Source organism: Heliconius melpomene, chromosome 15, assembly GCF_056956725.1.
Source record: "Heliconius melpomene rosina isolate 202511_hmr_F chromosome 15, ASM5695672v1, whole genome shotgun sequence".
Classification (NCBI taxonomy): domain Eukaryota; kingdom Metazoa; phylum Arthropoda; class Insecta; order Lepidoptera; family Nymphalidae; genus Heliconius; species Heliconius melpomene.
In genome coordinates this window covers 9,326,588-9,398,676 of record NC_140403.1, presented here as the reverse complement: position 1 = coordinate 9,398,676, position 72,089 = coordinate 9,326,588, and the positions used below count along the sequence as shown (strand labels likewise).

At 32.9% G+C, this 72,089-nt stretch overlaps 1 protein-coding gene across 1 annotated transcript; it reads left to right on the top strand.

The window, feature by feature from the left end:
• Positions 1-26,780: 26,780 nt before the first annotated feature.
• Positions 26,781-54,679, top strand: LOC146531650 (uncharacterized). Its single transcript, XM_085197899.1, has 6 exons — positions 26,781-27,033; positions 46,573-46,745; positions 46,977-47,163; positions 47,356-47,495; positions 49,979-50,201; positions 51,500-54,679. The coding sequence occupies exons 1-6, from the start codon at positions 27,000-27,002 to the stop codon at positions 51,586-51,588; spliced, it is 846 nt and encodes a 281-aa protein (XP_085054025.1). The 5' UTR covers positions 26,781-26,999; the 3' UTR covers positions 51,589-54,679.
• The last annotated feature ends 17,410 nt before the right edge of the window (positions 54,680-72,089 follow it).

The following is a 72,089-nucleotide window of genomic DNA, read 5'->3' as shown; positions in this document are numbered from 1 at the left end:
TAGACTTCCTTCGAGAGGGTTTACGCAACACTGTGTATCTCTTTTCCTTTTTTTCACTGTCACTCACCTGAGCACGTTATTCATTCCTTCTCTAGTATCCTTGCTAAAAATATAATCAATTATGTAAAAGATTGTAGTAAAAATATTAAAAAAGTAAATTTTATTTCAACACCGAGAGTAAGGTGAGCTCTTTGCATTATAAACGCGAATACAAGTTTTTCAAACATTCCTATTGTTATACGGGAAAGCTGTAATACAAGCCCGTTACGTATGCAAATATAGATTAAAGTAAACCATAGAACAGCGTCTGAGTGCTTTAAAAGTATATATAAAAATGTAAGCTTGATTAAAATATATAATTACTAGCAGACCCGCGAACTTCGTATCGCCTAACAGTCGATTTTTTTTTATTCTGCTATTAGCGACACCGGGTCAGCTAGTAAGATAACAAAAATAAAAACTTAAATCATTTTTAATTCTTATAATATTCATTAAAAATTATAATAAAAATAACAATTTCCGATATCTTATTATGATGCCTACTTATTATATTTTATTTTATTTTTACTTATTCTAAATTCAGTTTCATTTTCATTGTAGTACTTTATGGTACACGTTATTTTTTGCTTGGTTATCTGGCGCGTAAACAAACAGAGCTTATGGTTTCCAACACGGGAACAGGCAACATACAACAGACCATGCGAGAAACATGAGTTTTATATATTAATACCCCAAACACTTAATAACTGCCCCTGGGATTTGTTTATTGTCATTGCGAAAGCAAGCCGTACTGGAAACTGTAGTCTTTTAAGCTCGAATGGTATGTCAGTCGAAATCATTGGGATGCGGCGTATCAAAACGTCTTCTCCTTTATACTTTCCTTTCAATATGATTGCTTCTATTACGTTATTCATTATTTTTTTATCGCTAATCGTGTGCCGTTACAAAGTTTAAGTTGATTAATATATTTAATTGAAGGTTGTGAGGCGACAATCCTGGCAAATCAAGTGAATTTAAAAATTCCGGTGGATAGTTCACGACATCATGTTCATTAGTTGCCGTATCAACTGACTTATGTGTCCTTATTTTGCCAGGAATGCCATCTTGAAATTTTATATTTAATTCATTTACATCAGTGTGTTTGGCAGCCAGTAAAGCTCTTTCGCTCTACCAATTATGGAATAAATAATCAGCAACATTTGGAAGCACTATATGAATGAGTTCATCTTTTGATTACGTTAACTGACAGGAACTATCAGGAAAGGTGATGCAGCCAGTCAGCGCATCTACAGGAAGTTTTCCATTACCAATATCAATGAGTTGTTTAGAGAATATGTCTCCAGATTGATCATTTTGCAACATGACACACATATTCTTGCTTAAATACCTTGACATGTTTCCACAATTTCGAGGACTTTAAACATGAATTCAGTTCATCAGCTTGCATTGAACGTGGAACCACTGGCAATCCTCCTTCTTATAATAAAATCATTGCGCCACCAAATTGATTGGCAAACTGAGTTTTTACAATAACCTTACAATATCGGCAAGCAGAGTTCATAGGTCCAATAGCAACACAGCTGTAGGCACTGCTGGCATCAATTGATATATCGTAACAAAAAGCAGCTCGATTCAAATTTGCAACATTATCAGTCAACTATCGTGGTCACGTTCATTGCAATCTTCATGTTCTGGGTACGATTAGATTCTTCTGGCTAAATTTGTCCACCGCCTTATAGAAGGCATTTTTTATAAGTCACAAATACACAACACTATTAATTTTATAAAATTTGTGGCTTTTAGATTTAGTAATATAGACGCACAATGAGACGTTTACATTTCAATTGACATCTTACCATAGAAATATTGACAAATATTGACATTAATAGACTGAGATCCCAGGGCCCCCAGACCTACATCATTTCAACAAAGCTGAAATTTTGAGGATTGATAGTCTAGATAGATAGTAAGTATGTACTTAAGACTCTCTAACTTAAAAACCTTCAGAGATAGTGCCAACTTAAAGCACACTTTCAGTTGCGTTAAAGAAGAAAGTCTCTTTTTTTTCTCATTTATTTATGTACCACACAATAAAGAAAGTATAGAAAACTTATGATAACAGAAAAAATGTGTACAATGGATAACTTATCTCTAATAGAGATCTCTACCAGAAACCCTTGAATGTAGCGGATGTTAAAAGAATGATTCGGGTGCGGTATCTTATAAAACAAAGTCGCTTTTCGTGTCTGTCTGTTGTTTCTAACTCTTCTTCTTCTAAACCACTTAACGGATTTTGATGCGGTCTTCATCATTAAGTCGAGTGTTTTTCGTAGAAGGTTTATATATAGTTTATTATTTGTACATTCTTATGTAAATTAACATAAATACGATAAATGTGTATAAAGTCCTACCCGTTGAGACACTTTCGCGCATGCGCTGCTCTAATGGTAAGTACTACATGAAAAAATGTACTGGAGTATTGTTCCTCTTAATAAGATCTACAAAAAAATCCGCGAGAGCATATTCGTATCTTTTAAGAATAACGTGTAGTGATCATTTTTCTGTCTAAAAATAATAATTTCAATATATTTTTTATTGTGAGGGATATTTTTCCATAATGGTATTAATCCTTATCCTTAAAAATACTTTATTAATTTTCTACGTTAAACGAAGATAAAATTTTCTTTGTACAATATTTCGAAATTGCGAATAGTTTTACAGAAAAACGCATTTCATTGTTGACACATCCCGCCGTTGACACATCAGCTGTATGTTACTCAAGTTAAGATACTCAAGGATAAGAGTATCCCTTACTCTCAGCATATAAATAAGTACATTAGTTACGTTGGCTATTTAATGTAGACCAAAACTGTCTTATACTGTTTTTCATTTTAATAAGTGCTTTAGAAGTTGTTACAATATCAAAAAAATCCTTGCTGCGAAACGGCTCGCCACTCGCCATGCGTCCGCCGTGCCCGCTTGCCTTACACGCATCGGTGGTTCAATGGTAGAATGCTCGCCTGCCACGCGGGCGGCCCGGGTTCGATTCCCGGCCCATGCATTCTATTTAATTTTCCTCACAGGCAGGCAGCTATAGCAACGAAGATTTAGTTAGATGCGTTTGCACGTATTGGATAATTGGAGTTGAATACACATATACACATTTTTTGTAGTAATTATTAGTAGGTAGGTTTTTGTTTATAATTTCTTCCGTTTAAAAATAGTCATTTAACTATCTAAAAATAGTCATTTAAATATATTTTAATAAGTACTTGAAAAGATTATTAGCACAGATTTGAAATTACGGTACCTACTAAAAATCCTTGCTGTGTAAAACAATTGGAAAATCCTTATTGAAACTACAAAAATGCGGGTTGCATTAGGGTTTAATTAATTTTCACATTATCTTAAGTGCTTTGCAAACATACATTACATGAATAATCCAGTAGTTAAAGCGGGCGAAGCCGCAAGAGGGTCGCTAGTTTTAATATAATGTTAATAATAATAATAAACCTACATACAAATATACATAATATTAATCAATATTACTATACCTACATAAATATATACAATGACATAAAAGAGTTGAAACAGAAAAAGAAAATTAATAAAAAAAAGACAAAGCGACTACTAAAGATTCTAATTGAGATTAAGAAATGTTGTTTTAATTTGATTTTAATAGTATTTAGAGATGGATTGCCCGACAGTATAGAGTTAGGTAGTGAGTTCCATAAGCGCACTGCTTGAACTGTGAAGGATTTTTCATAGAAAGAGATATTAAATATAGGGCACTCAAGCTTTCTTAGAGTTACACATGAGCGTACAGGTCTTTCACTTGGAAGTGTCAATTGAAAACGCTCCCTTAAGTAAGGAAGAGAGTTTTTATACATGTTTTAAAGTATAAAATGTATATTTCACATTCTTTCAGGTGGACCTTTACTTCTGCCAGACGTCATAAAGGTTCTTTAAAATTGGGGCGAATTACATTAAAGTAAATCAAAAATTTATAATATATTATTAGCCCCAGACCCTAAGCAACCAGATCAATCCGATGGCTTTATCATTTTTCCAAAAAGAGATAAACCGTTATTTTTCTCTACCTCTGAAAGGATCCCATTTTCAAGTTAGTGAGTAAGCATACTGTCTTAAGTACATGTAAGACTAATAGTCCTCAAAATTTCACCTGTGCTAAAATGACGTCGGTCTAGCAGCTCTGGGTTCTTGGGCTATAATATTTATACGATACTAACGTCACTCAATTGTTTTGCCTTCCAGGAATCCAGCTACTAACATTTAAGCTTTATAGTAGTGTATTAAAGTCCAAATTGACTTTTAAGTAGATATTAATACGAATCTTTTGTATGGGAATATAGAAAAGTCATGTTTTTGGACCTTTTCTAGTAAATTTTATTTTTTTTCTGTCCGTTAGAACCATCCTCGTACTTCAAGGAGTATTATAAAAAAAGAATTACCGAAATCGGTTCAGCTGCTCTCGAGATTTGCGCTTAGCAACACATTCAGCGATTAATTTTTAAAAAAAAGAAGATATTTCGTATATTGTTTTGATATTATAAAATTACTTTTGCCTCCTTCCAGAGTGAGGTAATGAAAATATTAAATATTTCATTTCTTCAAGTAGGAATCGAACTCAGAACCTGTCGTGTATACAGTCCGGTGCTTGTGCCACTGCGCCACAACGGGCCTCAAAATTATAAGAATGTAATTTTTTTTATCGGTGATACACATATATGTTTGATGATGATGATTTATGGATTTTCTTTTTAAATTTTATTTAATTTGTATATATTTATTAAAAATATTTACTTAAATTTATATCATTTGGTGTTGAACCATTTTAAATAATAATTATGGTATTACGTAAACGTCAAAACAAATGTTTATTACGTAGAATAATTTATTTTAAGACGACTGACGAATTATATGTAATAAAGTTTAGCTGGGTGACTGGGGTTTCACATTGGATCCAATTTTTTTTATGTCAACAGAAAATGCTCATCACGTTGAATAATTTTTCCTTATTCGTTGTATTGATATCTCTTATAGATTAGGCGGGCTGCTAGGGTCTCACATCAGGTATTCGCACTATCAAAATAAATTATAGCCTATATGTTGCCGAAGACTAATAGCTATGCAACAAAAGAAGTTTCATTTAAATCTGTCCAGTAGTTTTTGAGTTAAAGAGTCACAACAGACAGACAGACAAGAATTCCAAAAATCATATTTTTACCTTCTATTAGTTGTATTGAGTCCCCCTGACGTGTTTTTTTTAGTTTATATTCAATGTACAGATTTTACCCCCTTTACAGTTTTATTATATATATAGATATATAGATTACATAACTTATGATTTCGTTTATATTTTTATATAATATTCTTTATTGCACTAAAAAAGGTACATAATAAACAATATATAGACATTTCGTGTACAAAGGTGAACTTATCTCTATAAGAGATCTCTTCCAGTCAATCAGTGGAAGTGGATGAGTGAGTAGCGAGCAAAACAAAGTACAATTTAAGTTTAGTTGCTTCATTTGGTTTATATAGGGAACCTGGGAACCTAGTGTTAAGATATTTCTTTTCCATTATGACTTGTATTTCCCACTTTCCGCCGGATTGACTTTGATTTGACGATGTTTAAGCAGTAAGAAACATTTGTACTAAAAATAATATATATATAAGCACTATCAAGATTGAACCTATAACCATCGTATACAGTCATACTGTGAATAAACGTGCTACAATGCGATGGCGTTGATGAATATTTACATAGTTAATAGGATCCCCAGATACGTACCTACTGCATTGCATTTGCGGCTTAGAACAATTTATAGCCTAAATAAGTATTAAAATTTGAAACAGTTTTTTTATGTTATCTTTACGTTTTTCTCATTTGGCGATAGGCGGCTAGAGTATAGAGTTAAGACACTATATTTTAAAAACACTTCCCGAGACCAATGTCCGATTTTATATTACTAGTGGTGGGCTACGATTTTGTTTGCGTGAACTATAAGATGAAATATTCCATTTACGTATACTGATTTTACAGAAATAAAAAAAAACTCTCGTGATGACATACCACCTACATGTCAAATTCCAGCGTTCTACGCCGTGTAGTTGTGGGGGAACGTTGTCTCTCAATGAATAACAGAAAAGTTTTACAGACATTATGACATGACTAAAAATTCTCACGATCCGATTCGAACCAGCGACTTTCGCGAAAATATTTAGAGATAATCTAATAAAATATTTAATTTTAACGACCGAATGCTTCCATTGTAAGAGTTTATCGTCCGTCCGTATGTTTTAACTTATGTTTATTTTTCTTCAAGACTACGTTGTAAGCACGCGATGCGAATAGATTACTATATAAATCTTCTATAAAACACTACTGAGTTGGAATACCTAACTAATTTTTTGTACCCTGCATGGTAAGGGCAAAGGAAGCATAGTGTTATGACACTCCGCTGAATTCAGGGGGCCTCAACACCAGAGCGAAGAAATTGAAATTAGACTGAATACTTTCGTTGAGTGGTGAAATTCAATATTCAATGGCGGAACTCAACGCCGTAAACGTATTACGTTAAAGAATTTTTCCAGAATTTATAAAGTATATAAATAATCAACATTTAACCTAATAGTTTTTCATTTAGAACATATTATAGTTAAGCGACAGGTTTTGATACTTTCAACTTTATCTCTAGAAACTATCTAAAGTATGCAGCTTTTGTATGAAGATACGAAGTGAACCATTAGCATGTCTGAGCTAAAAGCTCTTGTGAAATAGTCATAAAAAATATTCAAGTTAACAAAATAACGTAAAAAAAATTGTGAACTAGCTGCTTCTTTACTTTGTATGGTCAGTTCTTTTACTTAATGCCTTAATTATTAGGGTTCCGTCTCCGTCAGATTATTTTGAAAAATCTTTTTTTTGCTGACTATTTATAGATATTTGTGGTAAATTTTAAGGAACAATTAAAAATCCTTCAAATTGTTATATTAGAAAAAAATTATAATTGAATTGATTTTTATGACAAGAAATTATTAAATATTTATAAATTGAAATCCCTAACAAGAATTTTAAATAATAAATTGAAAAATATGTTAGTTATGGATAGTCCATTTATTTAAGAAGGCATTTTATATCATGGTTTTGATACCTGCCCATAATACCTGCAGTTCTGCAGTCAGAGTTACCTCAGACTCTTAAAAATATATTTTTGTTTGTTCCATTTTTAAGCATAAATTAATGAACGGATTTAGATTCAACTAAAAGATTTTGTATAATTTGGCTATAATATAAACGGTCAAAGCCGCGGTTGAGTGGCTAGTAGGAAAATATTATTATTAATTTTTCAGTGCAACACCCACGTGATAATTGTATGCAAATTTATATGCATGTAATGCATCGGGCCTATGTCGATCGCCATCGCCACCACACCATTAAAAATCAGTAATGTAATTCTTAATTAACTTGTTAATCATATTTAATTTTTTTAAATCGTTTTTTAGCATAACGGATTCTGAGGTATTGCGTGTTGAGTGGCGGTACTCAACGTCGCGCTCGTCTCCTCGATATCAGAGCGAGGAAATTAAAATATTAAATATTTTATTTTCGTAATTTCCTTGATTGGGAATCGACCTCACTAGCTGTCGCGTTTTTCATTGCAATGTAAAAATAATATTCTTTATTTTTAACCGACTTTCAAAAAAGGAGGAAGTTTTCAATTCTTCGGAATCTTTTTTTATGTATGTTCACCGATTATTCGAAGTTACCTGAATTGATTTGGATAATTTTTATTTTGTTTGAAAGGGTATACGTCACAGGTGGCCCTCTGGCGACTTTATCAAGATCTGATGATGGGATCCTGGAGAAATAAAGGGAGCTCTTTAAATTTTATAGGCGTACGTAAAAAGATTTAGGTATTTTTTGTAAGGACTCCTGTGTTTGCTTTCGAGAAATACAATTTGATGGCGTAGAACTGTTGATGAAGACCATAGATGGTCTACATAGTCGTAATACCTATAATATAATTTTTCTGTAATTGTTATAAGGAAAAACATTGTTAAAACTTTTCGTCAGAAATTAGATTCTTCATCCCTTTAAGCTATATCCATCACTTAAAATGGTAAAATAAATTAAGTAAATATAATTAAAGAAATATTTTATACATTTTTGGTAAACAAAATCTATGTACGTTTGTTTTACTTTATCTTAAGTAAATTTAATTTTTATTTTTTTGTTTATTGAAATCGGTTTGTTTTTCGTTAAAAATTAATTTATTAAAATTTGAATATTGTTCGGAACCATTTTATACGTAAGTTTAGCTCGCACTTTTTTAAACAGTTTTATATGACCAAAACTAATATTTACTCCATTTCAAGAATTCATTATGGCTTTCTTCATCACTGTCCAATGCATTTCATTTTCTATTCAAATACTAACTCTCTATGTTCATCTTGAATTTTATATTAGTATATTTATATGAAATTGTATAATTATATGAATAAGTAATCCAGGTTACCGACATTTTGTTTTTTTTACCTTCAATTTAATTCAAAATATTTTTTATTCGCATAGATTTTTTCAGTATAGCGTCTGACTGGTGACGCTATGGTTGTAGGTTCAATTTCCTCTGTCGGTAATAAATTATTTTCATTTCCACGCTCTGGTAATAAGACAAAATGTGACTCCGTTTTAAAGACATAGCGTGTTGAGTAGTGGAATTCAACGCCGCGTTTCGTCTTGTTCTCTGAGTTAGGAAATATTTCTTTACCCAGTGGAAACCAAACCCCAACCCTCGCATTTAACCTCAGATGCTATGCCACTAAACACAACTGCAGAGGACTGCTATCAAATTAATTCACCCATTTACAACTAAGTACACAAACGGGTATTACACGAACAAACAAAAGGAAATAAAGTGTTGTCATATTTTTTCGCTTTTTATTTGCTACCGTTTTATTGAAGACGGGGGAAGATCTTTCGATCTCAATTTTTCCTTTAAAAACTCGAGGAAGCTGGGAAATGTTTTAAATAAGTAAAAGAAAGGACCCATTTTGTAATTGCGCCCGAGCGACTGTAAAGTGTCTCGAGTACGACGATCGTAGGAATCGCTTCCGTTATGTTCTACACTGCTGCTGTTTACTTTTTTATATTGAACAATTGTTTTTATTTGCTATATTAAACTGCATTTAGTGTTTAATATTTTAAATTGTGTTAGTTCGAGTAAAAATTTAGAATAAAATTGTAAGGGTGTCCATTTTTTGGGCTTTTTTCCAAATTTTATTTAAAAATACCAATAAAACAAGAAAATTCAGAGACGCAAAAAGCTCATGGAGCAATAACAAACATAACAAAAATAAGTGATACTGTAAAATCAGTTTCGGGGCAATATTTTTACATTATAACGTCATAAGAAAACATTGATGAAAAATTGCATACTTTTAAAAATAAAAATTGCATAAATTACATTTTGAAAACATCATTTATTTGTACTCGTTAATTCAAATATTTATTTTACTTAAATTATACAGATTAATGAGACCAGTCGTGGTGCAGGAGCATAAAATGGGACTGTAAGCGCGACTCGGCGTGGGTTCGATCCCCACTCGGAAAAAAATCCCCACTCGGAAGGAAATCAATTTCTTCGCTCTACTGTGACAAGGCGCGGCGTTCAGTTCCGCCTCTCAACACGCAAAGCCTCCAGAATTAGGTGGAAAGTGTGGAAAATGGTATCTTAACACTAAATTCCATCTGCCTGCCCTGCTGTGTGTGGGATCCAGCGTGAATCTGATTTAATTTTCATCTATTTATGCATTATTTCTTTATATTTGTGAGACGAATATATATAGATATATTTAATAGAAGAAGTCACACAAAAGGAACGTCTAGGGACATAAAACTAACATTCTGTATAGCTGAATATTTAAAGTTTCATTTTGAATATTTTATGTTACTACATGACTTCGTGCTAGAAATTACTAATAAAACTATGTAACTGTTGTTGAATTAACTATTTTCTTGTGCATTTTTAGAATAAATATAAAGAACATAGCAACAAATTCCTTAATTATTAGGGTTCCGTACCTTTTAAGGAAAAAAGAAACTCTTATTAGAAGAAGAAAAGATAAAAACTACTTATTTTGTTCTCCGTCCGTCCGTCCGACTGTCTGTCTGTCTTTCAAGAGCCTTTCGAGTTGAAATTCAAACGATATACTCCGATCTAGGGTCCCTAATGCCTTCTTCTTCATGCCAAGAACTTAAGAAGTAAGCAAAAATTGTCTATAAGATTTTAATATATTTTTTTCATAAAATTCTTTTACTTTTATTTATAGATTTACTTTTAGTTAACATCGTTGGGTTCTCAAATTATACAAACTTCAAAATTTCTTCTTTTTCATATTATACAAACTGATATTTTGATAGTTCAAATGTATGTTTCCAGTACGACTATACTTTGCCACGTAACTTGTTACTTTTTTCACAATAGTCATATAGGGATTTATTTATTTAAGTAAGTAGAGACCAGTCGAGGCGCAGGACTTTCTTTCTCAGGCTTTCCTCGACTTGCCCTGCTGCGAGCGGGTTACAGCGTGAACCTGATTTTTGAATAAATAATAGTGCAATTTACATATCTTTTCATTTACCACCATAACTACATATATTTACATTTATGAGCTGCATTCAAAATATCACGTTTTACATTTTGTTTATTTATATAAAACGTCTGGCAATCACGTTGAGTTGCAAATGCTTGGTATATTTATTCTGTACCGGCACCTACCCTCGCCCCGTTCAGCCCCAACATCGTTCCACCAGTAGTATCAGTTATTTACTAATTTTAGCGAAAACTTTTAACAGATCCCGCGAAAATATTTTGTTTTTTTTTTAATACCATGATGATATTATAATCAAATAATAGTTGTGATTTCTAAAATATGTATTTGTGCACGTAAAAATAGCATTTGTTTTTATATTTTACCGAAATTTCGTCATATATTGAGGCCGTAGTGGCCTAGGGGTTATACGTGTGGGACTGTTCACGCAACGGTTGTGGATCTTATTCTTATTTGGGGAATGAAATATTTAATATTTAAATTTTCCTAGTAAAGAGGCAGGAATTCGGTGGAAAGAAAGACATCGTGTCGTTTCACACTTTCCTGCTTTACCTCGTTACCAGAGCGAAGAAATGAAAATATTAAATATTAACTGGTGAGAATGTAAGTGTTTTGATGGAATTGTAGTGTCTTAACACTAGGTTCTCAGATTTCCTCTGCCCACCTTACTAGGCGCGGGATACAGCGTGAAATTATTAAAATAATTTAGTATTGCCTTTAGTCTTCCTATATAAATCGGCTCTCACAAACATGATTTTTTTAATATGAACTAATAGTTCCTGAGATTTGTCCGTTCTATTAAACTATTCAGCTTCATAATATTAAGTACAGATTCCGTAGAAGTTAAAACTATGATTTTCTTACTTCAAGAGACTTCTCTTTCTGCTAATTCTCTAAGATATGTTACGTAGTAGAGCCAACAACGACTCGCGTTGACCTAACTGTAAGTTAGTGGTCTTAAGAGATTTTAGCTTAAGATAAGGCTTCTTTATGGCTTATATATAGTATATATATACTTATTATGAACTAGTGTTCCGCTCCAGGTTTCACCTACGTTAATTACACGTACGTACGTTTTTCGACGGTTACGTTTCCATATGGCGGTATGAAGGTCTCGATAAAAAAAAAAAAATTATAGTAAATAATTACAGCTCGACCTAATGAAAGCGTTTTAAAAATAAATATAATATTATTTCATTTAAGTATGTAGTATTCGTCAAGCTGGTGTAATTTATTTGATAAAAAGAGATTCCATAAATGCTTACAAAAAAGCCTTGCATATTTTCAATTCAGTATTTTCATGTAATTACATAAAATTTTTACATCTCAATGTGATGTGCATGAAAAAATATGTGTGTCTTATGTAATTATTTTTCATTCATATAGTATAACTAGCGTACGCGCGCAGCTTCGCTACCGTATTTAAGGGTGAATTCTAATAACCCATGAAACATGTGTTCAATGAAATATTTTTAAGAGTCTAAATTTCAAATTTTTAAAAAATCGGTGGCGATTTAAAGATTCTTCCATACAAACTTTCAATCTCTTATTTGCACCCTTAGGGGGTAAATTCTAGAAAACGATAAAACACGTGTTCAATTAAATATTTTTAAAAATCTAAATTTCAATTTTTATAAAAATCGGTGCCGATTTAAATTTTTTTCCATACAAACTTTGAACCCCTATTTCACCTCTTTAGGGTAAATTTTTTCAAAATCCCTTCTTGGTGGATGTCCAGATTACGAAAGTAAACTTTTGTCTAAATTTAACGTTTCTACGCACAGCGGTTACGGTTGTGCGTGCGTCTTACCTCGGTCAGTGAGGACAAGCCCTTTTATTATATATATATATATATATATATATATATATATATATATATATATATATATATATATATATATATATATAGATATTTGAGACCGTACTGACGCAGCGGTAAGGCTGCGACTGTAAGTGTGGTTGTGGATTCGATTACCACTTGGGGGAATAAAATATTAAATATTTTCATTTCTGTATGCAGAACAGCCTGAGGTCTATAATATAATATAATATATATGTATATACATATAATCAGCTTTAGCTATAATTGTCAAGTAATACATCTTGTATTTGACGTGGTAGCACTAAATTATATGTAGGTTATAAACGATGCATCATCTGACGACAGCGTTAACTGTGTACATACTTGTATGTGATAACGGAATAACGATCACGTCGATAAAATGCAGTTTCTTGCGGTTTCCCGCGAAACTAAAGAGAAAGTTAAGTGGCAGAATTCAACACCGGCTCTTTTGTAATAGACTGGGAAAATGAAAATAATTATTCCCATACACAGGAATTGAACCGCACTATCATGAAACTAGGTGAAAATGTATTATCAAAGACAGACGAATCCACAGCCATTAGTATTGTTTATAGAAAAAAGAGGAAAGGACGACGAAAGGAGAGGGGAAGCACAAATAAATGAATCCTGTTAATAATATATCTATCTAATAATATCGAAAAGTATTAAGTCTGGCTGAAATCATGACGATTATGGTTTTCATTCATTCAGAGAAATAAATTACTTTAATTTTCTCGCTCTGATAACAAGACATAGCGTGGCAAAGAGTTTCGCCAATCGATACTTATTGAATTCGGTTAGAATGTGAAGAACAGAGTGTCCTGACACTAAATTCTTTCTGCCTACACGAAATAGTTTGAAAATTAAATAAATTCTAATTTACTATTAAAATATTACTTTCTATCATCGATAATTTTTCTAATGTCACACATCGACAAACAAATTTTATCCTTAGAGACACTCGTGTTCCTACAGAGCCACTCGATTTACACACTTACTGTACTACTACATACGTGCAGCATAGAGTGGTGGTCTGTTGATACCTTAAAAAAAAACATTAAAAATAAAGAAGAAAACCCCACCAAAATTGGCAAAGCTAATAATTTGCAAAACTCGATCAATGCAAATGTTCACTCGTAAAGGTATTTACATAGCAATGAGGCGGCCATTAGAGCGATCATAGCTCAGCACCGACTTCACTTTATGACCCGACATTACCCGCCCGAATTGCTTTCACAGGTGCAAAACCTTTAAAACTCCATTTTTAAATCTATTTTCGATTAAAATATCCTTTTTTTGTAGGTTTATAAGTATTAATAAGATGGAATTAAGTAGAAGTTATTTGTTATAAAGTAATTTTGTTTTAATATTTACTTTTATGCATCTCTAGTTTGTTGTGACCAGTTGTGGCGCATGGCACAAATATGGGGCTGTTAAAGCGTCTGGATGAGGGTTCGATCCCTACTCGAGGAAATTAAATATTTAAATTTATATTTTCATTTCTTCACTCTAATCTTAACACCAAATGACTCCAGAATTCGGCGGAAATTGGGCAACCGAGTGTTTGTGTCTGCCTCTGCAGCATGTATTTGATAATTTGTAAGAGTTGAATTTATGAAATTTCCTGATTTTAATTTCCCGCTCTCATCTTCTATTTTAGGTGCTAAGACAATCCATTCTCCATTTTCCACTCATTTTTTATAAGACACTTCGTGGCGATTAGCTCAAATCAACGCTACGTTTTACCTTGTCATCAGAACGAGGAAATAAAAATAATTCATACTTTCGAGTAGAAATCGAGTCGTATTTTTTTATTTAAAAAGAAAATCTGAGACACGAGCAGTTAAAAAATATATTAAAAGTGATTCTTATTTCCTGCCGCTTGTAATGAATCTCCGGTTCGGTATTACCAAGTTTATTTATACCAACTTTTCCAAGAATAATTAAGGCACTGATAGCGATACACTCATGTTCTTGCAGCAAAAATCGATATCGAGTCGTTTTTTGTGCATAAATTCACCAATAATTTATCCACAAGAAACGATATTTTTATGAATCTTCTATAAACCTTTTATATCTCTTGCTTTTTCTCCTAAACATTATTATATTCATCTCATTGTAGGCCTGTAGGGTCCACCAATTTCTGGAGGCATTGCATGTTGAGTGGCGGAATTCAACGCCGCGATCTGCCTCAACACTAGAGCGAAGAAACGAACCCACAACCTGCCCCATTTACAATCACATGCTTGTGCCGCTGCCAACTAGAGGCCAGCTCTAGTTATTATTATTTTGTCATAATATAACCGCACTGTGGACGCCGCCGCCATACTTTGCGCTCATTGCGTGGAAATTAATACTATGGCGTGATCGTGACAGGTTTTCCTGCCTTCAGTATAGAAGCTTTGTTATAATATAAATGTAGGGGACATTGTGCTTAAAGGAAATATTAATATAATAAAATATACCGAGAAGTACGACACATTGCAGAATAAAATTATAAAGGCGGTAATTAGTTAGGAGTGCGATAATTTTCTATATTCTTGTCTGATTATTTCATATTGTACTATCGGAAAACCTACTTTTATCCGACTACGGCGACGCAATAAGTAGGGTTATGATTTTAATAAGTGTGTATGTATGTGTGTTCATCTGTTCCCCTGTATCTTCTAAGTTATTCATCATAATTTGACAAATGAGGTATCGTTGGTAGCGTCTATTACTATTTTTCCCTTCAAATCGGTTAAAACAATAAGTACTCATATAAAAACATAAATATAAAAGTATCGTCTTACGATTTCGTTCACATTCCCATACGGATGAATATTAGCGAATATTTCGAAGCAATTTCATATATCGTAAATATATTTCAATATTATGTATCTATCTTCAATTTATTTCTTTTATTTTTATTGTATTGTTTTGTCTAGAAACAGGTTTTACTCTCTTTGAAATATTATAATATGAAATGTCGTAGAGGTCACAGCTCCATATCGATTTTGTTAAACAAGGGTTATTACGTTTGGATATAAGATATGTCTTTTACACGCCCATCTTATCATCATTTATAAATTAAATAAAACCAAATTCAATCAGCTTCACGCTGTATCTCACATACAGCGGAGTAGGCAGAGGGAATCCAGTGTTAAGACACTCCGTTCTCCACTTTCCGCCGAAAGTGTCGAAACATTGCATGTTGACTGGCGGAACTCAACGCCGGGCTTAGACTTGGCGCTAGAGCAAAAAAGTGGGAATAATAATAAATAATAATTCATTTAAATAATAATTTTTCAGCCAACGCTAAAATAATTTAATTTTTTTCATAATAAATCATAATATTTATCTTCTAAAACTTCCATTCTACAACTGTAGATAACGTCTTCATGTTATAACAATTGTTTGTATGCAAATATCTAGCGGCGTACAAAGTGACAAAAACCACTTACCTTGTCTATTATTGAGCAAACTGGATCTCGTCTTGTGTAGAGAATAATATTTTTAAACTTTAAGTAAAAGGTAAAGGTGAATGTTATCAATCGATTTAAAAAAAGTGGTTATAATTAGAAACATCTGTGCTAAATTTTGTAGTTTTATGTATGTGTGTGTGTGTGTTTGTATGTTTATTCACAAGTTTCTCTGAAACTAAAATTTATATTCAAAATAAAACTCTTTTACATGATCTCTATTCTGATCTCATGGATCTATATTCCAACTATTAAAAATATGCATTCGATTCCCGAAGTTCCCGAAGTTCGATAACGAGACAAAAAGCAGCGTTGAGTTTGCGTTGAGAGGAAAGGGATGTTGTAACACTAGGTTCCAGGTTCCCTCTGCCTACCTTGCTATATATATATATATATATACTGTAAAATACTGCCAAATAAAAAAATGCTAACAAACAGTCATTGCTTAAGAAAATCAAAAGATAGAAATTAAATAATCTTTTTCTATCTTTTTCACATTCCATACATCATACACGGAAAAATCACTATTACAAATTTAAAAAAAAGCATTTTTTTTAATATATCGGGAATTTTTTTCCAATCTGCCAACTGGAAAGGAATAAAAAATATAACAATCTCCCGGCCGCGGGCTGGAACACGTTCGTAGTGGCAAGTATTTAAACAAATGCGGTTGGTATACCGAAGCTGTCGATAAAAACTGTGACGTAACTAAAAAATTCAGTTATGGTTTTCCAAAAATTTTGTTCTTTAAAAACTCTACCGTCACTGAGTGACGTAAAATTATGAATTTTGCAAGTATATAAATTTATATTCTCAGTTCTAACTTCTTTTTCCATAAAATCTTTCGATTGTGTTAGTTTAGAAGCTTTTTCTGTGCTTGAAGATACCGTAGACCTGGATATTTAATATAAAAGGCTTAGTAACTCTTGCAATCTTGCGAAAAATAAAATAAGTACTAGTCATTTTAATAGACAAGCTGCGTTACCAGTTAAAAGTTTTTAGGTCAATGCTTTCTGTATTACTAACAAAAAATATTTTAATTTTTTTTTACCCTAAATTTATTTTAGGTTCCACCCCATCAATTAGTAGTAGCAAAGCGTTAGAGCGACCACTGATTGCCACATATCCGCTCTCGCAGCTGCACCCTGGGACTAAAATAAAGCTGACCGTCCGTGTTGTAATATGTATTGTATTGACACAATTGCTGTTGATTATACGCATTGACGAATTTTATGTTACTTCTGTATATGTATTACATTTTTAATAGACTATGTAATAGTTTCACGCTGCTTCTTTATGAGGGAACCCAGAAGGAGCCTAGCGTTAGGTCCGTTCCACGTTTCTTAATAATGGTAGAACTCAATCATATTTTGTCTTATTATCAAAGCAAATAAATGAGACGAATTATTTGTTTCCTAAATGGAATCGAATCGAACTCACAACCACTGCACTTAGGTTTATGGATTCAAATCTCTGTCTAAACTGTTGATAGTCTTAGTTTTATTCCTTTCTTTGATATGTTTGAACGTAGCATTACGAATCTGTATAAGAATACGGTATATCCCACAGCCAGCAGAGTAGGCAGAAGGAACCCAATGCTAGGACACTTTCATTTTCGTTGAAGTACGCCACTTAATACTCAATGCCTCCAGAATTCAGTAGAAAACGGGGAACATAACACTAGGTTCCCTCTGCCTACCCTACTGTGTGCAGGATACAACGTGATTCTAATAAAAAAAGGTAAAATCTTTATTTTCTCTAATATATCGAAATACAGATACATAAATAACAAGTTATAATATTTACACTCCACTAGTTCCCGAATGGTCACTTCAGCTGTAAAGATTGCTAAGATTGAATAAGCGTTCAGATGTTCATCTCTTTATTGGAAAAGTGCAACGGAACGGTAGTTTACAAAAATAAATAAAGACTACCCGCTCCAAATCGATTTCGTTCGCATGAACAGTACTCTGTGAGTTTACGATTGTTTATACATTCTATTATTTACTTCATTTATTTCTATCTTTCTATTGTGTATTTGTCTTCTCTGAGGATCTCATAGTGAGAATGAAGAATGTGGTCAAGTGGTTTACGCACGTCTAGAGAATTAGATATGAAAAAATGGCAAAAAAGATCGATGAAGCAAGAGCGAACAGTAATGAATCATGGGAAGATCTCTACTCGCCTTCGAAAGTAAGATCTCGAGGAAGGTTCTCACGTAAAAACCACGAGGACTTCCCGAGGGGAAAAGGGGGAAAAGATACTTAACACTTGAACATAAACTAAGTTAAAAACTTACCCAACTCAAGAATCGATCCCGTTACCTTAAAATAAGCAATTTCCTCCAAATAAATAGGCATAAATCAACAAGATTAATCTAGGACCCAAAACCGATACATCAATTACAAGCCTAAATCTCCTAGCAATTTCATTGGTAACAGTTCTCATTGATGCTCCTAGGGAATAAAATGAAGTCCTAACTATACGGAGCCAAGCACAATAGGTCTGGTGACAATTGTATTTGATTGCGTACCAGCTATTTCTATTTCTGATGGATTTAGCATTGCCTTTGAATTTTGTCACATTTATGTTGGGCTTGTAGCTTGAATTTGGTATATTTTTAATTATTTTTAGTTTAACGCTGGAACAACGCGGCGTAGAACGCTGAAATTTGGCTTCTTAGTTCTTTGTGCAGGATAGAGCAAAAAAAATAATTTTATAAAATCAAAATTATCTAAGGACTTCTTTAGTGATGATGTATTCGTCTGTTTTTAGGTTCACACTGTATTTTGCATATAGTTGGGAAGACAGTGGGAACTTAGTGTTAGGACTCTACGTTCTCCACGCGTCTTAATTTCGAGACATTGCATGTTGAGTGTCATATTGTTTCTAAAGTGAAGAAGTTAAGTAATTATTTTCTCTGAGTAGGAACCTCGCTACAGCGGCTTCAATTATATATTAATGAATAATTTTAACAAGAAACGGGATCATTGTTTGCAACAAAGAAATGTCTCTACTATTAAGAAAGCCACTTTATATGAGACCATTCACTTTGGACAGTTTTAATTAAGTCATAAAAAATCTTCGGATAATTAAGACATAAAATGCAACTTACATATTAAAACATGTAAATATTTAGTTTAAAGATAATACACCAGTGTGGCGTGATGATTTGTCTTCCGATTGTAAACGCGACGATACTGAGCTCGATTCCCATTCGAGGGAAAACGACATCTTCGTTTCCCTGTTCTGATAAGAAAATAAAGCGTGGGATTGAGTCTCATACAATACTACACTATAATAATTTTTATTTTCCGCATTAGTCACAAAATCAACAACATAATCCATTATTCCGAATTCGTCACAAATACTAAGAACATAACCCATTCCTTTACGAAATCAAATAAATCCCATACAAAATAGTTCATACAAACTGACACACTAACAAACCATTGAATAGTATTCCCCAACTTTTGACATGAACGAATAAAGGAATAATCTAATAACCAATTTCAGACCACGTCTGTTCCTAATTCGGGCTGTGATTGATAGTACGGCCTCAACGACGACGTCGCGGTCGAGCACTTCGTCCATATGTTTTCATGTTATTTTCTACGACTGTCCGCTCTTGAAATGACATCATTTTGATTGGCCTATAGTGAGAGATAGGCAAATTAGATGGTGTCAAACTGTACGCTGTATACAGTTGGGTAGACAAATAGAACCTAATTTACGAGACATTGCGTGTTGTTTTGCGGAGCTTAACGCCGCGTCTTATCTTATTACCCGATTACAGTCAGACGTTGGTGCCTCTGTGCCACGTCTGGCCTCTACATAACAACAACAACACAGCTTCACGTTTTATCCCTAGCAGGGTAGTCAGAGACATTGCTACGGTGTCTACATTCCTCTTTCACCTCGTTCATTGTCATCAACCTCTTCCTCCGGGGGGTCCTCATGCTTTTTATGTGACCTTCCTCCAGAATCTATGACCTCTACATAAATAATTATATTATATATGATATTCTTAAAACAGTATATTATAAAGGAATATATAAATATTTCAGCAACCAGCTAATACGGTCCGTGATTGATGTAACCGCCAGTGTCCTCGCCGCCGTCACTCCATCTGTTCGTGTCGCGATGTCGCCCCTTTGTAGACGCGCCCGACGCCCATTGTTAATATCTTTGATTTATAGTAGGTATGCCATACGAAATTACTATGAACTGGGGTTTTTACAAATTTTTACAACCCTTTTTACAAGTAAAAATAATTGTATTAATCGAATCTACAACCATTAGGTTTACAGTCATACGATGTGACGCTACGCCACGTTGGTCTCATATTCATCTATAGTATTTTCTATATTGACATTGAACCCATGACCTCCATAAATTTCCAAATCACGTCGTCAATAGAATAACCCACATTCAAAATTCTAAAATCATAAAATTTTCAACATCTTCATTCTTTATGTCTTTTTAGTACAAATCGGGTTATGTAAAATATGACTCTTATATTTTGATGTACTTAAAATTCCACCCGTGCTCCGCCAGCAAGGTTAGCGGTAAACTAGCTTCCTCTAAAAGGTGTTATATTGGCTACCAGTAGAATAGTAATATCTAACATCCATCTTAATGTATGTGATTCTTTTGAAGTAGATCTTCTATTTTATTGGAAAATAAAATTTTTATCTTTTATTTTCCATGTTTTAGTTCGACACTGTCTCCAGCTGCTAAATATGAATACTTTTATCTTATTTTGAACATTTAAAATTTATTGGTTATTCCACATTTGGGAAAGAATTTAGTATTTTTTAAATAAGTATTTTCATCACGACGTTGAGTTCCCCCATATCTTATCTTAATGGAGAGCGGAGTGTCTTAACAATAGATTCCATCTGCCTTTCCTGCTATATGTGAGATAAAGCGTATAGTTGAAAAAATAAATAAATAATCTTTACAAGATATCTTATAATGCAAATGATATTTTTAAGTTTCCTTAAGGAAAACAAACGTCTCCTTCGTATTGACACTAAATGAGAAAGATGCATCTGACAAGCGAATAAACGATATACGAGTACGTAGAATGAACATTTATAGAACATAATATATGGCTGAACATTTATAAAACACGATAGTCCAGTGGTCTAGTGACACTGTGACGGTGTGGTTGTGGATTCGATTCTTTCTTGTTAATATCTATTTGAAAAAAAAATATTTTGACCTAAAGATCATAATATACAATATGATTATTATCCCACGAAATCAAAATCAAATAACTGAAAATTATTAGCAATTAAAATTTTTGGAAACCTGCAGAAACATTTCCTGTAGAAGCGTACCTGTAGAAGAAATTTCTTAAATTATTGATATATTAAAATAATAGAATAACTTATATATAAATGGTCTTAACGGCGAATATAAAATCCAAATTTTGATATGTTTTTCTTTAAATATATAAAAATTTGGATTTTGCTTTATATTATAACAATAGTTCAAGATTACTTCTTCATCTCACTTGCCGACCGTCCTATAAAACTTGGCCCATACAGTTTCTATTTATTGTGAAAGTTAATTAAGACACGTGGTGACTTCTCTAATTTTCCTAATCTCATAGAATAAAGGACATAGTGACACATTACTATAATATACCTATTTTTGATAATTTTTGTGGCAATTTCTTAACTAAATAAGAAATTTAAAATAAATAATCAAAAAAATACTGTTTCTTCAATATAAAATGAGATTTATATCGCTGTCTATCTATTATCTCATGGTAGCAGCTCGACCAGCTTCATTTCCGCTAGCTGATAGAGAATAACCATTGTTGTGGTTCATTATGTATTTCAATATTGCTGATAGCTCGACACTTTTTACTAGATATATCACGGTAAGAAAAAATCTGTGTTAAGATACGCTGCTCCTAGCTTCCAGCCTAATTTTTCAGGGAAGATTTGCGGAACTCGACGCCACACTTTGTTTTTATCACTTCGGGGAAATTAATTAAAATTTTATATATTTACATTAGTTCGACGACGAGGTATCGAACCTATAATCATAGTGCTTACTCAGATGCTGTCCCACTTGGTGTCTCATATTGGATATTATTATGAGAGATACAACGAAAATTTTAGTAAAGTAATAATTTTATAAGATCTCGCTTGAAGAGTCTCTGGGACATGCGAATTGGTAGTGGGTTCGATTCATACTCGAAATAATAATTTAATTATATTAATTTTTGTTATTGCTTCGGCGTACTTTGCCTATCAGCAATATTAGAGATCGTTCATTCCTTACTCTCATTCACCTGGCTCTGTAAAATTGTATGAAAATATAAAAGAAACAGTCAAACTAATAAAAATATAAGAATATCTCAAAATAAAAAGGACAACGTCAAGATTTATCAGTATCTCACGCTAAATCTCGATTTGGTCCGTGAATGAGAAATGATCCCAGACGGAATTATCATAAAAAACCACTTAAAGGCAAGAAAATTGGTTTTTATATTTATTGAAATTGACGGCCCGCTGTGTAATATGCAGCTAATGTTATATTCGTTCATAAGGCGATAAGTTAGATCAACTAATAGGTTACGATTTTTTTAATGTAGAGGGAACCTAATGTTAGGACAATCCGTTCTCCTTTAAAAAAAATAAACTTTAAAAAAAATTGGAAGGAGGTTAATTATCTATAGATAATTAACCTCCGAGGATTAATCAGAGGTTACATGGGAAGCTAATGTAACCCCACTTTCGGCCGAATTCTCTAGGCTTTGCGTGTTGAGAGCCGCAACTCAACGCCGCGGAGCAAACCCCGTTATCAGAGCATTGAGTCAAGACTGGCCCTTCTGTGTTCTGTGAAATTTGTAAATTTCCAATTTTTTCACGTAGAAGTAGAATAGAATTTTTGATAAAAAAAAATGTTTCCGTTTTTCTCCCGTGGCAGAGAATCTAGTGTGGTGGTGTCTCCGTTATACCTTTGGTGCCCAAGCAGGAGTCATTGCGTGTTGAGTAGTGGAACCCTATGCCGCGTTTTATTATATTCGTACATATACGAGTACTCGTATACTTTAGTAGAACGATAAAAAAGACGTCGAACATTTTTTTTTTTTTTACAAAATAATGGTTGTCTATTATTACAAGCATATCTTTTTAACTATTGGAAGGATTTAAATTAAGTTTTTTATATTTTATAGCTACTAGTAATTCGTGCGGGATAAATAGAGCTAAAAAGATTATTGAAGCTAAAATAAAAAATATTTGCAAAAAAGCGATGATAGTATATGAATATCGCTTATAATACAAACGATAGTTTCGAAATCTAACATTTATTAGGTAACAAGCATTGGCTTGGATCGTTGCGACGTTTTCAGGCTGCGCGCAGAAATTTGAAATTCCAACGGGGTGGTTTAATTGATTTGTTGAAGATCGACTAAGGAAATGCAACTGTATATTTGTTTCTGTTATTTTTTTTATTATTTGTTTATATGTAAAAAATATTTTTATTTCAAATCTTGGTAAGACTTTTAATAAAATTGGTTCACGGACGATAATTTTATGTGATAACGCCATAAGAAAAAAATGATGAAAATTTGAATATTTTTATGAATTAAATTGATTATCACTAAATTATTATTATTTTGTGTAATATAAAGGAGCAGTTCATTGATTTTTTTTTTCTATAAATTAACATTTATTTGCGCCCGATAATTAAATTTTTAACATGTTTATTAGGTCGACCTGTATGTAAGAAACTAACTATGTAATGGAATCTAAGAATATGAAATACACGGATTTCTAAATATCATCATGCAATGCAATATTATGGTAACATCGAGTTGGTCTGATGATGGAACTAGAAGGTGGCTAATGAAACCTTGAATAGCCTACTAGTAAACATATCGAGTTTGGGCTCATTTGATTCGTCTTAACATATTCTGTTCATTTCTCGTGATGATGACATATAGAAAGATGGACAGAATGACATCTTAGTAATAGAGCCTCCATTTACCCTTTGAGTAGGAAACTTTAAAAATGAATGTGCTGCACAATTGAGTCTAGGTCAAGCAAGAGTTCATAAACTAAAAAGACAGAAGCATAACTTTTAAAGTACTCCAATTAAAATGCTCCAGGGTAATGAATATGCAAGAAGTTTATTATATTATTTTATTCTTGGACAAATTTTTATACTGTTAATTTAATTTTCCATGTAATATTTATTATTATTTTTTTAGCTTTACGCTACATCCTGTACATAGCAGAGTAGGCAGAAAGAACTTAGTGTTAAGACACTCCGTTTCCGTTTTTTTTATTATAATAGTAATTTTGTATTACATTGTAGCCCGCAACTTTATTTGAATTATTTATTTTTTTTCTGTTCCCATCATAGATTTTTCTGTTCCTGAAGGTAACTTTACACTTTTTTTTAATTTTTAACAGCATCTGCATATTTTCTGTTATATTTTTTAAAATATTTGTCAATAAGAGTATATTTATGTAAAATCTAATAAGTTATCTGTCAGTCGCTCAGTACGGGAAAAGATTTATATATTTAAGTTTAGGCATATATAACTTATATTAATTTATATTTATAGAAAAAGTAAATATATTTTTTACTTTTTATTCAAATAAACTAGTATTAAACTGTATTATATCCACAACACAAACTAAACGAAAGGACAAAGTAACGTAACGTACAGCATTTGGTGCATTTTAATTGCACATCGAACGCCATGTATAATTAATGGTCGCAGATAGCAGGAGCGGGCGTGAAATTTGAAATATGGCTAATTTACATGGACGTTCGAACGGTTTGATTAGTTTCTTTTTTAATATTTAATTAAAGTATAAATAAAGTTAACAAGTTGTCGTGATGCAGCTTCACAGCTTGTGTCTGTAAGCGCTCGACGGTCATGGCTTTGATTCTCAGTCAAAATTATGAGTTCCATTTTTTCCTTTTGATGTACGGAACCCTGATACATACATACTAAACAAATGATTCACCATTTATCTCTGATGGCAAAGTAAGCAGAGGGAACCTAGTGATAAGACATAGTATTTCCCCTGGTTCGACGAAAATTAAAAAAATATTTCAACACCCATTCGTTATTGTTGATAATTACGTAAACAACGAATTTCGTATTGAAAACACATCCATTTTTCTTTATTTCGAGTACCACATTCAGATGTTCACAACAATGTGACATTGTTACGATTATCAATTTTTGGTATCATATTTGGTCTGATTTTTAAAACCTAATTATATCGTCATGGCGCAGTGGTATAGGGTCAAACTGTAAAAACTACCCCGAAGATTGAAGGTTCGATATCTACTCGGAAAAATCATTATTTTCTTCAAGTTATTTTTTTTTCCTCACTCTTATAAAGCGATAAATTCAATTCGAAAGGCGGAACTCATTAAAAGTGGGGAGCGCCTTAACACTAGGCTTACTATGCGTTCCCTTCTACAAAAAGCTGTAAAGCTAAAAAAAATGATTGCCCCGAATATATGCGTGGGGAAGCACTGTACGTATAGTAGTCTTAACTAGGTTCCCTCTGCCTACTCTGCTATATATAGGACAAAAATTCCTTCAACATTAGCTAAAACAAAAGGTAATTACATTACGTCATTTTACAGGTAGGTACGTGCGCTGTCAAAATATCCGCAATATTTCATATCAAAATGACAAACGGTGTAGATGACAGCCTGTAATCTATAAACGTGTCATATTTGTGTACGAGGCTACCTTATACTGCGAAATTTAATATAAAATCGAATATAATATAAAAAAATATATTAAATATACAACTTCTGTAAATATATACGTAAAATGTAAAAAAAATATCTGTGTGTCCTGCATATAGCAGGGTAGGCAAAGACAAACTATTATTTAGGCACTATGCTCTCCACTTTTCATTTGGTTTTCAAATTTGCGAGAGAGAAGAAGAGACATTTCTACGCCACTTTTTGTCTTCTTACCAAAAATGTTGGAAAATTACTATTTTCATTTTAAAAACTATTATTATAAACTATTTTCATTTCTCCGCTCTGGTTATCTAAAATGGTTACCAACTGATATACATTATTTAACTTTTTTTAGCCGCACTCTTTATCCCGCACATAGCAGGGTAGGCAGAGCGAAACATGGAACCTAATGCTAAGTCACTCAGTTCCTCTTAACAGTAGGTTCCCAATCCCAGGTCCCCTAAAATATTAATTTCAGCTTGATATCTCCTGGCGAGATAAATAGTCTTGACGGATTGAAGGAAAACAAAGTGATCCTATAAGAGTTCCGTTTTTACTCTTGTGAGGCACGGAACCCTGAAAAGTCGCCCCGAAACGTATGACTGTAAACGCAGCGGCTGCGGGTGCGGTCACTCGGGTAATTAAAACATTTTCATTTCCTCGCCACGACAGCTCCTTAAAACGATCTTGTTAAATAAAATAGAATGATTCATATTTGTGATATTTACGTTTAATTTTAATAATGGTTTCCATTGCAGGCAAAATTCAACGCTGCGGCTCATTTTACCAGTGCGGGAAAAGGAAAATGGTTTATTTTACCTCTAATAGAAATCGAACTAACATCTAACACTCAATCGATGGCTCTCTTTTAATTAAAATATGCCTATAGATACTTATATTAGGAAGTTAATAGTGAAAACAATAAATACTATACGAACGGAAATAAAAAATATAAAAAATAACATAATAATCACATATCTAGTAATCAAACATATTACTAAGAAAATATGTAGAGAAAAGAGAAATAAAAAAATGACATTTATCTAATTACGGGATCGCGATAAGGGGTGTAAAAGGGGAAGGGGCGATCGTGCCAGTCGGTTTTCAGCTACCATCAGAGACGGACGTGTGGCTAGAACGAGAACAGCTCCATCGAACTTTTCTTATATTAGAACAATAAAGTTAAATATTAAAAGATAAAATACATTAAAATTTTATATAAAAAAATAAAGTGAAGTGAGTGATTCAAGGATTTATAATGTGAGAAGAAGTGTATTTTATTTTTATATAGTGAAATTTTGTTATCCAAGATGACCGTTCTTCTTGTTCTCGGTTTCTTTGTAGGTAAGTTCCGTAGATATGGTTATTTTATTTTGTAATAGTATGTTTTGCTAAACTTATGTTATTGGAAAAAGATACTTTTTGATGAAAATGTAGGGACATAATGATCATTTTATTATTCAGAAAATTTTACAAATGATTTATTAATCTGTAAAGTAAGTATTTCCTTACTGAATGACAACGTTTAGAAGAACCTTCGAGGCATAGCCCGCTGTAAGGCAGGTTTTTTGGTATAGGTACAGGATTCCAGTCTAGAGGATCACTGAGGAAAAGATTTTTCCAACGGGACTTTAAAAACGAGACTACATTTTATCATCCACTCAAAAGGGATTGCGGGCTACAACTAGGTAGTATCTTTATGAAAAAAAAATACGAATAAATTAATTATTCAAGTACTCTTTTGCAAGTACTTGTTGTATTTAATTAATAAATTTTATAATAAAATAGTTACTTGTTTTGCTAACAAGCTAAATATACAAATATTAGCTTTACGCTGTATCCCACATACAGCAGGGTAGACACAGGAAACCCAGGGTTCAGACAAATAATAATTCATTCCCTTGAGTGAGATCGAACTTACAACCGTCGTTACAGTGACATTCTTGCGCCCTTGCGTCACGATGGTCTCAATTGCTTTTTTAATTGATTTAAATTTAAAATAGGTTATATAAAGCTTCAGTCTGAAGTTCAGGTTCAGTTCAAATTCAACAAACCAATTATATTTGCAATAAATCAAACGCGTTAAGTGAATTTGAAGTTAGCTACGGATACTGTAATAAATTCTGTCCGTCTGATGGAACAATACTGAATTAATGTTCAAATTTTGAGATCCATTTTAGTGTTATTTAATATTTTATATCTAAACATTATTTTCCGTCACAATGCTTAATCCATTTACTACATAATTTTAATTTAAAATTAATAATAACTTTTGTTAAGCTTAAATGAAAATTTTAAAATGAAAAGTATATTTTTTTAGCTTAAAATTGTACCTCGCATACAGGAGGTTAGGCAGAGGGAAATTAGTAACCTAGTGTTAAAGCACTCCGTTTCTTTAAGACAACCTCCGATTGGGAAGCGAACCCACAAGAGAAGCGTTTACGTGTACAAAAGTATTATTATAATTTAATCAAAAATTCAACGTAGTTAAGGACATAACGAACTTACAGTAAAGCACGAAATTGAGGACAGACACTCAACACCCAATGCCTCGGAAAGTGGGACGTTGCGAAAGGAACGGAGTATCATAACACTAGGTTCTCTCTGCGTACCATGCTATAAACGGGATTTGACGTGAAACTAAAAAAAATATTATATTGACTAAAGATCAAACCACCTTGGCTCCGTCCAAGTGCATGATATTCCGATAACAATTTAAATTTATTACTAAGCAATTGCCCCGGGATAAATTGAACATAGAAAATGCGGCAACAATATTTCTGTTTCCTGCAGAAATTATATAATATTCTGATAAAATATAGCCTTCGGTCCTCCCTTCGTTGCCAGGTATTCAAATTTTGTTCAAGTCAAATTTAATTAAAATATATTCAACGGTTTACCCGCAAAATAGTAACAAATTGACAGTTATGAGGAAAAAGGCTTCTAATTCCTCTTAAAAAGGCATTGGTATAAAAAAATGGGCTCTGAGCTCTGATTGGAGATATTGCATGTTTAATTTTGGAGTTTAACGCCGCGTTTTGTCGCTGTCAGACTTACTTTATTTCTTTTAACTTTACAGTTCACGTTCTAACTAGCACATAGCAGTGTAGGCAGACGGCACCTGGGAATCAGGTGTTAAGACATTTCGTTCCCGTCGAAGATTTTCCGCCGAATTCTGGAGGCATTGCGTGTTGAGTGGCGGACTTCAACATCGCGCTTTTTTAATTTTATATTTAAATTATTATGGCAGCGTTAAATGCCACCAATCAATAATCATAGTCTTTTAAATGGAAGAAAAGTTACTAAATCCAGCTTCTTAGGATATATAAAAGCAGATGAGAAATTTTAAATTTTTATTTATTGATCGAAAAACCAATCTATTTTAAAAATTAATAAAAAAATAGGTCAGTCGTGGCGCTATCTTTGTGGGTTTAATTCTTATTCGAAGAATTTTCATTTTTTTGCTCTGCAATTCAACATGCTATACCACCAGAATTATGCGTGAACTGGGGAACAGACGTGTCTTAATGGTAACGGAATGTCTTAACACTAGGTTCCCTGTACCTAAAAAAATAAGGTAAGTAATTATGACGTCATTAATATACCAAAAGTCACCTTTGACATTTCGATAAATCCCCCATCCCGCGTGACAAATAGCTTTACACAACGACGCGCAAAGCTTATTTACTGTGTTCATATTGAATGCAAACGCGATGTATTTTCCAATTAATTGAGTAAAAAAATTCAATTAATTCAATGAATTCAATTAGTTGAAATAATAATTTAGAAGAACCTGATACGGGACACGATAGATACTGGTTGAAATACATACTTGACTTTTATTAGGTCAAGCTATAACAAAGTAACTATATAATAAAATCGAAAAATCTGAATTATATGCACTTCTAATTGTTGTATCATCATGAAACTTGGCAATTATGAAACCATCGAGCTGGTCTCATGATGAAACTGGAAGATGGCTGATGAAATCTTAAACTGCCTACTAATAAGCATATCGAGTCTGTGCTCATTCGTCTTATTAATGTGTTCTATTGAAAAAATCGGTCATACTCGCGAATACTGAGAGTTCGGTACCAATCTCAGGATTGTTTTTAATGACAAATATACTTTATAAGAGTTGACAAATTTAAATTTGCGGACGTATGCATTCATTTTGTATGAATTGAACTACAATACAAACTTATAGCTTAATTTTTATTGTGCTTAAAAGGACCGTAGATCTAAATATTTAATAACAATTTCAGATTGATACATCCACGCGATCTCAAGATAAATGCTTTGACAGACGGACAACAAATGGTCCTAAAAGGCTTTTTTCTTTTTTTTAACTATATATTTATCTGTATTTGATAAATTCTTTTTTATTTAAGCTAATAAAATATAATTATTAATATGGACGAAAAAGATGCTGCAACAGAGGAGATGACGGAATGCTTATGTGAACATTACCCTGGATATATTACTCGTTCTCATCTTAAGATTAATTATATTAGATATAATATTACATTTGTAGCCATAGTGGCACGGCGACTGTAAACGCAATGGTTTTAAGTTCAATCTCAGCTCTGGCAAAATATAATTTTCTTGTTCTTATAAGATGAAATGTGCTGTTGAATCCCATTGTCTTGACACTATTTTCTTTGCCTACTAGTTATCATCTAAATAGAATATATACATGATTGTTCGAAAAATCCGGCTATCGAGGTGTCGAGGCAAGGCGCGGCGTTGAGTTCCGCCACTCAACACGCAATGCCTCCATAATTCAGCTGAAAGTGAGGAACAGAGTGTCTTAATACTAGGTTCCCTCTGCCTACCCTGTTGTGTGCGGGAAACAGCGTGAAATCAGCTGATTTATTTAGTTTCTCATTAATATATTTTGTTTACCCCTCAAAACGAAAAGTAACGAAATTGCGGGAAAACCGCGAGCAAAACACTAGTACCTATAACAGAAAATTTTATCTTAGAAAGGAGTATTTTCATATTAATCACATGAAAATCTGTTAATATAATATTTGTAATGGCATTGGCGTTTCTCAGAAAACCTTTTGAAAGGTTAGGTGGCTTAGGTATATATGTATATGTATTTATGTGTATGTAGTAGCATACATGTGATTTGTATGTAAGTATATTTAGCATTGTTTTACCCTCAAAAAATAAGTTTCTAATTTTTGTTATGTTTCTTCTTCTTTCTTTTCTTCTATGTTTTAAAAAAGTAAAAAATCAGAAAAAAATATATAATCATGAACTTTTAGATAGTCGGTATATTCTGAGAAATTAAACTTTAACGTTAAGGGTTCTTACCCCCATTACTTCCTCTCTGTAAGAGTTAGAGACAAAAAAAAAATAAAAAACCTTAAAATCATATTTAAAATAATTCATTAGAAGCCAGTGCAGCTTTCCCATGCTTATCGATATAGCTAGATTCTTATAATATCAAGAATAAATGAATAGGTTATTTTAATTATTCTTTTTTTGATCAGATAAGATGCGGCGTTGAGTTCCTCACCTAATGTCTATAGTTGGGTGTAAGTTTAACAATATAGCGGTAGGTATCTAAATGATCTTTAACTGTACAGAGTGTACTTTTTCATAAAACCTTTATATGACGATTCGCAATGTTCGTGTAAAATGAAAGAAAACTAATAAGAATACATAGATATATTAAAATACTATTATTATTCAAAAATTACATGTTTTTTTTATAAAAATACACATTTTCAATCATCTACAAGATTCCAAAGCCAAGGCGTATTCATAATGAAAGTAAAATAACAATAATTTCCTTGCGAGTTACGGCACCAGAAATTGTGCTACGCTTACTTTCAAATTTATAACTTTCGACTGCGATATCGAAGATATTCAACAACTTTATACGTACGGTGGCTCTACTTTGAAATGGAAAGAAAACTTTAAAGGTAAAAATAATTTTATTATAGTTTTTTTTTTGTCGATTTTCTTTCTGTGAATCATGTAAGAGGATTTTAAATGTAAAAGAGGATAATAATTGATAAAAGGGTCTATTTATTGATAGTATAAATGAACAAGTATTTTTTAAATTTCACACTATATTTCGCACATATAGAGTAAGTAAATTAATTTATGATATACCGTACACCACGAAAAAAAAACATATTAAAAGCTTGTTTAAAAGGTTTTAATTTTTAAGGTTTCGTTAAGATATGACTATTTATTAATTGAGGCCGAGGGTACAAGCGTGTGACTGTAAACGCGACCTTTGTGGGTTCGATTCCTACTCGGGGGAATAAATTATTATTTATAAATATTTAAAATAACGGCACAATAGCCTCTGGTACCAAGGCAAAGCGCGCCGTTGACACTGCCACTCAACACGCTTGCAAAAAAAAATCTGTATGATATATAATTTTTTGTGTACACTATATACTAGGTGCCCTAGGGGAACCTAGGAACCTATATATACAAGGTTCCCTTGCAGGAAGCAGAAAAAGTAATTATAAGAATTAAAAGTTTATTATTTGAATAAAAACATATCAAACTCACTGTATTCCCATCATAACTTCCTACCCAAAAGAATATCTAAGAAGGCAATAAATAAGTACAAAAATGAATCATTTATTATAACAATGCTCGATGAGCTATTAATTATTTTGTATAACAAATTGCGAAGGAAATTCCTTTGAAACGGCGCCAGGATCTAACCGTCTTGGAAATTGGTGGGTTACAGTTACATTTGATCACCAACTTTATGTTTTTGATGATTGAACATTTTGTTATAGTCGTTGGGAGGAATACGACGTTATTTTACGCGTTATGTTCTTTTTTTCGAGTATATAGGGATGTTGAAGCGGAATTTAACGCCGTACTTTTTCACACAACTCCGAATTTTTGAAACATTGCTTATTGAATATAAAAATACAATACATCGTTTTTTCTGCATATCGAACTATTATTATTACATGCTAAATCGAATAAAAACAAATTCTATAAGAATTATACCAAGAAACTTTTCCTCCGACTATTAGTTTCGTACTTATTCCACTCACGGCTGGGGCTAAAAGCCAATTGTGCTTCAAAAGGTCACTCTTATCGGATTCCCAAAGCTAGATATTTCGTTACGACATATTCAGAACACTTTAGTTTATATATTGGTAAATATAATGATGGATTTTCTTTGTTGTTATATTTATTTTCGTATTAATGATATAATTTTGTATATAAAACATAATTTCATTAGTTATTATAGATATGATACCATCGGTCGGATTGGGTTCGATTTCCGGTCTGAGGAATGTTATATTTTCTTACCTAGATTATTGAAAATTTGTATATTTTCTTTGGAAAGAGGCAAAATAATGTGTCTCTAGATTTAAATGTAAATATTAAATATGTAATTTCTTCGAGTGAGAATCGAATCCACAACCTATCGCGTTTACTCACACTTTGTGCCCCTACGCCACGACTGACCTCACATATAATAAGTACGTAGTTACGTATATACTAACCCACTCTATTTTATTTACGTCTTAAAGCCTTCGTCCATTAGATGTTATCGTACCTTAGCTCCAGAGTCCACCGCAGTAATTGTACTATACGAGCTAGTTAAAAGAACAAACAAAATCTATAAACTCGATATCCTAGTGCTTTTGTTGGGTCGCTTCTTTCAGGTTCATAGTTAGTACGGATTCCAGGTGAAGTAGAATTGTTTTAAAATTTATAAGTTTTTAGTATAAGGTAGAAATATATATATTTTTTCTTGCTAAATGGATTATTTTCATGTGTGTGGCACAGCGGCACAAGCGGGTGACTGTAAACGCGGTGGTTGCGGATTCGAGTTTGAGTTTCCTATTCGGGGCAATGAATGATGACGAGGCATATCGTGGCGCTGGATACCGCCACACAACACGCAAGGTCTCGAAAATTCGGCGAAAGGTCCCCACCTTCCGGATAATAATTCCGGAAATATAACGAATTGGTTTAATATTGGGTTCCCTCTGCCTAGCGTGCTATATGCGGGATACAGCGTGAAGTTGTGAGATTTTGTTTAAATATACGTACGATGGTACGTTCAATGGAGAAAATTACTATATTTTTTTTCAGGTCAAGTAATTACGCACGTCATTCAATATATAATGTCTTGAAATTGTTAATTAAGCGGAGATTCCAATGTTTTAAATATTGTTGGATTAAGACAAATACAACATTTGGAATGGTTCTTCTCTCTTTCTAAGCGAGACACACGTAACGCAAGAAAATATATGAATCTATTTCGTACTCGCAAAATTCGATTAGAATATATGATTTTTCCTTTCAAAATTATCATAAAAATAACATTGGGTATGAAAATTTAATATGACTCTCGCGAAATATTCATTTTCTCAAGATGAAAGCTAGAGTCCGAGGAAAATAAACGAAACAAATTGTAACAAATGCGAACACAGAACTTCTATCCAAATTAATTCCCAAAGGGACTTGCAGGAAAATATTTTTCTTTGACTTCTTCGTTTTAAAGAGCTCGCTAAGATAATAATAATAATATTGTTTTAAATTGTTGAAATTATTGTATTTTGTATGAAGAGATAATTTTCTTAATTGATACTCTTAGATGTTGTCAGCATATTTGGTGGTTTTAGGTTCGGTTCTCAATCTTGTATTTATCGATTTATGTAAGAAGATCATGCAATGTCTTTTTAATCTTTTGTTCTCCGTCTGATTGGCCTGAATATTTGCATTCGGATTCGATTATATATATTTTGAAGCGTTTTTAAACATTTAACTTATTATTAAGAAGGCAATCGTGGCGCAGAGGAACCACCATTGGTTGTAAGTTTGATTCCCATTCCAGGAAATGAAATTTTTAATATTTTCATTATTTTGAATTATTTCTATTTTTTCGGCCTGGTAATATTAGATTTATTTAATTAAAGAGATTTAGAGAAATTTTTACGACTCGAATGTTTAAAATAATTCGTTTTCATTATACAATTGATTACTATCTAACTTTGCTATATTTCATTAGTCATACTGCATGTAAGCTTTTAAGTTTCATATGTTTACTTAGTTCATAGAGTTGTTTGCCCTTCAAAGTTGATCAGCAAATGCTAATTGAATGGACTCATCTATATACGAGAAATGGGAAATATTCTAAGTAATTACACGATTTGATTCTCAACTGATATATAGTCTTTTTCACGCTGTATCCAGCACAAGGTAGGCAGAAGGAACTAGTGTTAAAACATTCTGCTCCCCTCTCCCTAGTGGGAATCGGTCCCACAATCATCGCTTAAAGAATCACATTCCTATTTGAAAATATTTTAAAGTTTTTCCACACTATAAAACGAAAAATTATAGATTATCATTATAATTATTATTATCAACTACGCTGTACCCCGCATGTAACAGGGAAGGCAGAGAAAGCCTAGTGTTAAGACACTCCGCGCCCCACTTTCTGCCGAATTCTGCAGGTATTGCGTGTTGAGTAGCGGATCTCTAAACCTCGCTTCGCATCGACGCCAGGGCGAATACATGAAAATATTAAATACTTCATTTCCTCGAGTGGGAAACGAGACAGCCTCTTGTGCTTCTGTGCAACGACAGACCTCAGAAGTAGTACTTAGCTATGCTTATTTACTACAGGAGCTGAATCACAAGTGAAATCTACTTAGATAACAAAAAGCGACCTCAGTACATTTTATATTATAGATAATACATATAATGGAGCATGATTAACTCGCTCTGGGATTCTAGCGGACCGCACATTAGCAATACGGCTAACTTGAGTTTAATTAATATCTAACATTATTGTTATAAATGCGATTTGAGTTTGCTGTTTGTCCTAAATATAATTTGGTTATTTGTTTGTAATTTTTTTTGTCAACTTCACGCTGTATCCCGCATACAGCAGGTTAAGCAAAGGGAACCTAATAAAGACACTCCTTCTTCTTCCTGGCATTAATCCCGGCTATTACCAGGGTCTGCCTTCCTACTTAACCTACTCCACTTTGCGCGATCTTTTGCGTTCTCGGTGGTTAGACCATTGGCTCTCATGTCCTGCATCACGACATCCAACCAGCGAGCGCTTCCTTGGGCGTCCGAGAGGTCGCGCCCCAGGAACTAGTATAGCAAGGCTAATAAAGACACTCCGTTCCCCACTTTTTGCCGAATTCTGGAGGTATTGTGTGTTGAGTAGCAAGACTCAACGCCGCGCTTTGCCTCGATACCAGAGCGAAGAAATGGAAATATAAGAGATAAATAAATATTTCACTTCCTCGAGTGGGGATCGAACCCACAACCGTCGCGTTACAGTCACACCCTAGTGCCTTTTCATCAGAATTGAGAAGTCGTAATCTAAATCTGCAGGCAATAGGGTACTGGGAAGTAGGTCAAATTGAGCTTGCAAGATTTCGTACACACTAACACGGGAAGTTAAACAAAGCTTATAATTAATTTTACGTCCTTCGTTTTTTCTGTTATGTTTTCAATACATTCTGTGTTGATTATTGTAACTTAACACCACCAAGTGAAAAACAATTTAAAATTTCATAATTCTATTTCATATTTCTCTAAAAAATTACATAAATTTCCATACTGACTGATGAAAACTTGTAAATTCGTGCAGCCTATAAAACGAAAATACGGAAAAACAATAAAAATCCTCTATTTCCTTTATATTCAGCATTTCATAATTCCATTCAGAATCTTAAGGAGTTTCGTTACTTAGCTTGCACTACAGTGCTTGGTATGCAAAGCTCCTGGGTGTAGCTTTATCTTGTAATCCGGGATTAAAACGACCATTTGATTAACGAAGTGAGTCAGATATACAGGGTGGTTGCAGAATTGGAAGTTACTAATGTTGTTCTTATTATTATGTTGTTAGTAGAAAGTTCCAAATTCTCAAATGTTACTGTATATTACAGGGTATGTTATTTTTGCCCGACTGCGGCGAAGCTCGAGGAGGGTTGTGTATTTAGGCTTTGTATGAATGTATGTTCGTTTCTTTGTTCCGTTGTAACTGTTAAAACAGTGAATCGATTTTGATATCGGTTCATTGGTTCTGACATTTAGTCGGGTTTTTGTTTTGTTTATAATCCACTCATTGTAATATTAATTATTTCATTATCTCCCTCTGAGTATCAAGACAAAATACGGCGTTGAGTTCTATCGCTCAACACGCAATGCCTCAAAAATTCTTGCATGAGTCTCTTAACATATCGTTTTTTCTACCTACCCTGCTATAAGCGGAATACAGCGTGGGGTAGAAAAAATACAATTCATTCTAATAATATTTTTTTTATAAAATCCACTGGTATACCAAATCCCAAAGGTTACAAATTCAAAATATCAGTTGGTACAGCATGTTCCAGTCATCCCCTTATCTGTGAGTGACAGGTCTACATAGTTTGAAATGAAAGCCTGAAACTGACAAAAGAACCTATACGTACATGCGTTCTCTGTTATATAACGAAAAATGATTAAAAAAGAGATCGCTATAGATTTAAATACAATGAATAATTAATTTTAGTAGACTTTTCTTCGTATTATTTAAATAATAATGTGAAGAAAGAAATAATGAAAGAGTTTTTTTTGTAATGTTCAAAAGTCATGTAATAATTACAATAATAAATACTGTTTTCACATAACCGAGGCCATTATTTAGGCCACATTCCGTAAACTTAATGGTTGTAGGTACAACGCAAATACATTATGTCTCGAAAGTTGGATAAAAACGAAACGGACCATATTTTAACACCAGGTTCCCTCTGCGTACTCCGCTATGCTGAAAAAAGCGAAACTTTTGCAAAAAAAAATATTTATATGCATATGCTAGGTTCCCTTTGCCTACTCGCTAGAACCCGAGAGAAGTTGAAAAAAATAGGTCTTCGGTTTTCTGATCTGGTTTTAGGGCTATTGAGCTAACTAAGCTATTTTATGTAACTTGACGATTTAAACGCGTTTCTAGTGATAGCCTAATTATAGAATATTTTGATTTCTATTTTTGATTAGAAAAGTCCGTGTCTAAAATCTCATTACAAAAATTTCGTTAAGGCGAATAAGAAGCGATTTAATTGAATAGTTTGTACAAGTCGTAACTAAAAATGGTTTTTTTCAATTTCTTTGGCTACTGCGACATTCGAATCGAAATCAGATTAAATTGCTATCTCATTCAGTTTTTAAGAAGACACCCATTTATTCGTGATTGGCTTTACGTTTATGTTCGTTTTTTGCTATTCTACGAGTGTCCTAATATAAGAGTGACATTGTTTTTTGGCCATAATGTTAGATATCAGTTTAAAGAAATTTTATAGAAAAAAATTCGCTTTTTTTTTTTATATTATCTCTGTTATCCATTGTGCTTTTATCATTGCTAGTTTAAATCCTTCAAGGATATAATAGTAATTGATTATTATTTATATTTCTTTTCTTAAAAATCTAATCTCTAATTTCGTCTAATCCTAACCTAACATCTTAAAACCGTGTTTTTTTTTCATTTTATATTACATATTTGCAAATGATAGAAATGTTTGCTAAAGTTAGGAAGGCCCTGTGCCTCTGCGGCACAATGGCCTCTATAACAAGGTTTTGAGACCAATTAAAAATTCTGAATACTACATGGTGGTTGAAAACAATTTGTTTAGTTTTAACTGTTAGGCCAAAAGCTTGGTTTTATTGTTTTTTAGCTTCACACTGTATCATGTACATGGCAGGTTAGGAAGAGAGAGAGTTACCCTGAGAATTCACACACTTCTTGTTCCTATTTTCCGCGGAACTCTGGTAGGATCGCGTTATAAGTGGTGGAATTGAACCCTCAACCTGTGCCTCTACATACACAACGACTGACCTCAGATTAGATTTAAAATATATGAACATTAATTCTAATTTAATGTCAATTAAACACTAATTAACATCTCCGGTTCAAGCTTCTCATTTAAACATGTTACATAAGCGGAATCTCTCAATCATAGTTAATGAGGAAGGTAAATTGCGTAAAATATCAAAGCTTGAAAGGTATTACAGTTGCGAGTAAAATGATTCGCGTTGATTGTTCCATTTTATCAATTAAATTTAATTTCAACTGACTATCGATAATTTATGTGTGGATTCGGAGAATTTTACTTCGTAAGTAATGTTATTATTGGTGATATGAGAATGTTATGATTTCTTTTCTCTATTTAAGCTAGTGGTAAGACACTCCGTTCTTAATTTTCTGTCGAATTCTATAGGTATCGCGTGTTGGATGGCGGAACAGTCGACACCAGAGCGAAGAAATGTAAATATTAAATATTTAATAACCTCGAATGGGAATCGAACCCAGAACCTGTCGCGTTTACAGTCACACATTGTGCACCTGCATTACGACTACCCTCAACTATATATTTTTTTGTTTTCTTATTTTACTCCGCGTCGTATCCCGCACATAATAGGGCAGGCAGAGGGAACCCGGGAACCTCGTGTAAATACCTTATCATGACTTATTTATAAGAAATAATGAAACTGAATGTTTATATAGTATGTAGTTTTGTATGTACTTTTACTCAACATAATATATTTAACTATTTTTGCAACCTATTATAGCCCAAAGCAATGAGGTATGTAGCTTTCATACAAAACAAAAAAAAAATGTAAATCCAACCAGTAGTTCCAGAGATATTAGATTATAAACAAACAAACAAACTCTTCCGCTTTATAATATCAGTACAGATATAGATTATATAAAGCACGAACTCATTTTATTACATTTTTCACTAACTACAATATAATTAAGAATTATGGCGCTTAATGTACCGAACTGTTATATCACAAAAGGTGTTTGGCAATGGCTATTAAATTATTCGTATTATAAATTTAACATCATTGTAGCGGATGATATTTAACAGTAAACGCGGTAGTTGTAGGTTTGATACCCATTGCAGCATGCGGCGTTGGGTTCCGCAAATTAATATACGCTAAAATTAATTTAAAAAGAGAGAACAGATTAGATGTAGGCAGAGCGTGCTAGAGTTACTAGCACGCTCTGCCTACATTATTACATACACACGTGTTTAGATTGATCAGCTTCACGTTCTATCACGCACACAGCAAGTAAGGCAGAGGGAACCTAGATATTGCGTGTTGAGTAATAAAAATAATTAATTCCCCCATATGGGATTAAAATTTACAACCTTCACGTTAACAATCAGACTCGTTTTAGCTGCGCCTAATCGGTCTGTAGATATTTTTTTAAATGATTTTCGGCAGGTAGAGGGAATCTGGGGGGTACATTATTAAGTAAGAATCTCCGTTTCCATTAAGACACTTCCATTACGCCGACTTCTGGAGGCACTGAGTGTTAAGTAGGGGAAGTCAAAACCGCGTTTTGCGAATAAATAACATATAGTTGCACGTTTGTATCCCTGCCACGACTGGCCCCAATATTTAGTTAAGTTATATACCTATGCTAATATAAGGAAAAAATGATAAGTAATTTTAGTCCAATCAAGTTTATATTACAAAGTAGATTCCCTTATTATCACTCCAATGAATGGACCTAATTTTGTAAAAGTTATACAATAAAGTCATTATTGTGAGAGAAAATGGAGATCTTCTCTTAAACGAGATGTTCGGTCGTCGTCTGTACGCTTTCATTATAGCAATTATGTGTACGTTTGAAAATGGTAATGTTTAAACTGAGGTTTTAATTAATGATTTTTTTTTAACTTCACGCCTACTCTGCTGTATGCAGGATACAGTCCTGCACATAGTAGGGTAGGTAGAGAGACCCTGGGAACCTAGTGTTAATATACTTTATCACTTTCCGCTAAATTCTGGAGGCATTAAGAGCGAGTAAATGAAAATATAAAATATTTCATTTTATCAAGTGAGAATCGAACCCATATCCTGTCGCGTTGATAGTCGCATACGCTTTTACTCACACGCCACGACTGGCCTCAAATATTTTATAAGTTATTTTTGACCTGTGGTAAGACTAGACGCAGCGTTGAGATCCATTTCTCAACACATTATGGTTTTTCAATGAAGGAATTTAATGTAGTGTTTTTTATAAAAGAATATTTTAAATACAAATACGAGTATAACTCGCGTGAACGAAAATCGAACCTCGAAAAGCGTTTTCAATCTATAAAGAGTTATTTAACCACAGTGCTATAATATATGCGTTTCTTTCATTTCCTTTATTAAAATAAATTCTTTTACTTTACCTTTTATTATTAAAAAAAAGAAGAAAAAACCTTACAGTCATAACGATTAAGTAACTTATTTCCCTTAGGATTGACGTTGAAATATTATCTTCCATCAAAAGATAGGAACGCAATGCCCGGAAGTGGTAATTTATATTTAATACTTTATATTGTTCAGGTCTTATTAAGTAAAGACAGAGGCACAAGCGTAAGTGAGGCGGTAGGTTGTAGGTTCGATTCCCGCTCGAGGAAATTAAATATTAAATATTTTAATTTTATCTTTTTTAAATTTTATAAATCTTCTCAATACGACCTAACGTTTAATAATAATTAGATATTCTACTTACAAATTTAATGCAAATACGTCTTTGTTGCGCCAAATTAACTACATATAAAATTCTTCTGTTACTGAGTAACTGACTAAAAACGCGAAACTTCTGGCCGTATAAGTCTGCCAACTAAATACCTTGGAGAGTGTAGAGAAGTACTTTCCCGAAATTCCTAAGAAAACTACTGGACTTATAAAATTTAAATTATAAGTAAGTTTGGGAGTATAAGGAATCAATAAGGGAAGATTTCTGGAAATTCCAACTGAAACGGGAAAAAATCATAATTTACCATTTTTTTCATAAAAGTCGACGCAAGCAAGGTTGCGGGCAACGTATAGTGTACATATAAACTAATCTACGTAATTTAGATTGAACTGATAGTCCTGTCCTTTGGGAATAACATGTCATTAACAACCTAAGACCTTACTAATCTTGTGACATAATAATATTAATATTTACATACTAATACCACCGGTATTGTGGTTATCACACAATCGAGGCTGTCGTGATGCAGGGGCTCAACGCCTGCGACTGCAACGGTTGTGGGTTCAATTCCCACTCGCGGGAATATTAATTTAATATTTTCATTATCTCGCTCTGGTAACGAGACAGGGCGCGTCGTTGAGTTATGCCGCTCAACGCGGAATACCTCAAGAATTTGGCAGAAAATGGGAAACGGAAATGACTTAACACAAATCAAGGTTCCCAGGTTCCCGCTGTCTATACTACTTTGTGTGATATACAGCGGGAACCTAAAAAAACATAACTAACAAATATTCATAGAAAAAATATACAGGTATAACTTTAATATACATAAATACGAGGTTTCTATATTTTAGTATTTTTTCAGATCCATTCTCAGGTGAGATACTTTCATAACCTTTCTAAGCAAACTCTAATAACATTTAAAATATTATTTATTATTATGATACCGCTACACCGTTTGTACCTGTATTATATAATATTCTGGAGCATTTGGACGATTTCCTCTTATAGCTTTTAACGTTTATTGGATCATACAAAATTCATAAAGCTACATAGACTTTAGACCTAATGGAACTTTTATATTGAAAAATTCATTTTCTTAAATTTTGTATAAATAGTTTCGCTCTTGTAAAAACGCAAAACACGGCGGTAAGTTCCGCTACTCAACACGCAATATCTGCAGAATTCGGCTCCGTATTTATAAACTGCTCCCAATTCTAAGATCGAATTTGAGATGCCGTTTTCATTCATAAATTATACGTGTACCTTATTTCTTACATAGCAGGGAATGTGCGGGATACAGCGTGAAACTAAAAAATATCCTGATATTTTTTACATAACTTCATTCGAACACTAACTAACAAAAATTTACTGATTGAAATTCATATATCTAATAACTTACTGCCGAAAATAATCTATATAAGCCGCTTATAAAAGTTGAGCTGAAAATAAATTTGTACTAAATTGAACCTATCCTAGTGCAGTTGTGGAATGTATATACTACGGTGGTAGCGCCTTCGATAATAGTATACATATATGTAAAGAATATTGTACTTATCTAAAAGGCAAAGCACGGCTTGAGGTCTGCCACTCAACACACAATCCCTCCAGAATTCAGCGGAAAGTGGGGGACCGAGTGCCCTAACACGTTCCTCTGCCTATAGAGAACTTCTCGTGGACTTACAGCTATGAAATTTGGCACGAACTAAGAACTTACAATACAAATAAAATAAACAATACAAAAAAATCCGAAATGTGCAAATATATATTTCAAAGGACAATATTATTACAAACTTATATTTGTAATTTAAAATGACTGTATATGCCCGTAAATCGGCACAGAAGCCTCGCTGGGGATCTCCGACTCGCACTTCCTTCACATCTTCACATCCAAATTTTTTATAAACCATAAACTTACTGGGTGCTTATACATACGTTCACCCAGCAGCATTTGCCGCAAAATTTTCAAGTACCGGAGGCAATTGTTTTTGCAGTGAAATATTACGTTTACATAAACAGTTAGTTGTTAGTTCGTGGAAACATGTAAATCTGTGTACAGATTTTATATAACTCGACTCTATGCTATGATTAAATTAGTTTCGCGGACCAAAGTTTTCGAGTTTTTCATAGTTCATACATGCTCTCGTTGCCGAATGGAAGTTGACTCATTAATATGCTTTATATATGTTATACTAGCGGACGCGCGCAGCTTCGCTTGCGTATTTAAGGGTGAATTCTAATAACCCATGAAACATGTGTTCAATGAACTATTTTTAAGAGTCTAAATATCAAATTTTATAAAAATCGGTGGCGATTTAAGATTTTTCCCATACAAACTTTCAACCCCTTATTTGCACCCTTAGGGGGAGAATTCCAGAAAACCATGAAACATGTGTTTAATTATATACGTTTAGGGTCTGAATTTCAAATTTTATAAAAATTGGTGACGACTTAAAAAAAACCTATACAAACTTTCAACCCTTTATTTGCACCCTTAGGGGTAGAATTCTAGAAAACGATGAAACACGTGTTCAATTAAATACTTTTAACAATTTAAATTTCAAATTTTATAAACATCGATGCCGATTTAAATTTTTTTCCATACAAACTTTCAACCCCTATCTCACCCCTTTAGGGTTAAAATTTTTCAAAATCCCTTCTTAGTGGATATCCAGATTACGAAAGTAAGCATCTGTCCAAATTTCACGTTTCTACGCACAGCGGTTACGGCTGTGCGTGCGTCTTACCTCAGTCAGTGAGGACAAGTCCTTTTATATATATAGACTAGTGGGCCCGGACGCGGCTACGCCCGCGAAAATATAAGCCTAAATCATTCAAATAAGTTAAAAAATAATAATAAGTGGAGATTTATTATTAGAAAAAATATCTGAGTAACCGAAATGAACAAACCAAAGAAGTAAAAGTAACTAAAGGAAATTATTAATATTAGAAAAAAAAACCTAAAGTTTGCTGTGCGCGCGTACTAAACATTTTTCTATATTAAATAATTATTAATTTTTGCGAACAATATTAAATAAAATCTCAAATGATTAAAATTACGATATTTTAAGTGTATAACATCGGTATAGATAACCGAACTGAGATAAATTAATTATAAGCAGCAAATAATTACATAAAAAATAATAGTAATTCGAAAATCTATAAAAATTTACAAAATCATCAAAGTCATCCGCCCGTTCGCGTCGGTCATACTCATATTATGCCGCCCGAAGGCTAGGTCATTTGGAATCAGTCACATCTTAATTATTTATTAGAATGTTATACAGTAAACTATAATTTCCATCTAGATGAAATGCTAAAAGTGACTATTATATTTATTTTCATAAGGATGAATATCAAATTATAGAAATCATCTAATTTTTGTTAATGATTTGTATAAAGAGATTTGTACAAATCTATATCGGCGCGCACCATGTATGCATTAAGCAAACTCACTGTGGGTGACGTTTTCTTAAAACAGCAAACTTTGCAAGCCGTTGCTTAGCAACGCGTAGCGACGATTGTTATTAACATGGCGGAATAAATTCCTTGTCAAATTAATTATTTTAATATATTGGTATATAACGAAAATATTACAAATATGAGAAAAAAAAAGTATCCTATGTTCATCCCGGGACCCTCAAGTATCTCTATATGAGTATTTTATCACAATTAAATTAGCGGTTTGGCCCTGATTGCGGAAAAGACAGACAGACAGACAGACAGACAGAGTTACTTTCGAATTTATAATATAGGTATGGATATTGGTTATTAAATTGAATATTTACATATTATGCAGTGGCCGTTATAGCAGAGGGGGAGAAATGTGTGTGATTGACGAATTTGATGGTTGTGGGTTCGATTTCTACTGGAGGGAATTAATTATTGAAGTCTTTTTTTGTTCTGGTAACTTAACTTTAACTTTGGGCGGAAAGTGGGTAGTGGAGTGTTTTCACATAACGTCGTTACTGCCTTCAATTCTACTCAAGAAATTGAACGTTCTATCACCTACGATTACATGCAAATCTTTTAAAACACAGGATAAAAGTATAATAAAATATATCATTTCAATTTATTGTAATAAAATAATAACTGAAAGCGATGACTCTAAATATCAAAATGATGCGGCATATTAATTACTTGATATTTCAGTGAAATACGAAAAGTTATTTTAAAACAATTTTAAAGTAACTATTGTCTAATCTTAAGGCCAGTCGTGGCGCAGGGCCACAAGAGTGACTGTAGCATCGATTCCCACTCGGGGAAATTAAATATTTCATATTTTGATTTTCTTCGCTATGGCGGGAGTTCCGCAATTTAATACTCAACGCCTCAAGAATTCGGATTCGGATGATTTTTTTTGCTGTTTTTATAGATTGGTACGGAAATTTTCGTACGCGAATCTGATTCGCACGTGGCTGATTTTTCGATCATAGTACATACATATCTATCTTATACATTAAAATTTAAACACACGTCCACTTACTTCAACCCAAAAAAATATTAAATAATATAAAAAAAAACTCGTTACAAAAAAGTTCAATTTAAATTTCAATTGAAAAATTAAAATCGTTGTTTTACTTCGGATCCAATGTTGACAACTGTTGAATACCAACTTGGTCTTGGCTAGGCATGAAACTCATCCGTAAAAGCAATTCCCGTGGTTACGCTAATTTCTTATTGCAACACGAATTTTCAACTTTTTTAGCATTTTTAACATCTTTTATTAGGTCTTGGTTACGTTATAACTACGTAATTTTTTTTATCAGCTTCACGCTCTATCCCGCACTCAGCAGGATAGGCAGAGGAAAGTTAGTGTTAAGACACTCCGATCCCCATTGTCCATCAAATTCTGGAGGCATTGCGTGTTAAGTGACGGAACTTTGTAAAGATGGATGTTTGTTCCACTTTCACTCAAAAACTACTGAATAGATTTAGATGGAACTTTACAGATATATCAGAATAACACAAAGGCTGCAATTTATTCAGGTTGCTGGTGCAATATACTCGTAATTAAAAAAAAGTGAATTTGACCTACTTGCAATTATTGCATAACTATGAAATGGTGCAGTTATATGTAACATATCATAAAGCTACTCTGATGATGGAGCTAGGACCTGAAGAGTGGAGTTCTTCAGAGTTTATTAGTAAACCACTGAATTTTCATATAATTTATAGCTTCGAGCCTACTCTACAGCACTCGTAGCGCTTGGTCTAGCGTATTTTTTTACTATTTATTATGTTATATTTATTTCAGTTTGTTTACTTTTGACATACACAAAAAAAACATTTACTCGATCTGGTTAGACAATTGTTATTTCCCCATCTAGGAAATGAACCTGCAACTGTTTTACTACATTTCATTTTTCCAATACTAATATACATTTTCTCTTGTCCAGCGATAGCAATCGCGCACAACATAACCTACCTGGAGGTGCCACAGTACGGAGACCCGCGCCACGACGCCCAGCTCGTCTGCCACTACGTCAGCGAGAAGGGTGACCCAGCACTCCACTCTGTCAAGTGGTATCGCGATAACAATGAAATATTCAGATACACGCCTGAACAACAGGTTAGTTGAATAAGTTTAACTAGCTAGCTAACTTGTGTTTTACTGTAATAGTTACAGTACTGCGAAAATTTTATATCAATTAATTACTAAATAAACAAAAAGAAATCGATTTGAATCGATTAAAATCAATCATTAGTTCAGTTGTTAATTGCGTGCCAGTTGAGCACCTGTAGTCTTCGACCAATAGATCCAGTAAATGCTTTAATTAAAATAATTTCTTCTTATATACAGCCGCCTACAAGAACATTCAACACGACAGCAGGAAGTGTATCCAAAGGCTTCTGCAATGTGCATAGCTGCTCCATCAGCGTTATACTGCCTAAGCGATATAACACCAGGATCTCCTTTACTTGTGAAGTGTCGACGGAGGGTCCCAGGTTCGCCGTTGTCAATCAAACGAAGTATTTGACAGTGGCTGGTAAGTTGGAAGCCATATTTTGTTCACGCTGCATCCCGCATACAAGGTAGACAGAGAAAACTTTTCGACTTTTCTCCAAATTTTACGAGGCATTGCGTGTTGGGTGACGAAACTCAACGCCGGGCTTTTTGCAAGGTTTTTTTAATACTTTTTAATCATTAACTTAATATTTTTTTTATAACTTTTCTTTAGTAACCATGAAAGAAGATCCCGTCATAACCGGCGTTCCAGGCAGTGTGCAGCTGGGTGAAGATGTTCTACTTAATTGTACAACAAAGCCATCGATGCCGGCCGCTAATATCCTGTGGTATGTCGACGGGAAGCAGGAAAAGGTATATAAAAATGTCATAAAAATTAAATTAAATCAAAAAGTTAATTTTTGGGCTATACTGCAGTCGGGTTAAAATTAAATAATCTAAAGCTTAGATTATTTTCTTTTTATCCTTGCTCTAATTTTATAATGACTAAACTCAATAAGTTAACACAAGACTTGTACAAAAACTTTTTATTTCAAATACTTGCGAGAAAATAGAGTGCTATATAACTGTTTTCTCTTTTTATTTTCAGTCCTAGAATACAGTACAGATAATAAATAAAAATAAAGATTACACTAAAATTATAAATCTGAACAGTTTGTTTTGTAGAACACACTTATCTCAGGAACTATTACTAATACTAGATAGAATCGAAATGTTATTTTTGTATTGTATAGTCCACTTATGGAAGAAGACATTCAGACAGACATTTTTCATTTTTTTTCATCTTTTTTTACCGAGAGCTACCTATTGCACTTAAAATTCGTCAGGTACCTATTATTTCCATTTGACCTCGCGGCCTACGTGCCAGAAGAACATAAAAGGATATGGAGAGGGAACCTGGGAACCTTGTATTATGACACATTCCACTGAATACTAGAGACATTGGGTGTTGAGTAGCGCACGCAAATAACGTTGCGCCGAGCGTGAAAATAAAAAGTTAAATATTTCATTTCCTCGAATAGGAATGGAACCCAAAATCTTTTAAAATATTAATTATTTCCTCTCAAAAAACTCCACTTTAAAACGGGATATCATCGAAAAGGTGATAATTAACAATGTTTTTTGAGTCGACACGTCATCTGAACTACTCTATCGTATAAAGCGTGAAGTTATTTATTTAAGAGATGTATTCTGTTCCAGTTTTACCGATTTATTCGATAATTCCATTGTTTTAACGGTTTTCTGTTTTAAATAGGTTTTAATTGTATATATTTTTGGATGAGCAAAAACAATATTTTGCTGGCCTTAATTATTAATTAAATTTTATTGTAGATTCGATGTATTACATGGAGCGCGTTTATTTTTAGTTTCATGTTTTTTTTCGTGTATAGGCAAACGTAATCTAACACTTTTTGCGAAATTTTTAAGACATTGTGTGTTGAGGGGCGGAATTCAACGCCGTTTTTTCTCAAGCAGAAATGGGAAATATAAATAAGCTATTCTCCAAAATGAGCATAGGAGTCACGACCATCGCGCTTACAGTCATACACACCTCTGTTATACGATGACTTCAAAAGTAATAAACAAATTTAAATGAAACCGTAAACAGAGTTTTTGGTAATCAAATAGCTATATACGTTAAAGCATTTAAATTAAATAATATTTGTTTTGGCACAAGCGTGTGAATGTAAACGCAACGGTTGTGGGTTTGATTTCCATTTGGGGGAGTAAGATATTTAGGATTTACATAGGCTCTGATGACAAGGCAAAACTTAACGTTGAAATCCGCCACTCAACACGTAATGCATCGAAAACTCAACGGAAAGTTAGGAACGAAAGTATCTAAGTTTAAAGAACTTAGATACTTTCGTTAACCTGTAATATGCGGGATACAGCGTGTATACACACTAACTTACGTCCTTTTTTTGCGAAGTCGGTTAAAGAATATTAAAAAGCATAATTTAACATAACTAATATTATAAAATATAAGCATTTTCTTCCAAGTTCACTATCGACTGTTACAGATCGCGACATTGCTCGTGACGTTTCTATAAGACCTCGCAACCAACTAGGTCGCTTCAACTTTAATATAACTCCAATATATTAAATTTACTTTTAATGTTCTACTTGAAATATTGACTTGAATATTCAAGATAGGTTTTTTAGCCATCATGGCGCAGAAGCTCAAGTGTTTGACTGTAATGTGGCTGGGGATTCAATTCCCACTCGGGGCAATCAGTACATTTTTTCGCTCGAGTACCAAAGCAAAGCGCAGTTTTGAGTTCCACTACTCAACACACAATGCCCCAAGAAATTGGCGGCAAGTGAAGAACGGAAGTGACTGGATGACGAACGGAGTGTTTTAAAACTATTTTCTCAGGTTTCTTTTGCCTACCTTGCTATGTGCGGGATACAACTAAAAAAGCGGCCCGCTCGCGGTTTCACCCGCGTTAACTATGTTATTATTAATTTCTGTCTCCATGGCTACGTCCTAATGACGACTATGCAAAATTCGAGACTCCTAGCATTTGTAGTAATGAAGTTTCATACAAACTTTCGACCCCAAAAACAACCCCTTAGAAGTCGAATATTGCAAATTCCCGTCTTAGCGAGCACCTACGTCCTATAAATAACTCCTATGCAAAATTTGAGGTTTCTAGCACATGTAGTTTCTGAGATTTCGTGATGAGTGAGTGACCTTTCGATTTTATATATATAGATAAAAATAATAACCAAAAAATATACATAAATCATAAAATTAAGAATAAGTCATCATTTCATGAAAAAAAAACCAGATACCCAATTCATAATAAACCATATTATATATTTTTTACCAGGGCGACCCATGGCTAGACAGCGGCCATACAGAAGTCTCCCCTCCCGACGACTTCGGCCTCCGCTCGAGTTGGAGGGCCCACCGTGTGAGAGTGACAACCATCAAGGGTTCCATATCAGTGAAGTGTGAAGCTAATCAACCAGCGCGACCACCGTATATCAGGTCAACTAACGCTACTATCGTAGTAGCGAGATCGCCACACCTGTCTATGTATACTGCTTCGGGTATGTTATTTTTTGTGGTATTTCTCATAGTTTTTTTGCAATTCTTACACGTATATTTAATTAAATAAATAATATTAATCTATCTTCTCAGTTAATAGATATTCCATACATTGTATGGAAAAAAATACGTTAGTTTCTCCTATTTGAATAAACAAAAGACCTTGAATTTTCGCCATTCAATATAAAATACTTATATAGCCGGAAAGTCAAGTACAAAAGGAAAAGAAAATCAACAATATTTTTAAATAAATATATGAAAATAGAAATAATTTGTTTTCAATAAATATATGATATAGGAATATAAAATGTCGATGCCATTCGTAGCGCAGGGAAACAGGCGCGCAACTCTAACACGACAGGTTCTGGGTTCAATTCCCACTCAGTAAAATGTTATTATATTTAATATTTTTTGTCTTTTAGCTTCGGTGCCGAGGCGAAGCGCTGTTGACTTTTATTTTATACGCAATGCCTCCAGAATTTGGCGGAAAGTGGGAACAGAGCAATTTAAATAGGAATGTCTTAACTTAGTGTTAGGACATTCTTTTCCTAAATCTCAAATAATCAAGTTTTTAAACACACTTAAAAGATTTATTAATTGAAATTGATTAATTCATACTTTTAGCCCAAATTACGTATTGACCTAAATTTAAATTACACAGAATATTAATAGCTACGTACATTTAATAATTTATATGAAACGAATCAAACATAAATTGAAAACGTTTACAAACCAATATTTTAGATCCAATTTGGTATATATGTATATGTATATATTGATATATATTTGTGTATTGAATACATAATTCGTTATAAAGTAATAATTAATGAAATGTATATCAAAATAATATGAATAGTCGACTTATTTCGGAATAATTAAATTAAAATAAAACGGTGTACTGTAATGTACCCACTTGTTTAATATATGTGATGATAGTGAGTTCAATTCCTAACTTATATATTTTTATGAGATTATTTAATATTTTTTATTTTTATCTTCTAGATTCCTACATTTGTCACTACTAATTTGTCGTAGGGACACTTGTAAACAAATTATAATGTAGCTAGGCTCTGTAACAGAAACAAATGTAACAAAAAAGCCAAGTTCAGTACATAGTTATCACAAAGTCATTTTTGACATTTATTCATAAATATATCGATATTATTATTTAGATTGGTCTTTGTTTTTTTAGTATGGTAACCTAAAGCAAAAATAAATTATTAGTTAATTATTCCATAAATATATTACACAATTCTTATTAATTATAGTAATGCCTTACATAACTTGTCTTTGTCCGCAGGTTCTAGTTCCGCCAAGACAGCAGTGGTGTTGGCGTCGTGTATCTCATTTCATATATTATCTAAATACAGTGCCTTGAGACAAGATTAATGGTTAGCAACCAGGTGGTTATTGTAAAAAAGTATAGATTATAGGTAGATAATTTTTTCCACCCATTCGATATTTTGATGTTTCGATTTTTCGGTTTTGTACTATTAATTATAATTAAAATAAATAAAAAAGTTATAAATGTAATAAAATGTTCTTGCGATCATTGTTTCTAAAACATAATGTAATATAATGAATAAAAAAATAAAAAATATTTAAACAAATTATAAACATAACACTTCTAATAATATAACGAAAATAGTAACGATGTTCTTTCTTCTGACAACTTTTTGTTATATCGATTTTCTATTCGATTACTTGGCACTTTAAATAAATGTACAAAAAACGATTATTACACAATTAAATTGTGAAATATTACCAACAATGTATCTTAAACATAATCTCAACCATTTTATATTCAAAATCCTGTTAAAAATGTTTTATTCTGGCGTTTTTATATTCTATTTTAAACGTTGTAAGTTTTTATTGCTATCTTAAAAGCTTTGTTCTGGCCCCGGCTGGTGCAGACAAAAGGCTATTAAACGAGAACTCGATACAAATGATGTCACTTTCGAGCGTAAATAATTCTTTTCAACTCTATGACTTGGGTTAATTTCATAATTTAGTAACAGTCATGCTCTAAGTTTGTTTCATTTGTATGTGAAATTTCTTTGTAAAATTTTTTTATTTACATTCTCTGTATCATTTTTCTATTAAGGCTTTTTGGATATGAAATTACAAATGGATGATGTTATAATTAAAAATGTTTATTTGATGTGTAAATCAGGTACGATATTAGAGATTTTTTAGCTTTTTTTTGGAATTTACTTCATTTACTTTAATAAAGTATTTTTTAATAAGTTGTTGCATGTACAAGGTATAATAATACCTAATTAAAAGATACGTAAAATAATTTAATTTTGTAAATAAAACTATAATTATAATACAAATTAAAATAATATGTAAGAATGGGTGGAAATTCAATTCAGAAAAAATATATTGAAAAAATAAAAATTAAATTATTCTATAAATATAGCAAGCACTGAATTTCGATGTTTTCTTACACTTAAAAATTAAAATTAAATATATATATTTACATATGTTACTACTGAAATGGTGTAAGATCGTAATATTGTAATATAATGTAAGGTAACTGTCTAACAAATTGCGGCGTTGAGTCCTGCCACTCAGCACGCCAGGTCTTGAATCCGAATGGTAAGTGGAGAACGGAGTGTCTTAACACTAAGTTATAGTTTTCTAGTAACAATCGTATAAATAGAAAAAATGCTTGCAACGAAATTCTTACGAATGTCTAAAGGCCTATTATTATACTTTTGTGTATTATACATTACATACACTGCAAAGTAATTGCTCGTTTGCATTGAATATGTTTAAAACATTTTTTAGTTTTTTTTATTAGAGATATATTCTAAAATCCAATTAATTACTACTGCCTTTAAGTTAAGTGTCGTAATATCTCATCTATTTTATTATTCTTAACTATTAATTAATTGAATAAGTCTAGATGTCATTCGGTCCATGTTTTACATGTTATACATTTTTATTATATTTTTTTTTTATACCAATCAAGTAGGTACTGTATTTAAGAATAGAGCCATATTTTTTTTCCAGAACTTGGCACCAAACACTAAAATTTACGTGTGATACCAAGAAAACGAAAACAGTGATAAATCACTTAAAATCGAGAGAAGTTTCTATAATTAAATTAAAAAAAAATGCATTAAAAACTTCCAATCCTTGCTACCATTGTATATGTATCACGGATTAACCACTGGAACAAAGCTCCTTATCGTACAACACTAAAATACAGCTTGTATTATACTTCAATGAAAAGTAAAAAGAAACACTTGTTTACGTTAAAAAATAAATTGTGTTCGTGGAATAGCTATTTTACTTTTAAAAGTTTAAAATTTTATTATAATTATTATACAAAAGTAGATTCTTATAAAGAACTAACTTTGAAGTTTCGTGATTATTCATGCTTCATAGAAAATCTATGTTTCAATCAATAGGTTTTAGTAAATATATAAAATGGTACAATTTCTTAACTAATATTATTTAGATATAAAGCCGTCGGTATATTGTTTGGCCATCAACATGACCGTTGTGGATTCGATTATCATTCAGGGGATTGATTTAAAGTGTTATTCTTAGATTTTATTTAAGAGATAGGGGCTCGAGTCCCGTTACATATTTATTTAATGCTTCCTAAAATAACAAATGCAGGGAAAATAGATTTTCTGCACACGGACAAAAATATTTATAAAAATCCAAGTAAAATAGGAATTATAACAGTATACCATAAAGTTTTATTCATATAAGCATTTAAGTGATTTATTGAAGAAAAACATTAAAAAAATCTCCATCTTGGATAAGCTCCACGCGATATCGCATCGCATATATCAAGATTCACACTTAAATAACACAACTGTATGTCTTATCCTATCCTATATCTTATAAAACAAAGTCGCTTTTTGTGTCTGTCTGAACTTTCTAACTCTTCTTCTTCTAAACCACAAAACGGATTTAGATGCGGTTTTCACCATTAGGTCGAGTATTTCTCAGAGAAGGTTTATATATAGTTTATTATTTGTACATTCTTATGTAAATTAACATAAATACGATAAATGTGTATAAAGTCCTACCCGCTGAGACACTTTGGCGCATGCGCTGCTTTAATGGTAAATACTACATGAAAAAAATGTACTGGAGTATTGTTCCTCTTAATAAGATCTACAAAAAAGTCCGCGATGGCATATTCGTATCTTTTAAGAATAACGTGTAGTGATCATATTTCTGTCTAAAAATAGTAATTTCAATATATTTTTTATTGTGAGGGATATTTTTCCAAAATGGTATTAATCCTTATCCTTTAAAATACTTTATTAAATTTCTACGTTAAACGAAGATAAAATTTGCTTTCTAAACTATTTCGAAATTGCGAATAGTTTTAGAGAAAAACGCATTTAATTATTGACACATCACGCCGTTCACACATCAACTGTATCGAGTCAAGTTTCACTTATCCCTTACTCTCAGCATATAAATAAGTATATTAGTTACGTTGGCCATTTAATGTAGATCAAAACTGTCTTTTCTGTTTTTCATTTTAATCAGTACTTTAGAAGTTCTTACAATATCAAAAAATCCTTGCTGCGAAACGCGCCTCGCGACGTTATGCTTATACAAGCGAGTCCGCCGCGCCCGCCTGCTTTACACGCATCGGTGGTTCAGTGGTAGAATGCTCGCCTGCCACGCGGGCAGCCCGGGTTCAATTCCCGGCCGATGCATTCTATTTAATTTTCGTCACAGGCAGCCACGTAGTGCTTGCTTTTCATCAAAGACAGAATACCCTCTTCAGCATTAACCACAAGCTCGAAAAAAAAAAACCCGCCTGCCTTTATAGCAACGAAGATTTAGATGCGTTTGCACGTATTGGATAATTCGAGTTGAATGTATTATTTAATGTCATTTAACTATCTAAAAATAGTAATTTAAATATATTTTAATAAGTACTTGAAAAGATTAGTATCACAGATATAAAATTACGGTACCTACTAAAAAATCCTTGCTGTGTAAAACAATTGGAAAATCCTTATTGAAACTACGAAAATGCGGGTTGCATTAGGGTTTAATTAATTTTCACATTATCTTAAGTGATTTGCAAACATACATTATATGAATAATCCAGTAGTAAAAGCGGGCGAAGCCGCAATAGGGTCGCTAGTTAACTATATGTCTTAACTTTCCAAGTCTTTGCCAAGTTATTCTTAACTTAATAAAATATTCAAATTGTAGATTTAATGGTTGTTTCATAAAAACTTTTTCACAATTTTAGGATGATATTCACATTTAGAGGCCGTCGTAGCGTAGGGGAATAGCGTGAGACTGAAAACGTGACGGTTGTCAATTCGATTCCCACTCGGGGAAATGGTATATATATAATATTTTCATTTCCTCGCTCTGATAGTTCGACCATTCAACACGCAATACCTCCAGAATTCGAGGGAAAATGGAACTGAGTGAACTTAGTGAATGGAGGTTCCATTAACGTTACAACCGCTGCCCCCCACCTTCATCATAGTTTGCGCCCTATGGTGAAGGTGACTTTGCACCAGTTTGCTGGACATGACTACATGAGGGTTTGCTCTGAACAATATTCTCGGATATTTATGCCTGATGGATTATGCCTTTCTTTACCACCGCTGCCTCTAACTCCAGCTACACCTTTATCATCTTTCCGTTTCCTTTTTCTTTCTGACATTCCTATAGTTGGTGTGGCATCAAAGGTGGTTCAAGGGCACTGCTTGGGCCTACATTTGAACCTAACCACTAAGATCCTACATTATTATTCTTAATATTATTCTTCAAATAAAAAAATACAAAAAAAGCCACTAGTACGAGTAGGTCAGTAGTGTTCACGGTACACGGAGCGTTGGGCATACACTGAACCAAAAATTATTCACTACTGAATAGCATTCACGTTTCGTACTACAATGTAATGTTAACGCATTACGCTTTGCAATTTTTTTGAATCAAAATGAGGATTGTTTTTTTATGATTTAGTGCCAAAAAGTAGAAAAATACATAATCACTATTCTATGCTATCCTACTAATATTATAAATGTGTATGTTTGGGAAGATGGATGTTTGTTCCACTTTTACTCAAAAACTACTGAAAGGATTTAGATGAAACTTTACAGTAATATAGTTCATACATCATAAAAACACAGGCTATAATTTATATAACCATTTTGAATAATTTGGGTATAATATAAAAATAACTTTAAGCGGGCGATGCCTCTCACTCACTGGTATTTATACTGTCACAGCAAAATTTTAGTCTCTTAGTGTTTATTATGACCTTTTGAAGCTACGCTACGGCAAGCTTTGTACTACATAGATAATGAAGGAAAGAAAGGCATGCGTTTAAACCTTAAAATGTAAAATCTCGTTTTTTTTCATTTACAGTTCCTAACCTACCTACATGTTAAATTTCTTCCTCAGTTTACTTTACTTAAAAATATTATTATATACCTATATTATTTACACATTTTTTATAGTTATTTTATTTATAATATTCCACAAAATTATTAAGACATAAAATATTTATTTTTATAAGATTTCATACTAAAGTTTATTTTTCATTGTGAAACATGGACCGAAAATATTATATCGTCGTGCCAAATTCTATACATAACGCTAAATAACTGTAAATATACGAGTACTATATATTTATTTATAATAACGAAATAGGTTAATATTTAATAATATAACTTTTTTTTTATTTGTTTGTAGATTAATGGTATATTACTAAATCAATTTTAATAAAAAAAATCCTATTGAGTTTTTTTTTATGGTTGACCTATCTCAGGTCTAAGGCAAGGTGACTTTTCTATTATTTAGTAGTTTAGACGTTTAAAAATTATATAATTATACCTCTTTTATGTTTTCTACATTTCGATGAAAACGTAGAGCTTAAGAAATGATGAGATACACATAATGACAGGTTCTAGCCAGGATGTACGGTGAGAATAAAGAAGAACGTGGTCAGCTGACTTGGGCACGTCGAAAGAATGAGTGATGAAAGAATGGCAAAAAAGATTTATGATGGAAAAGTGGTAAGAGAGGTAGAGCACACTCTACAGCTGAAGTCACAACTTCAGCTGACCTTCGAAAACACAATATCAATGATACTGGAGGAAGGTCACGTAAAAAGCGTGAGGATCCCCCGGAGGGGGAGAGAGAAAGAGAAAGAGAGAAAAAAATATTTTTGCCTCCTCGGAATATAACGTACATGCAAGATAAAACTGAAATGAATTGTCGAAACAATGGAATATTCTAGCAAATTTATTATTTTACGAAATAATTGAAATTTATATGTTTGCTTCGACAAAGAGGCAGAAAAATTGTTATTTCTAAGTATGGCTTAATTAGACTTTGGAATTATTCTTCTTCAATTATTCTGTTCTTCACAAAACAAACAATATTATATTTTTTCAGTATTATTATTTATATCTAATGGAATTTTAATTGTAATTTTATAAGTCAAGTTATATAAAGCCGTCATGGCACAGCGCCATAGCTTTTATACCGCAAACGACGGTCACCGGTTCGATTTCTTTACTTACCTTCGGTAACTTAACCTAATTCGCTATGGATACAGTGTGAGGTTAAAAAAGCTTTGAAATATAAATAATATTAAATTAATATAATTTAGTGTGTCCACAATATAATGGCTGCGCAGATTTGATTTTACAATTTTTATTACATCCAATTATTTTCAAGCCGAGTGACCAATGCGCAAAAGTTCATAAAACCTAACTTCTTAGAGCGGCCACGACTTGCTGACCGTACTATACATTGTTTTAGTAATATACACAAATATATGTAATAAATAGTTTTTGTGTGTCTACATTTTCTTTACTCGTGCTCGTCCACCTTCGATGTATAGTCAATTTTTAGCACTATAAAATTGTTCTGTGATACATGTGTTTATTGTTTTGTATATTAAAATAAACATTATGATCATTGGGTGTCACTTTAATGGCGAATAAACGTACGTAATAATTTGTGTTGTTTCATTTTGTTTCTAGCGTTTGCAGGGTGTGGAGTCGATTATTGTTTGAAGTAAATATTTTTAGTATGTAAAAGATAATAAATTACGTAAGTCGTAGTTGTCTTTAAATGAAAAAAACGTATTAGACAGGCTTGGTGCAGTGGGATGATCTGGTAGATAAAGAGCAGCGTTGAGTTACGCCACTAACCGTAGATGGATTCGAATCCGCGCCTCATGAGGTTGAGGCTGTACAAGGACAGATACTCCATAACTTCTAGAAAAATGACTATGGCACGGTTCACGGCAATCATATACTACCTGAAGTATACCCAAGAAGATAGATTTTTCTAAGTACGATCCAAACGTCATTAAAAAACGAAAGAAAAAGGTAAAAGAAAACCTCAATTTTAGTCCGGCTCGAGTACCAGGGGAACATAAAGTAATAGGAGCTCTAAATAAAGGACGGTTTTTTTTCGTGTACGTCAAACGTCGCTAAGTTATTCCATTTTTATTTTATAAAGTAAAGAATAAAAAAATTTACTTATAATAAATATAAGGTCGTCGTATCGATTCTCGTGTGTTCGATTCTCACTAGGGCGAAATTAATTTTTCATATTTATGACCGAAACCGGGGAAAGAAGTGTCTTATTAACTCTAGGTTCCTTCTGCTATAACGTGAAGCAAGAAATGAAACGTAAAATGAGGAACACATTATTTTAACACTACGGTTACACTGACTACTATGCTACGCAGTAAAACCATAACCTTTCCTTTGCAGTTGGGTAAAAAGCACGAATCCTAAAAAAATATAAAAAAAGATACTGTAATAATTTATATTTCAAATATTTAACACCGTTTTCTTATACAGGGTGAGTCATATTGAACTTTCCGGTTTTGGAAGGACGTTGCACGAAGAAGGGAAGGAGTAGAAGGGTGGGGATGGTGTCATTAGACGCGCCATGACATGCAGTTTTAGTGTGAGCAATGGCTTGGTCGGGACAACATCGTGCGTTCGTAGTTGAAGAGTTTATTAAAAATGGCGGCTCCGTGATCACAACACAGCGTGCGTTCCGTTTACATTTTGCTATTGGTCGACGTGATCCCATTCCCACTGGACCAACAATCAGAAATTGGGTATCAAATTTTAGAGCAACATCATCAGCATTAAAAACAAGACCACAAGGCCGAATTAGGACGTCAACGTCAGCGGAAAACGTGGATAGAGTGCGGGCTTCAATTCAACAATCCCCTCGGCGTTCTGTTCGGAAACATGCCGCTTCACTAGGATTATCTTTCAGTAGTGTCCGCAGAATACTGCATAGAGACCTTAAATTTCACCCATACAAGATTCAGGTAGTGCAAGAATTAACAGTTAGAGACTTAGACACACGAACAAATTTATGCCGCGACATTCAGCAGATCCCCCGCACTGCTGTTTTGATCTTCAGTGATGAGGCATATTTTCACCTCGCCGGAACTGTCAACAAACAGAATTTTCGATACTGGGCTGAGAATAACCCACGAAACCTACACGAACGACCACTTCACAGCCCTCGAGTGACAGTGTGGTGCGCTATTGCAGAGTTTGGCTTCAGCAGTGTGTGGTCAATGGAGGTAGACATTTACAGGATATCATTTTTAAAACCAACTAAATTAAAACTGCATGTTATGTGCTTTCAAACAATAAAATAATTTTTACTGCATGTCGCTTTGTTTTTAATACACACCTTATTGAAATCGGAAAGTTCAATATGACTCACCCTGTATAGAACATAATTGCCGCGTAGCGTTACACAAGCGTAAAGCTAGGTGCCCCAGATATGAAATTTTATTAAACTAGAAAAATAAGCATCATTATAGTGCCTTGATTAAATTCTCTCACTTTGCCTAAATTATAAATTCAAATATACATTGAATCATAGAATAAGGCGGAAAGTCTGTCCGGTGGGAATAGAGGGTCCTAAGATTAGGTTCCCAGGTTCCCTCTGCCTAACCTACTGTATGCTCTACACCTGCTACGTACACTTCCATTTCCCATATTTCGTTAAATTCTTAATGGATTGGGCGATGAGTAACGCAACCTACCACCACGCGGTGTTCGTTACCAGAGCGAGGTAATAAAAAGTATAATATTTAATTCCACCTAATGGGAATCGAATCTGTAACTGTCGTGTTTATTGTCGTCCTAGAGCCTCTACGCCACGGCAGCCTTAACACTCGGCCTCCGCTCTTATTTTAAATGGATATGTAATTTTGTTTCATCCACTCACATATACAAAGATATTAGAAAATTTTACTAGGTTTTCTCTGTTATTTTCATAAAATTCTAGGAATACATGCAAATTATAATAAAATATGGAATCTACGTAGACGCTCTCATAAGCAAGTATCTAATAATATTATACATATACATATATTGTATATAGTCTATCGTTGTACACATAGCCTATTTTGGAATAAAATTATATGGAATCTTCGAATGACTGAGACCTGGCTTAATAAACATGATAGTGAAAAATGTTTGACGAAATATTATTCTTTATAATTATTTAGATTTTTCACTTCCACAACGATCTTAAGGTTCGAGTAAATTAAAAATGTAAAAAAAAAATTTTTTTTTATCATTAACAAGATTTATTTTGAACAATTAATGGGCAAGTAACTCGTAAATAAATATTTAAACGTTTTTTTTTCAGCTTCACATTGTATCCTCATATAGCAGGGTAGGCAAAGGGAACCTAACGTTAACGCCAAATTTTTAAATAGCGTCCGAAATGACTACATTTTTTGTTACCTCCTTTAGCTTTAATGGAAATCGAACTCAGTACCTTGTCGATATACTCGTATACTCATATTTCGTAACCAAACTAATGAAATGGCTTCATTAAAAAACAACATTCATCACCCACCTACGAGTACATTTATACAGCGTGCTCTTAATTGTCCCACATTGAAGCGCATCGATACGCAAAATCTGACAAATTGTATTGCGCCACACATCCTGCCAATTACGTTTGACACTCGGCATTCGAGAACACGCTGTATACGCGAATTTTGCAACATAACAACTTTCCATATAAAATTGATTTTTTTGGTAGTAATTATAATTGGTTTTGATATTTTTTTAATGTTTTTGTATCTTATCCTATGTTAGTATTAATTATTTATTAATATATAACTTCTAAAAAGAAGCCACTACTTTTAAAAATTATATAGTTATATCTTATATTGCTTTAATTATCACAAGCCTGATTTATTTATGTACAATAACGATATCTATACTAATATTATAAAGCTGAAAAAAATGTTTGGTTGAATGTCAGAATCTCAGGAACTAGGTTCGAATGAAAAACATCATTTTTTTGCTGACTAGTCCATCTGTGATTATATTTATCAAGGAAGGCCTCATTACCAGAGCGAATAAAATTAAAATATTAAATATTACATTCCTTCGAGTGGGAATCGAACCCATAAACGTGATGCCCCTGCGATAGATGTGTATAACATACTCGTAGGTACCATGTAACTATATATAAATATATTTTTAAAATTTACAGCTAACGGCTACAGCATGTCTTACAAGTACCTTGTACGTGTAAACGTGTGAGGTTTGATCGCTTATGCTGGGAGAGGAATGCGATGTAGATGCGATATAGCTACTGAACTACTTTTGGTTTTGGATTCTGTTTGTTATTGAAGTTATATTAAGTGTGTCTTATATAAATTTAATATTTGATACTGATAATATAGTAATAGATCAGAATTTATTAAAAGCAAATAAATCCGCTTCACGCAGTATCCTGCACTCAGCAGAGTAGGTAGAGGGAACCTAATATTAAGATACTCCTTTCTTCATTTTTCGCCGAATACGATCTTATGTATTTATTTGTAATATTTTAACCACACTAAGAATAGAAAAGTATTTAAAAAAAAAACGTATATTTTTGTACATAGCTGGATTTGAACCCGCACCTTGAACTAAAACTATTCTATAGTTCCAGAATAGTGGTACCAACATTAATATAATATGACATATCTTACGGCTGGCCGGCTACAGGCGAGTTGGCACGTTTTCGATTCTATTTAAAATCGCTGAATTGTTAATAAATAGATCCTTTAGAGCATGACAAGGTAACTGTGGATTCGATGCGATTATAATTTTATATCTGTTCTAATAGAAACAAATAATAAATAAAATCTTGATTTTTGTTCCTTTTTCAAGATCTTTTTTCTATCATTCGGGATGTACCTACATAGCGGGGTATGGATAGGGAACCTAGTGTTAAGACAGTCCATACCCTACTTTCCACCTAATGCTGTGCCTCTGTTCCACTACAGTCTCGATATCTGGAGGTATATTTCAGAATGAATAGGTTCTTTTTAATTTTCAGGCTTTGTTAAAACAATTAAACTCATTTTAAAAGTTTTTACGACATTTTATACAAAAATATTACGTTTCAATTTAAATATTCAATTTCACACGTTGTTTTCATATAGTGCTATAAAATATAGTCCACCTCGTTAAAGTTATACAATTTAATAAAATATTTATGCAAACATATCACAGGGGTATCGAATGTTGCTTGATTTTGTTAGCAAATATATTATTGTTTGTAAATGGTTGTTTTGTTTACATACTATAAATTAAAAATTTATATAAATATATGAAATGAATATATAATATATAACACAGAGACCGTTTAAGCTTAAAGCTTAGGTTGAAGTTCGGTTTCGTGGTAAAAAATAGCCAAGTGAAATAATGAACTTAAATTATATCTAGAGGGAGCATGAAACGCGGCACTTGTTATGGTATATGTAACTGGCAATCTGTATAATTGAGGTATTATTTGTAATACTCTATCTAATGTCTAGAAGACCTTGGGCATCCAAGCAACGTATAAAATGTTATGACTTACCTATTATTATATACTTTACCTAGATAATGAATAAAATTTCTTATAAATAGATTTTGGTCTATATTCCCATATTAGAATATGGGTTAGATGAAAAACTTTTAAAAGTAAAAATAACTAACCCAACCTGCATTTAAAATCCCCCCCATCCTTGCTCTCGTCTTATACATACATTACCAGCTGGGCATACGGTTTTGTATAAAATACCTTGGCAAAGTATAAAATAAATAATATGTCATACATTACCTATACGTTTTAGATATTAAAGAGGTATTGTATAGAATACCGAATTATACAGATACAGAGTGCCAGTAACATATACAACAGATATCTGTTTTTTTTGGTCAGTCAAGTCGAGAACGACGCGTTACTTAATATTGAGCTTGGCTGTCATTTCACATTTATTCCTACTAATATCATTATTTTTTGTAAAAAAAATATTACAGTGTGAGTCAAACACTAAAAAAATCGATTTTAAACAGTTAATTTCAATAGCTGTTTGTGCCAAGTTATTAAATTTTAAATACTTTAGATTTTAATAAATGCACCTAATTCTAATACCTGCTGAACAGGTAACGCACATACGAAACTACTGCACTTAGAAAGTTAAAATTTGGCACGTGGATAAGTTGTGGAGCGTAGCGGAGTAAAAGATTTCTCGAAATTCTCACAGGAGCGGGAAAAATCAGGATATTGCATTGTACGTCTTAAATTTCATGCAAGCAAAGTTGCGAGCAACAACTATCATTATACAATAAATGTTGGATTTTAGAAAATATTTAACAACACAAATAAATTTCAAATAGGAAGTGTACCCAGAACATTAATAGTAGAGCAAAGTATCGGCCAAATTTCCTTACGCTATATTATGTATGCACTAGTACCTTAACCCGTTAGAATAGGCTTTTAAGTTTAATGTTTGCGAAACCGGTGTTTTTGGGAAATTCTATTTTTAGTTTTGTTTCTTTTTTAACATTATTTTTCTTTTTTTGTACCCAGAAGGCAGTATGGTAAGTAGAGGGCTTAATCTTCTACTCAATTTTCGAAGCATTGCATGTTTTTACTGAATCGAGGAATTGAAAATAACTCATTCCCCCAAGTGGAAATCGAACTCATAACTAATGCGTTTGCACTCAGACAGAATATTTTTACCGAATTCTTCAAATTTAGTTTTCAACGCAGACGAAGTTGCTCGCCATGAAGCCAGTATACAAAAGTTTACTTTTTTACAGCACTGCTAGGATTCAAAAGGAACGAAAAAGGAGAATTTCATTTATTTCCATTATTAATTAATTACATATTTACAATTTCTATGACGAGATTACTTCAAATAAATTAGAATTTTCCTTTACAAGTTCTTGAATTGAATGCATATACAAGTATAAATATATCTATAGGTACATACATACCCATCCGTTTCAATTCCGACGCCCTTTGATCAAAGGTCTATGGGAAATGTCTTTTGTGGCACGTCAAAGTGCCAAGTTTGTATTGACCCTAAATTGAATTAGTATACTGTATTGAATTTATGTAATATATTATATATATATATACATACAAATATATATTTATTCTTACATTTACATATGGTAGGTGTTTCAAAAAAAAAATTATGATTTATTTGAAATATAAATGTGTAATGTTTTGTGGGTTCGATTCCCAATAAGGTGAATGAATTATTTTCGTTTCCTCGCTCCCGTACATTAGGTGTAAAGTAGGGGGCGTAGTGTCTTAACACTAGATTCCAGGAATACAGAGTAAATCTATAAAAACAATGTGTGCTCCAAGTAATACACTTAAGTATTGTTAGTTGCGGCCGGCTCTCTTCACTTTCCACCGACTTTTTCTATTCGAGACATTTACGTGTTGAGCGGCGTAACTCAACGTCGCGATCAAGCCCACAACTGTCGCGATAACAATCAGACGACTAAAAATAACTTTATCAATCTAAAAAAGAAATCGGAGAACAGAATAATTTGTATATACGTTCCGCGCCATTATACGTTATTATAACGTAAAGGCGTCTTGACGCGATCGTACAATAGACAAGGAGTCCTTGAAATTTTCAGGTTTGAGACATCTCGAAAGTTCTCTGACAATGGAACTTTGGGACCAATACTGAATACTAATGATCTACGACAAGGGCTACATTTTATTTTATTTCTTTTTATTTTATTTGTGCGTTCACTTTGAGTTTTTTTTATGTTATAAACTTCTATTTCAATAAGAGTTTTTGTTTTTTTTTTAATTGTGTTATATAGTGAGAGAACATGAGAATATAGTGATAGGTCACTCCGCTTTGCACGTTCGATAAAGACAGTCCATCTAATATGACACAGTTTAATGCAGTGCTTTTTCAAATTAAGAATAGGCTTCAAGTTTTTAAAACAGGTTTCCCCGCGTTAAGTCAAATGTCTTGTTACTAGAGCAAGAAAATAAAAATAATTTATTACTGCCAGTAGAAATCGAACTCACGATCGTCACTATATGTATATGGTTGTCTCGACTGGGACATTAACCCACAATAGATCACGATGTCGCTATGGGATTATGAGTCTATAAGCTGATAAATACTATTTATATGTAATTTGCAACGTATCCACTATTGTATCGACCTAGTAAAACTCTTTTGTGTCAAACAGTTTACATTATATATAGAATATTAACTTGCAAATGTTACGTGGCCTATAGAAATGTATTGTAACATTGTATAATAGTACAATTGAAGCAACTATGGTATCTAATAATAATAATATATACTGAATTCTGCACAACATTACAGAGAAAAACCAGAGTCGGCTTACAGATACTAACCTTATTAATTTTACCTGTACGCTCGATTGGTTTGTGTTTTCTATAAAAAAAAATAATTGATTTCCCCTAAATGTGGATCAAACTGAAAACCATTGCGTTTAAAGTCAAATTCTGAGCCAGAATGACCTAAAAATACCTCTAGTAATAATAATTATTAATAATATTAGTAGAAGTAGTAGTCTAGTATTAGATCTCTAGTAATTTAACGTAAAATACTAACCGCGAAACCTAAAGAATTTACAAACAGACTGACAGCAAAGCTAAATAAAATAGTGACAATTAACCTAATAAGCTACAAGCCAGGCCAGGGACAGCCATGACACGGTTTAGGCTTCACACACACTAGCAATATATAACGCGCAGGTATTCAGTGGAGCGATTTACAGCCCGCAGTTCATATAGCATTAATCTTCGTAATCCAAGTGCGCGAAACGTATGTTAAATTTTGACGGGAATTAATTTTGATACAAAATTGTGGGTAGTTTGATGTACGGAAGTGGTTTTTGATATATTACATTTGAATTTATTTTATTTTTATTTATATTTGTATGTGTTTGTGTAGTTTTTTTCTTTTTCCTGTTACCGTATATATACACCGTTCCCCAGTGGATATAAAAAAGGCTGTAGGCTGCTTCACGCATTTTCACGCTCAGCAGGGTAGGCAGGGTAGGCAGTGCAAGCATAATGCTAAGACATCGCGTTCCCCAATTTCAACATTATTTTCGAGACATTGTGTGTTGTATGGCGAAATTTAAGTACTAGGGCGAGAAAATAAAAATAACTCACCCCCTCGAGTGGGAATCGAATCCACAATCGTCATATTCAGTCAGGCACTGTGGCACTAGAAGACGATGCTGATTGTCGTACTTTGAAAACATTAATAATGAAGAAAATTATAAGCAAAAAAAATATTCCCTAGACAAAAACATTAAATAACATTAACATTAACAGAAAACGATGTAGGTATAACAGCACTAAATTCTTTCTCTTAACGATTAAAGAGAAAAATATTATGCACATATTAAGTAAATAGTAAACAACTATAAAAAACCAGTTAAAACAAGTTCATTAACAATGTGTTTACCTTGAAATTTTATACAGAAATTTTAGGGTTCTGTACTTAAAAATGCAAAATTGGAACCCTTATAAGTTCACTTTATTGTCCGTCTATCCGTCTATCAAGGTCATTTATCTTGAGATCCTGTGGAGGTATCAAAAAAGAACGAAAATGTATAAATATTTCATCCATAAAAAATACAAACTTATTTTTATATTTAATTATATACAAAATGACTGCATACACTAGCAAATTTAGTATGTCGAGTACAAACTTAGTTTGACAATTACACGTTAATGATGAAATTTGGCAAGAAGTGAGAACTTATAGACTCAATCGAGTACAAACACAGAAAAAAATAATCTGAAAAATGGAAATTTATATTTATATCATAAATTAAACTATCACAAATTTATAATTATAGTTAATTTTATAGGAAATGAGCACATAAGTTGTATTTCCTGTTGACCTACAATCGTAAAATTGGTACGGAACCCTCGTGGAAATATCCGTCTTGCACTTGACCGGATTTTTTCAAATGGTAACGCCGCCCGTAATATTGCCACGCAAATGTCAAGTGGGCAACAAATTAGCGCTAAATAAAATTTAATTTAATGAGCGCTTTTGAATGTAAATTAAAGCGTAATGACATCGGTGACCTCGAATATTTTACTAGTTGGCGGTGAACTGCATTTTCTATGCATATAGCTTGCTACTTGGCAAATGGTTAAAATTGATATGCAATTAGAAATTCAAATTAATTTCTTTTATTATTTAATTACAGCAGTTTTGTAATTATATAATAAAAGAAATTCGTAATAAATTGATTTTTTTTTTCATAATCTATTCCTAAAAAGTTAGCTAGGGAGAAAGGAACGCCACTCTTTTGTAAGTAGCCGACACTTACATCAATCTCGCAACCTCCGAGGTTGTTGCTTTTTCCGTCACCTTCCTCCAGCATCATTGATACTGACTTCTAGATGGTTGACCAAGGTATACTCATTCAGTTGCAATTCACCCCCGCTAGAAAATAATTGTAGAAAATATTTTCTTCACATTTCTACATACTTCTGCAATTTTATACTTCATATTACGAGAGATTTATAAAAGGAATCTATTAATACATACATGTCTAGCACCTTGTTATTTTAATTTTTTTTAAGAGTTATCTAAATTATTATATTATTTTCGATTGAATGCAATCGGTACTCGGTAGGTTTACGGTTTATCCCGCACTACCGGCCCACTCGCGGCTACGCCCGTTTTCCACCCTTAATTAAAAAATGCTATATACAAAAAGCGGAGAAAGGAGTCAGTAGCGAAGAAGGATTTGATTGATTGTCCTATAAATTATGGATTGATATAACACTAATTCCTCCTCACCTACTCCACTCCACAAAACGGCTGATACATCAGATGAATAATCAATGTCAATGTGTCGTTGTAAAAAAAAAGAGTTCAATTAACACAAACCTAAAAAAAAATAACCGAATAGCCGAGGCAACGGTCAAATTGCATAAAGCCAACGTTTAAACGTGTCACAGACAAACAATCTTGGATAATAGAGGGCCCTTAGTAAAAATCGAAATAGTCAAAGCCTAATGAATATTGCAACCGATAAAAATACAGGCTTGATCGGACGTACGCCTTAATTAAATACTCCTTTTGGAAACAGTTTGGGTTAATTGGCCTCGGACGACGAAAAAATCTGCTAATTTATAAAAGGAAAGAAAAAAGGTTATTATTTTTTGTTTAGTTAATTTTTCATTTTCGATTAGATATGTTATCGGGATGGTTGCTAATTCGATTCTCAATTGAAGGATCAGCTATTTTAATCTTCTTGCATCGGTTACAAGATTAAATGCGGTGTTGAGTTCCGCCACTCAACATGTAATTAATGTTTTAAAAACTGGGTGGAAAATGGAGAACGAAGTGTTTTACACTAGGTTTCCTCTGCCTAGCCCTGCTAACCCATAGTCGAACCTAACGTTATGCAGATATTAGGTAAGTCATACAGTAACGTACAGAACCAATTACTATATAAAAGTTTTTGCAACTTATGCATGATGCAGAAAGAGGGGATATCGAAAAAACATCAAAAATCATTAAAAAATATATTATTTTTTAATTTAAGAATGCTAAATCAAAATGAATTCCCGATAGATAATATTTTTGTTATCTATTTCGAGTAACAATAAAAAAACTCACTATTAAAAGAAATTTCCTAATTGATAAATTGCTTGACAAATTGGCTAATGTCAGGCGATTTGTTCTCACCAGCCCCTTTCGAACCCATAGGGGCTGTGAAACGATAACCTGAATAAATCTAACATATTTGTCAAAAGCTGTTTACTTTTTGATATTTTGACTTATTTGCAGTATTTATTATTTTAATATACTTACATATTTTCCATTACTGACTGACCGATGACCTTTGAATTGTAGGGTATCTAATCTAGGAATTCTCAAAATTTACAGGACCGGAAAAAAACCAAATTTTACGGTAGTCCTTATATAAATAAGTACATATCTTGACTTAAGGCTGTCAGTACCTACAATAATCCCCAAACTCAACATTCTAACTGCTCCAATTAAAATATTAAGCAGGATAAAACTACTACAGTTTAATAAGATTAACTGGGGTAATGCTAGATTAGTGCGTTGTTACTATATAGGATTACAGATTAATTCTATTTATTAATAAATATTGCTTATTCAATTATGTATATAATTAATTTATATAACAAAGGCCTACTAAAGCAATAAGCTGAATTTGGGCAGCGCAAAGTCTAGGATTTAAATCCTAGAGACAGTAAATGCGTAATGAGGTCATCTTTTAGAATGAAATTAGTTGCTTACAGCCAAACAAAATTGTATGTACATTTTTAATTGCTTCACAAATTCCCGCTCCGGTTTTTACTTTCCATTCAATTTTAAACGTTAAAACGTTTAAAACAATTAATGTCAAATAATGTAAAACTAGCAATATTTTTCTTTTTTTTTTTCTAGCAGAATTTCTATATGTAACTAGCTTTTACTGCCGGCTTCGTCCTCGTATTCGCATGGAAATAACTAAGAGTATTGTATAATATATGACATATTGAAATGATTAACATGATGTAAGATCCAGCACACTAATATTTTTTAAACTTTAACTAGTAGTTCATGAGATAAGAGTGATAAATTAAACATACTCTTTCCCTTTATAATATTAGTATAGATAATGATACATTCTTTTTCCTCATACCAAATATAGGCAAACTACTATTAATATTTCTATATTTAAAAATTTAAAAGATTATAGTAATAGGTGATAATTGGCAAGATCTGGGTTTTCCGTTCGACCTGCAATATTAATATCTTGCTGGAGGGTCTCGCCATCGATAATCTCTCGTTAATACCGTTGCTAATTGAATCCACTGACGTCGGTGTTATAGTCTAAATATAGCAGTATTACAAGAAGATTATTTCATATTTTTTAAGAACATATGCATCAAAAGGGATATTGATATTTTTTATATATTTTTACTTTAAATTACCCTTAGTTCTAGCTGGAGCTTATTTTAGATTATATTATAATATTTCGTTCGTTTCGTCTAAGTGATCCTCACAATGTCATATAAATAAACGATAAATAAATATAAGTTGTTATACTAGTAATCTATACACTGTGGTAGTGTCCACGTTAAATCCAGTATACACGGCAGGTAATGGCGACGTTTGCGAACGGCAGCTCAATCAGAAACTATAGGTTTCAATTTCGAGTGTCTACTGGATGATATGAGTGTTGCCAAAATACATAGCCATCATGGCACGGTGGCACAAAGTAGGCCTGTTTACGCGGTTGGTTGTGTGTTCCATCTCCACTCGAGGAAATAAAATATTTAAGTAAATTATTTTATTTTATTATTATTTATTTAATTTATATTTCCATTTCTTCTTTCTGGTGCCGAGGCAAGGCGCGCCGTTGAGTTCTGCTACTCTATAAACTGAAAACCTAGTGTTAACATACTCTGTTTCCCCCTTTTTGCCAAATTATAGCGGCATTGCGTGCTGAATGGCGGAATACAACACCGCCCTTTTGCCTAGTTAGAGCAAAGAAATTATTTTTTTAAATATTTCATTTGATCGATGATAAATCGAATCCACAATCCATATCCATCCGTTGACTCAGATATAATAGTTCGTTTTTCAATTAATTAATTATGATTACTTCATCATAACGAAGCGTGAACGCGTAGAAACGTAGCAACGTAGCGGCGTAGCGGTGTAGCGACGTAGCGGTGTTCAAAAGTCATAAGTACGCTTTAACTATAGGTTTCCACAATTCTTACAGCGACTGGCCTTATATATATTTTTGTTTAATTCACATAAATAATAGATATTTTATACACTAAAAAATTACGTTAACAAATGTCATCTTGTTATTATTACAATAATTATATTATTGAGGCCATTCGTAGCGAAGGAGCAGAGTGAGCACTCAATGAAGTATACAACTCAACGAAATGAGATATTTAATATTTTCATTTTCTCGCACTGATAAAGATGTGAAGCGCGGCGTTTAATTCCACCATTCAACACAGTGACTTCAAAGTCTGACGAAAAATGAGAACGGCGGTGTCTTACTGTGTTCCCAGGTCCTCTTTGCCTGCCCTGATATATGTGTGGCCTATAGAAAGCAATTATAAGAAAACCGTGTACTAAATTAAAGTGAAGAAAGCACTTATTGTAGAGCGGCCCTTATCTCAAGAGAATGAAGATCGATGCGATGCTGTGAAATGCTTAACTTATTTATTGCTTCAGATTTAGGTTTTAAGCCCCCGCTCAAAGATTAGCAAACATTTTTGATTTATTAGGTTTTCTGAAATATTTTATTGTAATCTATCTTAATTTTTCGCATTGTATGCTAAGTATGTATCGTAAGTTAGAAAGAGGGAACTAAATGTTAAGAAACTCCGTTCGTCACCTTCCGTCCTATTTTCAATATATTAAGCACTGAGTGACGGTACTCAACGCCGCGTTTTGACTTCCTACCAGAACGAGGACGAAAATAATTAATTTCCTCGACTGGGTCAAACCCACAATCGTCACGTTTAAAAACTGCTACGATACGAGGGTCTCAATAAAATCAAATAAC

What these genes read in the sequence shown, in the direction of transcription:
- LOC146531650 (XM_085197899.1), top strand. Translation starts at nt 27,000, where the DNA reads ATGACCGTTCTTCTTGTTCTCGGTTTCTTTGTAG. An exon ending in GAAGTATTTGACAGTGGCTG is followed by an intron (nt 47,164 to 47,355) that starts GTAAGTTGGAAG and finishes ACTTTTCTTTAG; the next exon opens with TAACCATGAAAGAAGATCCC. An exon ending in GTCTATGTATACTGCTTCGG is followed by an intron (nt 50,202 to 51,499) that starts GTATGTTATTTT and finishes CTTTGTCCGCAG; the next exon opens with GTTCTAGTTCCGCCAAGACA.